At 43.0% G+C, this 70,461-nt stretch overlaps 3 protein-coding genes across 3 annotated transcripts; all 3 read left to right on the plus strand.

Annotated features, from left to right (window-relative positions):
• Positions 1–1,279: 1,279 nt before the first annotated feature.
• On the plus strand, positions 1,280–28,597 carry ICE1 (interactor of little elongation complex ELL subunit 1). The gene is made up of 20 exons (XM_054161272.1): positions 1,280–1,657; positions 2,458–2,516; positions 4,057–4,091; positions 4,504–4,522; positions 5,237–5,348; positions 6,122–6,198; positions 7,224–7,261; positions 8,609–8,691; positions 8,953–8,992; positions 9,078–9,134; positions 11,082–11,171; positions 11,258–11,311; positions 14,232–14,584; positions 15,157–19,455; positions 20,452–20,620; positions 22,008–22,168; positions 24,278–24,468; positions 25,870–25,976; positions 26,681–26,779; positions 27,678–28,597. The coding sequence occupies exons 1-20, from the start codon at positions 1,280–1,282 to the stop codon at positions 27,857–27,859; spliced, it is 6,603 nt and encodes a 2,200-aa protein (XP_054017247.1). The 3' UTR covers positions 27,860–28,597.
• Positions 28,598–29,739: 1,142 nt separating this feature from the next.
• On the plus strand, positions 29,740–41,006 carry LSM5 (LSM5 homolog, U6 small nuclear RNA and mRNA degradation associated). The gene is made up of 5 exons (XM_009898313.2): positions 29,740–29,810; positions 37,372–37,467; positions 37,747–37,774; positions 38,938–39,010; positions 40,319–41,006. The coding sequence occupies exons 1-5, from the start codon at positions 29,765–29,767 to the stop codon at positions 40,349–40,351; spliced, it is 276 nt and encodes a 91-aa protein (XP_009896615.1). The 5' UTR covers positions 29,740–29,764; the 3' UTR covers positions 40,352–41,006.
• A 1,149-nt stretch (positions 41,007–42,155) lies between these two features.
• HUS1 (HUS1 checkpoint clamp component) lies at positions 42,156–50,634 on the plus strand. The gene is made up of 8 exons (XM_054160962.1): positions 42,156–42,293; positions 42,620–42,747; positions 43,247–43,423; positions 44,483–44,590; positions 45,527–45,601; positions 47,530–47,629; positions 47,978–48,109; positions 48,855–50,634. The coding sequence occupies exons 1-8, from the start codon at positions 42,242–42,244 to the stop codon at positions 48,935–48,937; spliced, it is 855 nt and encodes a 284-aa protein (XP_054016937.1). The 5' UTR covers positions 42,156–42,241; the 3' UTR covers positions 48,938–50,634.
• The last annotated feature ends 19,827 nt before the right edge of the window (positions 50,635–70,461 follow it).

Raw genomic sequence — 70,461 nt, forward strand, 5'->3', positions numbered from 1 at the left:
TCTTCTTATATTCAACCTAAACCTCCCTTGATGCAACTGGAGCCCATTCCCTCTCATCCTATCACTTATTACTAGGGAGAAGAGACCAACCTGGCTCCAGCCTCCTCTCAGAGATTTGTAGAGAGCCAGGTCTCCCCTCAGCCTCCTCTTCTCCAAGATGAACAACCTCAGCTCCCTCAGCGGCTCCTCACCTTCTCTCCAGACCCCCCACCAGTTTTGTTGCCCTCCTCTGGACCAGTTCTAGCACCTCAATGTCCTTCGTGGAGCAGTGGCCCCAAAATTGAATCTAGTATTCAAGATATAACTTCACCAGTGCTGAGTACAGGGGCACGATCACTGCCCTACTCCTGCTGGCCAAACTAATGCTGATCCAGGCCAGGAAGCTGTCGGCCTTCTTGGCCACCTGGGCTCACACTGGCTTGTATCCATTCGGCTGTTGGTCAACATCGCCAGGTCTCTCCCAGCCCCAAGCCTGCAGCGTTCATGAGGTTGCTGTGAACGAAGTGCAGAACCCGGCACTTAGCCTTAGGTGTATCAGGGAACAGCTAAGCATGGTAACGTCTAGACGGCACCTCCGGCTCGCCAGCAGCCAGTGGCAGAGCGGATAGAGAGCAGCGGAACTCGGCGGACCGCAGTGCCGTCGCTGCGGCTGCAGGGGGTCTGGGTGGCCCCGCAGACCGCAGAGAGAGAGCGCGGGGCCATCGGGCGCGCGGACCCCGTCCCCGCCAAGCGCCGGCGGCACCGAGACCACCCGCGCTTTAAACACTGTGGTGGTTTTAGGCTGTGCCTTTAAAATTTAGTTACAGACTTCGAGCAGAAGAGTAGAAAAATATAAACAAATCACTATTGGATGTGAAAAGGAAAACAAAATATTATTCTAAACAAATTAATTGGATAAATGTCTGGAGTAAGAGGAGCTGTACCATAACAATACTTCCCTTTTCTCTTCTGATGTCTGGCTGTTTTGCTTTTCTCGGGAGAGATAACGTGCTTATCGGCTGGCTTTGGCTAAGTCTGACTTCTCTGCTCCTCTCTCTTGTCCCTTTTGTACAGGGGTGTAGGGAGGTAGTGGAGGAAAAGCTAGTAGCTTCCCCTGGTCTCTCGGACAGGGGAGTTTTCGTGTTGTTTGCGAATTGTAAACAATGTAAATACTGTATATTTTGTACATATTCATTGCATTCCATTGTAGAGCGTAGTTTTTGCTTGCAAATACAGCTCCATTAGCTTCTGAGTTGGTCTGCCAAAGTTAACGTGGGGGGGGGAAACTTCAACCCACCACATGCATACCATCACGGTGCTCGGGAAAGGTGTGGGGGCGGTCACTGCTTTCATCGGCTACGGCGCCAGTCACGGGCCACGCTCGACAATGGGCCCCCACAGAGCGCACTTCCCGCCGTTTTCTGCGCTACCGCCAGGCAGGCAGCGCCGGGGCCACCCTGGTGAGGGCGAGCAGGGCTTTGCCGAGGCGGCGGCGCGCCGCGTGACGCAGCGGGCCGCGCCTCCGCGCCGTTGTCGGCGTCGGGACGCGCGTGCCGGGGAGGTCGCTGCCGGGCGGCGGGGCGCGGCGGGCACTATGATGCCTGGGGAGACACCGCCGCCGCCCGCCGGGACTGCCGCCGCCGCCGCCGCCTGCGCCAACTGCGGCGTTCTCCAGCAGGTAGCAACGGGCCGCCGTCTTTGTGGCGCTGGGGCAGCCGGGGCTGGGATTTTGGTTGAAGGATGCCGGGCCGCTAGCGGGCGGGGAGCGCTGGGTGCTGCAGTTCCCGCTCCCGGTGCAGCGGGAGCTGAGATAGCGAATGTGGCGAGCGGGCTCTGTAAAATGAGCTGGGCGAGGTGTGGAGCAGTAACCCGTGTCTCAGCGGCGTGCCCTTCGGGATCCGCTAGTGAATTTCTGGGCGTATCCTTCCGAGATTGTTTCGGCGTGGTGACAGCAGTGTCACCACCCACTGCCTCTGCCGCCCCTCAACGCGCTTCAGCCAGCGCTAGTTCTTCCGCGCAGCGCTTCGGGGAGGGTTTGTTTTCCTTTCAGATGAGGGGAAGGGCCTGCGGAGAGTTCAGAGAGCAGAGGAGGTCTTCAGACACTCGGAATGGGCGTGGACTGAGAATCTGGGCGATCCCTAGGCACAGATGAGCTGGAAGCTCTTTGTCGTTAACAATCTGCCAAATCTTAATTTGATGTTGAGGAAAAAAAAAAAAGTTATGGGGATTTTAGTATTATAAAGTTTGAAGAACTTTTGCAGTAAAGCCTGATCTAAGTAAGTAATGCTTCCTTGTGGAGCCTGCATTCTCAGTGTTGGCTAGCTAGCTAGCTTGTTCACTAATAGAAGTGAAAAAAGGATGACAGAGTCTTTATCATGTTGTGTAGAAAATTAAAAGTCAATTCAGGTGTTATTTACAGGATAGAGTACTGTTTTTTGGGGTGAAACTTCTTTACCAATTTGAGACTTTTCCTTACAGAATATAAATGAATATGTAACAGCATTAATTGCACTGAAGCAAAAAATGATTGATGGAGAGTAAGTACAACTGCAAAAGTGGTGGGGTTTGCTTTGGTTTTTATAGCTCGTAAGTTCCTAAAGCAATGCAGCAAATACTTTTTGTGGAATGTAGATCCATGTTAATGCACAAAACTAATTTTTCCTGAAAACAGTTTCTTCAGAAACAGATCCTAAGTCTAGACCATAAGACTTCTTTAGTTTATGCCCTGAAACCTCGTGTGTGTAATGGTAGTAAAACAGAGCTATTTTGTGTAGCTGTAGCAGCATGTTTATTATTATGAATACTAGCTGAAGCAGCTGTTTGAGATTTGCTTCATTTTCTATGTTGTGGAGACTGTAATGTGAGAACTAAAAGTCAGGCACAGGGGTATACAAACCTTTTCAACAGAATCTAGTCTGAGCATTAAGGTGTGAAATGCTGTTGAGATTAACGATCAGAACATGAAAAGTGAGGCTGAACATCAGTCAGAACAGCAAGGTTCTAAAGTGCTTCTTGTCGTTTACTTTCTCTTCTGTGATTGCTTCCCCTTCGTCCTAGTAACTATCAGCATATAATTGATTCTATGGAATAATGTACTGAGATACATAATGTGTACCTCCATACTATGGCCTAATATCCTTCCTATGTCTCCTAATTATAATGTAGAGTTTTTTCTCATGCATCCTTTCCCACATAATGCATCAAATCTGGCCTTCAGCAACTCTAAATTCCGGTCCTGCATTCTGGTTTCCAAAAAATGTTGGAGAGCCCTTACTGCCATAGCTGGGATCCTTTTCTTCAAAGCTCCTCTACTCTGTGCCCACAGCTCCCATTTCCTACTTCCAAGTTTTGTCTCCTCACTCTGCCAGTGTGTGTTTCTTGTGCTGATTACCTCTCCTTGAACTACTTGCAGCTCATCCCTTTTCTTTCTTTTTACCTTGCTTGATTATTCTTAACTATTGCAAGCAACAGTAACACAGCTCTCTCTGCATTGCTATGGTGTTTCTCTCCCTTGTCCTTTCTTCTTTCAATTGTAATAAACAGAGCATCTAAGGAAAGGAGAGAATAGCTTTCCTTGGTGCTGACCTGTGGCCCACTGTGCTTCTTGGATCAGAGTAGGTGTTACCCTCTTATGGCTGCTAGAAGAACAGTGTAAAGATTAAAGCCTTTTAGGGTCTTTTGAACTACTTTTCTTACATGTGTTCTGTCATAGGGAAACATCCTTTGAGAACTACGATATGATTTTGTGGTTGTGTGTATATTTTTTCATTATATCTATATTATGTTCTTTAAGTGTTTCTTGGCTTTGTCTTTTTTTTTTTTCTTTAAGCTGTAATTATTGGCTACACATTCAGGGCATTGATAGTTTGGTTGGTTTTTTTTTTTTCTATTTTAAAGCAGCTTGATTTGCAGTTCAGATAGCTTAAGGAAACAAAAAGGCTGACTACTGTCAGAAAATGCAAACCAACCTTACACTCTCCGTATTTATTTATGAAGCAAAAGGAAAGATACCCTAAGATATTGTCAAAATTGGGTGAGAAAATGGGTAATGTCTTTTTTTTCCCCTTTCTTTTGCAGTCGTTTGCTGACGGAGTATCAACAGAAATGCACAGATATCCTTTGCTTATCCATTGGTGTTCTGGCAGAATTTATGTTCCTACTTGGTGTTCTTACAGAATTTCTTATAAGTGGGCTTGAGGCTTTTAAGTTAAGACCTGATGCCTGTAGTAAAGAACAGACTGGAAAGGCTTTCTAAGGCTTTGGAATTAAAACTGTCAATTTAAGATCCATCTGTTTCTCATACAAGGCTTAATATGCACTATTTGAAATCTGTGTTACTGAGAATGACTCTGGTTTTTACATGTAGCAGAAGCTGTTTGTTCCCTTCAAACACATTGAAATGTTTCAGTTAAACACTTTGTTCTCCAAGCCCTATGTCATTTTGGGTGGAAGTCTTTACTGAATGTTTCATTGCAAGTGGACATTTATAAACTGATTTTAATTTCTACCTTAACAAGAGTCTACAGCTTCAGTTTGCTGAACGGTAAGTTTGATTTAAACTATTTGCTAAAGATGCTGGGTGCTCTGTGTTCTCTGTGTCTTGGGCAGCTTTAGGAGTCTGTCCTAACAGCAGCACCCCTGGGTCTAGGCTGAGTTTTTAATGTGGTCCTTTGTTTTTCATACTTCTGAAGCCATTGACAGCAGAGATACCCTTGATGAGGAGAGAAATCTGTCCTTCTTCTACAATACTTGTCTTTCCTGGCCCTGTCTCACACAAGAGTCCAAAGTGACCAAGTGGAGATGCAGAACTCATCTTTTGGTGGGGGCAGCCATATTTTTATGAAGCATTTTGTCTTAGAGTTGTGGCTTTGTGCCCTTACTTACTTGATTAAAGAGGAGGAGGTAGCATGTGAATCTTGCAGACTCCATCTTGCCTGCTGAGAAATCCTGCAAGTGAGCTCTGCTCTTATTTTGCAGTGTCAGCATCTGGACAGTACTCCTGTGTGGCACTGTTTGCAAGTAGCTTTTGGCTCAGTTTAATGTTTTCCAATCAGATCTTGAATCTTATTTGAATGTGAAACACTGGATGGAAAGACAAGAACACTTAAACTATTAATATTCTTTGGCTATCTCTCACAGCATTTTTCCATAGGGCAAAGCAAAGTACTCAGGCACATGCCTGACAAATTAGAACACCGAGTTTGAAAGCACACATGCTTTCTGGCAACTTTTTTTTAAATTACACTTTCTATTTCAGAGAGATCTCTGCTCTACGTTGCCAAGTGGAGCAGATGCTTCAGAAAATCCTGCCTCTGGAAAAGTGCCAGGAAGAGTTGGGTTCCTTGAAAGCAGAGCTGGAAGAGAAAAAGGTATCCTTGTAAGGTTTAAATAACTGTTGAAAGAAGTGTATCTATTTTATGCTCATTTTAATCAAGCAGGCTTTAATGAGCCTTGTAATTCCCAGCTCACTGGAACAGGCAGCTCTAGTTTTAGGCAAAAAAGTGAAATGGCAGCAGATTTCAGATAGACAAAAACCTCAAGCTTCTGTTATTCCTATGTTTTTTTGATCAGATTATCTAGGTTTGTTTCTTTATTTAACAATCTCTCCTGTCCCTTAGCTGAGATTTAGGCTACAGAAGAAAAGATTTTGACTGTTCAAATCACCTAAATACATATATTTTCTAGTAAACTACTATTATTTCTTAAAAAATTACTCAGTCTTCTTCCTTGTAGTTTTTTCATGCCAGTACAAAGCAGGAGATGAACCCCTGTCTTGTCACTGTACATAGGTTTTCTTCTATGTTGGAACTTCCCTCAGGATGTATTAGTACCTGAGGTCCTGATTGCACTTTGTCAGAGAAGCAGGTTATATGTCTCATGTATAATGGTTGCGCTCTTGACTACAGCTTGGAGTTCCTGTCCAGATAGGTGCTGGAGACATAACTCAAAAGATAAATAGGTATTTGTTTGTTATAAATTTGAAGAAGAATAACCTGACTCTTTAACTTGCTTGTTTTCTTATTAAATACACTTTTTTTGGCTGTGCAGTTTCCATTAGAAAAGGTAAAATGCTTGCTATTTTTTATATTTTTTTTTCCTCTCAGTAAGGACAGATATTTAACTGTGCTTTCCTTCTCCACAGAGTTCTCTCAAGATTTATCGGGAGAGTCAACTGGAATATGTGAAAATTAAAGAAGAGATAGTAAACAGTGATGCTGTGTGAGTGATGCTTCTTTTTCACAACCTCTCTTTCCCTCCCCTTACCTCTTTTAGAACTTGGTCTTGTGCCTTACCTAGTTATGCTTTCCATTTTGCTAAAATTTTCACGCCTATGGATTCTTAGAACAGGGAGTTGATGGAAGAATGGTATTAGATATTGTAGCAAACTTTGGATACCAAGATTTAACAGAAGGAAATGTTAGAAGCGTTTTTGTGTATGTCTTGCATTTAAGGTAGGGTTGGAAATGCTGAGGTCAGACTTTCTTCCAGATGCATAGTTTGGTTTGTCTTCAGCAAACACCTGGATATTCTTAACAAAGAGCTGTTGGGGAATAAGTGATCCCAAAGGCTGTTCCTACTTATCTCATTGATTAGGTCTCAGGCTGCGCCAGGGGAAGTTTAGGCTGGATGTTAGGAAGAAGTTCTTCATAGAAAGAGTGATTGGCCATTGGAATGGGCTGCCCAGTGAGGTGGTGGAGTCACCATCACTGGAGGTGTTTAGGAAGAGACTGGATGGGGCGCTTGGTGCCATGGTTTAGTTGTTTAGATAGTGTTGGATGATAGGTTGGACTCGATGGTCTCTTCCAACCTGGTTAATTGCTATTCTATTCTATTCTATTCTATTCTATTCTATTCTATTCTGTTCTATTCTATTCTATTCTATTCTAAGCAAGGCTTGCTTGTTTCTAAGGAGTAAAATTAATTTGTTTACATTACATCAGAGAAATGCAAAAACCAGAAGCCAGTTTTCTTGGGTGGTGATTGTAACTCTAAGCTGTAGTCGAAGCTGTATTAGTGGACTGACTCTCTTAAGAGCATACTCTGCTTCTGCAGCAGATGCAGCTCTATGTGTGAAAACGTTGGCAACATGCCACTGACTTGAGTTTTCAGCTTCAGGGACACACTGGGCTCACAGGTGCTGGGGCTAGGAAGTGTATTTTCTCTGAAATGGTTAGCTGTTACTTTTGTGTGTGTGCAACATAATTATATACAGAAATTATGTACTAATGCCTTCTTTTTAACAGGAGAAAGAAACTGGAAACAAAAGTGAAGAAACTTGAAGGTAACTTTCTACATTGTGTTACTGTGTTCTTCTCCTGCTCCGTATCTCGATTGCTTTTTTGTCTGAAGAATTGCAGCTTTCTAACTCTTGAGGGCCCAAGAGGCAAGGCTGGGTAATCCTGTGTGTGGTGTTTAGTCTCTGGATTATATCATCCCTCCTGCAAAATCACTTCTGTTCAGTATCTAAGCCACATGATGTAAATGAGGTTGGAGGGAACTTCTGGTCATGAAAACCTCAAAAGATGGAGTCTGCCTGGCCTGTCCAGGCAACCACTGCAGCACTCCAGTCATGAAAGTCATCCCAAAGATGTAGAAAAGATGTGGCTAACACTCAAGACTAATAAGCAGTCTTATTAACTTCTCTTAACCTCTAACAGACACTTGGGAAGACTGCAGATGGGCAGGAATAAAGAGAACATAGCAGGCAAGTGAGGCTTTAAAGTTTGTCCAGTGCTTGGCTCCCCCATTCAAGAGGGACAGGGAACTACCGTCCAATGGAGGGCCATGAGGATGATTAGGGGACTGGAGCATCTCTCTTACAAGGAGAGGCTGACAGACCTGAGGCTGTGTAGCCTGGAAAAAGAAAAGACTGAGACAGAATCTTACAAATGAATACAAATATCTAAAGTTTGGAGGTCATGAGGATGGAGCAAGGCTCTTCTGGGTGATGGCCAGTGACCAGTCAAGGGGCAGTGTGTACAAACTAGAACACAGGAGGTTTCACTTGGACTTAAGGACAAACTTGTTCACATTGAGGGTGCTGGAGCCCTGGAGCAGGCTGCTCAAAGAGTTTATGGAGTCTTCTTCTCTGGAGACTTTAAAAACCTGCCAGGATGCCTTCCTGCACAACTTGCTCTGCATAACCCTGCTTTTGCAGGGTGGTTGGACTAGGTGATCTCCAGAGGTCCTTTCCATCCCCTACCATTCTCTGATACTAATGCAGCTGACGATGCTGTTTTCATCTCTGAACTGGGGCCTTCTTGTAACAAAGAGAATAAAACACGTGAAAAAACATACACCTCACTTCTAATCATGCTTCCTTTTTTTACTTGGTGTGTATTGTTCTACAGTACAGTACAGTACTATTTCAATATGACTTATTTTCATGCTTCAGTTAGGTGAGAAAAGGCATCTATTTCAATAGTTCAGAATAGTAATTATGCAGTGGAAGACAACATACTTGTATGCATGTCTTTTAATAAGCCAAACTACAACTTCAATAGATGTAATAGAATTTTATTTCATACTTTTTTTCCTTTTTTGCTAGTAATTTGATTTGCAAACCAGTGGCCAATACTACATAAATTAATTAGCTGTTTCTTACATTTGAATTTTGCTTCTCTTTAAGAGGCTGCAACAAAGCATACACAGGACTTCAGACAACTGAAAACTGAAAAGAAAAGGCTTGAAAAAGAGCTAAAACAGGCACAAGTAAGAATTTCCTGGTCTTTTGGGTGAAGCTTCTCATAGCTTTTCTGAGGAAAAAAGAAAGTAAGCTAGTAGTAATAGAGATACTGAAATAGTAAAATGACATTTGTTGTAGATACTGACTAAATATAGCAATTCATTTTAAGAGATGGAAAAGTTCTATCTGAAGTATGACCTTTGAAAAATTGATTTAGGGTTTATGCTAATTAAGAGTAGATGCTCTGCAAACTAATGATGGCATGAAAAATTATTTTATTTTAACAGGGAAAGCTTGATGGTGTACTTCAAGAGAAGTGCAGAAAAGGTAACTCTTCACCTTTGCCTTCGGGTTGGGTGTGGTATTGTTCCATCTGAACCACTTCCTCTTCTCCCTTTCTTCTTTCTAATAGTTAAGCATGCGGAGACCCAGAGTTCAAGTGAAGATCTTAAAACAGATATAGACAAAGGTAAGAAGTTTAGCAAGACTTTTCTCTGTGCAGAACCAACTGTTATGAGTTTATTGCAACTCTTCTCGAGGTGCATTTCTGGAAAGAGTATACTGACAGAAACACTTTAGGAGCAGGTGTGGTTGATGCAAATGCGTTGTACTGAAGGACTAATGTTATAGATGACTGTTTTAAGGTTTGTAATAAGGAATATACTAGATTCATTAAAAGTATAAGTTAGCCCTCTGTGTGTGAAGTCAGTTGATGTGCAATCTCAAGCAGAATCCAAACACTGAGCAAAATAGTCACATCGTCTTTGAAGCTCAGTGAAACCATAAAGGAAGCATGCAGTGCAAAGACACAAGGCAGGAGTGTGAGCTGCTACAATTTTATGTGAGACTCTCTAAATCAAGAGGAAAGGCTCTTCTCAGTGATGTCCAATGATAGGACAAGGGGCAACAGGTGAAAGCTGGAGCACAGGTTCCAGGTAAACATAAGGAAAAACTTTTTCACTTTCAGGGTGACAAAACACTGGAAGGGGTTGCCCAGAGAGGTTGTGGAGTCTCCTTCTCTGGAGACATTCACAACCTGCCTGGATGTGTTCCTGTGTGACCTACTCCAGGTGATCCTGCTCTTACCAGAGGGTTGGACTTGATGATCTTTTAAGGTCCCTTCTAACCCCTAACATTCTATGATTCTGTGAAATCCAGATTGTTTAGTTTTTCCTTATTGACTCTTTTTTTCCTCTAAAGATCCAAAATATCTGCTACAACTTAGATGAATCTAATTATGCAGTGGAGCAAACTCCTCCTAAACTTCCTCCAAAGGACTGAAACCAAACTCCAACCACTTTTTTTTCCCCCTTTTATTTTTTTTCCATACTGGTATTACTTCTGAATTTTTTAGAAATTCTGAAGGCAATTTTCAGGCAAAAGAAGACCTTCCCTGTTCTATTTCTGGCTTTGCAATATTTGTGTATGAAGTCTGTTGCCAAAATTAAGCTTTTCTGGAAAAGGTAGACCTTGTCAGGTCTTGTGGGTCTTGGCAAGTTTTAACTGACTTTTGGATTGTACTGAGTTGGTGCCAGTTTTCATCTTTTGATTTTTAATTAATGGGAAAATGGGAAAGTTAATATCTGAGCTCTAATTTGAGCTTCAAATAGCAGCAGGGCTCTACTGCTTATGAGAATGAGTTATGTTGTTAATAGCAGACTTTGCTCTTACATGCTGAGCTTTTGTATTTTTTTTAACATGTCTCTATAAAATAGTAGCAGTTTGCTGTGATTGTTGACTTACAGAATTGGCAACAAACCCAGTAGTCTCGGTTCCTGATTGTTGGATGTGGTGATGGTTTTGGCAGATGTAGGTGAAGTGCTGTGTATTTTGTTGAAGTTTTGAACTATTTCTCACTCTCAGCCTGTCCTTCTGATTCTAGAACTAGGTTGTTTGGTATCACTTGGCAGTGGTGCTATTAGGACTTGAGATAATGTCTTACTGATGTTGTGGCCTGATAATTAATTCAGATACATTTAATGTGCTGTTGCTCCATGGTTAGACTAAGATAAGTTACTACTGAGTGGGGTTAAAGAAAGAATGTGATTGTACTTTCTTAGTAAAAGATATCCTCCCCCATTTATGTTCGTGTCACCTGATTTGTTTTAGAAACCTGTTTAATCTCACTGCTGTTGCATTCACATCTGCTTTTATACCTTACCCTGGGGGCTGCTATGACAAAGCATTCTGCAACTGTTCCTCCATTCTGCTGTGTGGCTCTGGCCACCACAAGATTCATTCCCTCACTGGCATCTAGCATTTGTCTTTCCCTGAAGCTGTAAGGCTTTGTCTTAATGTTTGTTGTGAGTATTTCATTATTTTATTTTGCGGTCTGTGTTCTGAGTGAAAATAAACATGAATTCTTAACTGAGCATTTGATGTGTTCCTCCATTTATAACAATATTTATTTTGACAGAAAAAATAAAACTTCTGTTAGAAGAACTCTGGATGTGTATAGACAGTGCAACAGGAAAAAGAAAGAATCAGGAGAACGATCCTGTCTGGGGTGAGATGGCATGCAGTGTCTTGAAATTTTCTTGAAACTGTCTCCTTCTGACAATAAAATAAATGCTGGTGTATGTTTTTTTCCAGTTCCTGTTCAGGGTAAGGCATGGCCTGAAAAAAGAAGACTGGCTGTTACAGAAGGTAGGGTCCAGTAATTATGAATGTATTAATATGCAAGTGAAGTTAGTCTTACTGGAATTGGCCTGAGCACTGTTTGCATAACACTTTTTGGACAGAATGAAATCTTCAGTGCTTGCCTGGTCAAATACATGTGTGATGGGAATGTTTGGAAATAACTGCAAATACTAATTTGAACAGCCAAGTAAACTGGAATACTCTTCTAAATAAAACCTGTTGTATACTACTGCTGCAATTGAGAGAACTAATTCTCCTGCTATCAGCCGACTTGGCTATTTTTGATAGACAAAACTCACCTCAGGGGATCACAGGATGGTAGGGGTTTGAAGGGACCTCCAGAGATCATCAAGTCCAACCTCTCATGTTTATACTTCTAACATTATTAGAAAGCATCGTAAAATCTGCCATATTTGATGTGAATTATGAGATGTGAATGCTCTTTTTGGACTGAAACAAAGGCATGGTAATGTAGATGGATTGTAATATTTAAGAGGCACTTCTTCATTATTATCTGCCTGAATAATAGAAAATTACAGAATCATTAATGGGTTGGGTTGGGAGGCACCTTTTCAAGCTCATCTAGTTCAACCCCCTGCAGTAAGCAGGGACATCTTCAACTGGACTGTGACAACACAAGCCCTATGAGGAGAGGCTGAGGGAGCTGGGGTTGCTTAGCCTGGAGAAGAAGAGGCTCAGAGGAGACCTTATTGCCATCTACAACTACCTGAAGGGAGGTTGTAGGCAGGAGGGGGTTGGTCTCTTCTTCCAGGCAACCACCAACAGAATAAGAGCACACAGTCTCAAGCTGTGCCAGGGGAGGTTTAGGCTGGATGTTAAGAAGAAATTCTTCACAGAAAGGGTGATTGGCCATTGGAATGGGCTGCCCAGGAAGGTGGTGGAGTCACTATCATTGGAGGTGTTTAGGAAGAGACTGGATAGGGTGCTTGGTGCAATAGGTTTTAGTTCATTAGATGGTGTTGGGTGATAGGTTGGACTCAATGATCTCTAAGGTCTTTTCCAACCTGGTTTAGTCCTGTTCTGTTCTGTTCTGTTCTGTTCTGTTCTGTTCTGTTCTGTTCTAACATGTAGAACATCCTGGAAACTCTATGTGACTCTAGCTTGTAAACAGCTTTATAAAAACAGTGTGTGAGCTTCAAGCTTGAAAGATTCTGCTTTGGCCAAAGGAGTCATCAAAGCTTATTTACCTTTGAGGACTATAAGGCTAAGTAAGACCCTTTAGGCTGAAAGGTTTCTCCCTCCACCTTACATCTATTGCAGCAGTTGAGTTTTTGACATGGACCTGCTACATGAAGGGCCTGAGACGGACCTTGGGAAACAGGGAGTTTCGATCAGTATTTTTACTAACTCCTACTCTGCTAACATATCAGAAGGTGCTTAGCGGTGATCTCTGGGGGGCATTTTCAGCTATGGAATTAAAATAGTATTTATATAATACCACTGGTGCTGCTTCAGCAGTATCTCTGCAAATTCTAGCAGTGGATAAATACTGAGAGCAATGACGAAGTACACCATTGTTTTTCATTTTTGTAACAGAATGCAAATTGTGCCAGCTAAACCAGTACATCCTCTGCTCAAATCCATTTTGTGCATGTTCTTTTCTTTGTGCTGCAGGATGGTACTTGTCTAGGTACACAGAACAGCCCTGATTTCTTGCTTGGATACTGCTAATTCTGTGTCCAGCAGTCTGTGAACCCTATAAACAGATCACACATACAAATGTCATGTAACAAGTTGAAATACTACAGAATAAGTTTTTGTTCCATGTGGCATGCTGAGGGATTGATGATTTCTGCTGTTTTATTGGAGGTCATCTTTTCTTTTTATTAAATCATAGCATTTAAATTTCAGAAAAGTGAGCCATCTTTTCACTGTTAAAAAGTATCTAGTGCAGTTGTAATCAATATTTACATTCCTTGCCTACTGTTTAGTCCTTGCTGGGGCAATGTGTTTTGTCTACATGCATAAGAAATGAGTGTCTGTGTAATAATAAAAAGTGTGACTTGAAAAGGAGCAAAATGAAAGTACAACACAAGAATCACAGGGAGTATTTGGACATGCTAACTGTGTAAAACTGGTAGAGATGACATTATCTTGGAAGGATTATCAACTGCTCAGTGTCTTTTGTTGTCTTGGTGGTTCAAATGCTGTGCATAGGTGGCATGTTGCAGGGGGAGCCTCTCTTCTAGGCAGGTGTTTTTTTTTTGATGGGTTCTGTTCTAAGTCATATCGTTTAAGACAAAATTGTGTATAATTAGACAAAAGCATATAGGTATCAAATCATAAAACTAGGAGTATAGTTTATAGAATTCCCTCATCCTGCCATGACAGCAGTATCATTGTAATTGGCCTGCAAGGTCAGCTGCTGACTCAAAGCTGAAGGTTGCTTTAAGATAAAAACTGGGGAATGTCATGACATGCTTGTCCTACATTTTCTGAACATCAGATACTGAGCTAAAACTTAAAACATTGAGCTGTGTGGACCTTCAGTCCTGCTCAGTGTGGCCCTTCCTGATAAGAAAAATGAGGTGGAATTGTCTTAACGATCCAAGCCTAAAAGTGGTTGGGAGGGGAGCTCTTTGCATGTACAGATTTCTTTTATGTGGAAAAAAAAAATGGCAAAAAATTGTTTGTGAATAACAACTTCTGACCTCTGTAAGTATTTCTGAAAGTGATATTCATAGATTCATAGAATGGTTTGGGTTGGAAGGGACCTTTGAAATCATGTATGTCCAAGCTCCCTGCCATGGGCAGGGAAACCTCCTGTTAGACCAGGTTGCTCAAAGCCTCATCCAGCCTGGCCTTAGTCTGTAGGAACATTTGAAAGGATGGTAATGCATTCTTACTATGATATTACAGAAAAATGGGAGGGGGAAAAATTCTTAACAATATTTTTGTGTCTTAGATCCTGTACAAATCCAGCAAAAGATCAGGAAGTGTGATGGCACAATGCTGCCTTGGTATTCTTCACTGGAAGGTGCTGGAAAGCAAAATTCTGTAACACCTGTGCAACTTGAAGTGAGTACTGAGCCTTTTGGAGGTGACTCTGTTGAGAAGAGGATTACTGAAGAATGTCTGCATGGTGGTGAGGATAAAACTGTGGATGTGATAATACAGACAGATGGGGCACATAGCAGTTCAGACCTCTCTGATCAGGAACAAAAGGGACCCAGTGGAATTGTGATGGATATATTGAATTGGGCCAGGCCTCTCCCTGCTCTGCTGTCACCAATACAACATTCACCCATAACTACACAGGTGAGTTTCAGGATATCTGATTTGGCACTAACTTGGCCATATAATTACTGTAAAATGATTATTTGATATTCCTGGGCTTTTCTGATTTTTGAGTGTCAGCATTAGTTACTCATGCACTGAACGGGTCTCTGACTGTTCAGACTCTTTTTACCTTCTAGCATACTGCCTGCAGAAGGGGGCAAACCACAATTTTCAGAAGTATGTTGAAAGCAAAATCACCCATGTTTCAACTGATGTCAAAATTTCTTTTCCCAGCACTGTAGGCTTACAGGCACAACTCTTGTTTGATGTAAATGTGGCTTTCATTCCACAGCTTGCAAGTCAAGGGTAGCCTATTTAAGTGGTGTTTTTCAGTAATCTTAGAATACAAGTAGGTAGGTAAAGAAGTCTCTGACTTTTCACAGAGATACTTTCTATTTGCTATGAAGAACAGTGATGGAGAAGGATGTAATTCTGCTGATCTTCCTTAATTTATCAAAACCACTGCAGGTCAGGGACACCATTGCTGAAAGAAATAGATAGTAAGTCTGGTACCAACCTTTGGAATATTAACTTTGTATTTTTCATTAAAGGATATATTGTTTGGAGAAGTCACAGGTTCCAGTGATGAAGAAGTTGATTGCAGTGCTTCTGCAGTAGAGGAAATTTTACAAGAAGACCAAGTTGGGCCTCAGAGTTGTAATGTATTCAGCCTCAGTGAGGAGTGTAACAGACAGAGCAAATCATGTGAGCACAGTCTTGATGCAGACATCTTGCATAACCTGAGGTGGAATGAAAAGATGTCAAGCAAGGAGGAGAGTGATGCTGAAACACAGCAAACTGGTGCTGCTACTTTAATTGCAAACATGGAAACTAACATGGAAGAGAATTCTGAGAACATGGAAACTGAGAAGAGAAACCTAACTGAAGCAAGAGAACATGAATTGGAAGCCAATGAAAACCAGAAAGGAGACAGTGAGGGTATGCGCAGTGAAGAGGAAGGTTCTTCAACTGAATTTACATTACACAACTTTAACCCTCAGAATCAGATAGAAAGACATAGTGAGCTACAGCAAACAGAAGAGAATGCAATCTTAATTGGATCTGTTGATTATGAGGGTACACATGACAAGCATGATGTATTAATGAGAGCTGGAAGAGATGGATTATCTGGAGAGACCAAAACTCCCAGGGCAGTATCTGTTCCCCAAAACATTACTCATTTGCCACCTGAGCAATACACTGTGCTTCAAAGTGAACACTCTAAGGAGAAATCTGACATGTTGATACAGAATGAAGTAGTTGAAAATGAACCAAAAAATGGAATCAAAGCAAGTGACATAGGGGAAAATATAAAACCAGCAATAATTGGAGAGGAAATGACAGCTGCAATAGAGGTTGAAGCAAATAATGAGAGAGAACTCTCTGAAAATGTATTGCCTGATTTCAGTAGTTCAAAATCCTTCTGTGAAGTGGAGTGTCCTGAAGATGTTATGATACATGATGGGGAGGGAATAATTACAGAAACTGAGGCAGACACTGGATCTGTTGACTGCTTTGTACGCCCTCAGTGCTCTGAAATAAAACATGACAGTGAAGAGGTACTGGAGGAACAGTGTATGCAAACCATAAAAGATGGGGATGACAGAGAGTATGAACCAGAGACAGTTACAGTCTCTAGACATTCCTTATCTTTATCTGCTGATGAAGTAATCAGCAATTCATTGTCTATGGATGACATAGACAAAAGTGTAGGTATGGAGTGGACTGCTTTGTCAGCCTTTACAAAAGATGATGAACACCTCAAAACTGAAAACGTGAATGTAACCAGCCCTGAGACTATTGAAGTAGCCATAAAATTTAATGGAGAATGTGTTCTGGAAATAGCTGAATCATCAGAGCTACTCCATAGTGCAGAAAATGCACAATTAGTAGATATAAATGAAGGGGGATATTTAAAAGGCAAACCACAGCTGGAAGAAAATGGTAGTACTTCACCACAAGAGAAGTCAGAATTGGAAAGTATACTTGCACTGCCAAAGATGGCAAGCATTACTGATGCAGAAAGCAGTGTAGCTACACGTGAATCCTCTGTGTTGGATGTGATGGCAATAAAAGGTGAAATAAAACAACCTGAAAATCTGTGTAGTACATTAGAATGTGGGTCATCCAAACCTCAAAACTTCAGAGTGCTTGAATCTCAAGAGACTGGATTTAACGTCAGTCCAGACAATTTTGAAGAGGAAAGCAGTGAGCTGTTAGGACGAGTGGATACCGTTGAGTCTGTCTTAGCAGAAAGTAATCTTGCGTCTCCAACAGAGTTTGCAAAACCTCTGAATTACTTCTTGGTAGCTGAAAATGTTAAATGTGATGAAATAAAAGGGGAATTAAATGAACAAAGTCAGGAATTGGTGACTGAGACTTGTTCCAGTTCATTTAACTGGGAAGAGAATGTTGTGAAGAAAAATATTTCAGAGATCATCTGCTCGCCTGCTTCAGAAATGGATTTTAATAGTAACTTGGCTTTTTCTACTCAAGGGGACTTGGAAATGGGCTGTATAAATACTGAAGAAATGGATTCTGCTGTGCAAGTGGGAATTGGTTTGGAATCCGCAATGCCTCCAGATCTAAATGTCAGTCTTCAGAAAGTCGTTAGTTTTGTTGAAACCAATTTCACAGAAAATGCTGCTTCCCATACGTGGGAAACCAAAGGAGATGAAAATTCTGTTGGTGCACTTAACTGCTCTTCAGAAAGCTTGGAAGAGCCTGCTGAGATCCTGTCTGCTGAAAGTGACAACATGTACAAAGAACTGGACTGCCCTGAGAAGGAATATGGACACAAAATTGATGTGGAAATTCCATATGTGCATGAGCAGCCAGGAGATAAAGAACCTAATAAATCACACGTCCTAGATGCAGACTCTTATAATGAGAATACTTTGGCAGTTAGTCATGTAAGAGCAGACAGTGTGGTGGATATGGATACACACTGTGAAACAAACAACTCCAGAGATAGTGCAAATGAATTGTCAGGTGAGGTTGGGGAGAATTATCCTGCAGACCTAGCCTCTTGGAAAAGAGAGGACATATTACTAACCTCTGAAAATAGTGAGGATACTATTGAATGCATGGTAGATTCTAACAGAACTGACAGTGATAGCGAGGGAGGTCTGTTAAAACCTAAGACATCAAAAGAAAGCCTTGAGGTGCCAAATGCTTCCAAAAATACATTACCAGTATGCCAGATGTTAACTAGTGTCTCAGAAACTTACAGACTGTCTGAAAGAAACAGTAAATCAAGCACCAAAATGCTAGCAATTGGAAATTCTTTAGAAGAAAATGATTCTGAAAAGCTTCAGTCAAATGTGGAGCAAAACCTACTACACAGTGTTGATAGGGGGATCCCAGTGTCTGAAGAATATAGTCACAATCAACCTAGCACCACTTGCAACATGGGAGAAGACAACACTAATGTTATCCTAGATGGTAGCAGTAGAAAAAAACCTGTCAAGTATCTTCCAAATCAAGCCCTATCTGATGCAGAGTGCAACTGTCAGAAAGGTAGGCAGCCTTCTGAGGCACAAAACGCAGTATCTGAGAAGTTACATATGTTGGAGTCAGAGTCTTATGTGGATGATGCTCTGAAAAAGAGCAACAGATTGTGCAAAAAGCAAGAACCATCTGAAATCCTGGCTGTTTCAACCATCACAGCTGCCCAAGTCATGCAAGCCAAGCTATCAAAGAGGCTTCAAGGTAAAAGAAAAACCCTCAAAGCTAAACTAACTCAGCCAGTTGTTGCAAATGCTAATACTCCTCTGCCAATGAAATGCTCATCTGAGAATATCAATAAAATTAGGCAAGAGATGGGTCCTCCTCTACCCCCCTTGCTACTGCCTTTGATTGCTACTCCTCCAAAAGCCGCACGTACCACATCCTCAGCGATGTCTTCTACTGATCCATCCTCTTTGCTTTCCCCTCTTGATGACTTGATATCCCCGCTACATGAAACTCCTGTTCCTCCTCTCATGTCTCCATTGACAGACACTCCAACAGTAAAATCTGCTCTTTTATTTTCCCCTCCCTCACCCTCAGAAGCTGCAGTAGGCAGAAGGATTCGCTCCTCACCTTTGAAATTTTGTACTTCCATTCCAAAGCACGCGCTTCCTGTCCCCGGGAGATTGCCTCTGTTGGCAGCCGATGGCCCTGCTCCAGGCGCTCCTCAGGAGAACTCTGTGAAAATATTGGACACTATGTATCCAGAGCTGTCTGCAAGGGCAAGGACACTAAACATTCTGAAAGGCAATATTCAGCTGAACCGATGTGCTTTTTCAGACAGCCAAAGTTTGACAGGACCTGTGGCTCAAATAGGTGGGTTCAAAGCAATTGCATCTAAATCCACGGCGTTTGTTAAAACTGGCAGCAATTTGAAAGCTGAGAATCATAAAGATCAAGACGGAGATGTGCAGAATCAGCAGTTGTTTCCTTGCTCATCAAATCATCTTGAAAAAGGGACCCTATTGCCAATGCCTATGCCAAGAAGTGCAAAGAGACTGAGGCTGGACAGTGAACCATCAAAGCTAGAGCCCAATGATACTGCTGCTGTCAGAAACACTAAAAATATGGTCTCAGAAACACAGGAGGCTTCTCATGACAAAAGCTGTGAAATCAGTAAGTCAGCACATGGTTCCAGTTTAGAAGCATCACTACCAGTAAACAAAGCTACTGAACTCGACAGCCAGAAAGTGTCTTTGGCATTGAAGAAAATTGCTGAATCCTGTTTTGACTTATTACCAGTTATAAAAGGTCACGTGTATGTCGGCAATACCTCAAAGATTCCAGTAATGAGAGATGAAGAGAAAGAAGTTGTCTATGAATTTGGTGTAAAAAACAAGGTAAGTAGGATAGTTTTCCAGTTTTCTCTTTTAATAATGGTTTAAGGAGTTGCTGTATCTGGTAACTTCATAGGAGCAAGGCTGTGGCAACTTTGTGTTTCCAGGTCCAGCCAGTAGCACTGCACACTCCTAATAGGTGTGCAAGCACACAGCGCACACCTCATCTTGTCCCCTTCTCTGTCTGATCAGGGTGAAACCCCGGTAGTGGAAAATACAGATTTATGTACAGATGGTATGGATCACTCCAGTAGCTAGCATTAGATAGTATATCCAGTAGGTATGTCCTATTCTCCCCACTCGTCTCATGCACTGACAGACAAGCACATCCCTCCAATAGCTGGTCCAGACCTATGGCCTTGTGTGCATCTCACCCTCAGACCTCCAGTCTTTCAGGCTTGACCATTATGGTTCCTCACAAAAACAACACTCGGACTCCCTGGTGTCTGCAAGCACCTGGTCTAAACTTGTGGCTGCTCCAGTACCTGGCTCCCAAGCCTCTCATCTGCTCCTTACTTGTAGGCCTCCCTAATGCCCTCTCCCTGCCTCCTGCAGTGTGTAAAGTGGTCTGGGGAGAGACTGCTGTTGGTTCATCTCATGAGTCTCACACCTGGACAATGGGCTGTGTATGCTCCCATGGCAGCTTTGAGCATAGCCATGTCAGGATGCTCCATTTGCTCTGATTTTAGGGTATTGAGGTTGCTCTAACTGACATGACTCCTCTACTCATTTTTTGTTTAAGGAAGAAAATTTTTGATCACATAACTGAAAATTTTATGTTTAAAGAATAGTAGTCCTATTCTGCACCTATTTCAGGTGTGTTTGTTTTGAGACATTATCTTTTTTCTTTCGCTAGTTGCCTCTGGTTTACTTTTCTACATCTTTAATTCTGTGTAAACAGCACTCTTGCAAATAAGTCAGTAGTTCTTTTTACTTGTCGATGCTGCTATAACATGTTCTCAAGTGTATGAGTCTAACAATACTTTCTGTGCCTTATAGCATTTAGCAGAGTCCTTGCTGCATGGTATTCTCAATAAACTAAAGGCTCAGAAGAGTGCCACAAATTATAACTTCAACCAGGCTCTGTGTCGAGTCTATACAGGAATTTGTCGCCAGCTGGGAGATTTGGAACGAGCTCGCCTTTTCTGCTATAGCCTCCTTAAAGAAGGTACAGTGTGGCTTAGGGGGTGCATGGCTTAAATACATTGCTTGTCTTTGCTCTGGTGTTTCAAGATGATCATGTTTGTAGAAACAAGCAAACAAAAATCATGAGAAAGAGACATTTTCTTTAGAACCTTTTTCTGTAGTGCAATGTAGGCTATTCTAGAAAAAAATCTTCCTTTCTTGCAGTTCCTCCACACCTGTCTCAGTTTGGTGATGACCTAAGCTCTTAGTAGTTTACTCCTATTAAGTAGTCTTAGTGATCTACTGTTGCACTTAGGATCCTCTGCTTTCATTTTAGGATCCTCTGCTTTCACCTCCAGAGAGGTGATTCTGCCGCTTTGCTCTGGTGAGACCTCACCTGGAGTACTGTGTGCAGGTCCAGAGCCCTCAATATAGGAAGGACATGGACCTGATCAGTGGGTCCAGAGGAGGGCCACGAGAATGATCAAGGGGTTGGAGCACCTCTGTTACAAGGACAGGCTGAGGGAGCTGGGGTTGTTCAGCCTGGAGAAGAGGAGGCTCCGAGGAGACAAAATTGCAGCCTTCCACTACCTGAAGGGGGCCTACAAGAAGGATGAAGAGAGAATGTTTATTAAGGCCTGTAGTGACAGGACGAGGGGCAATGGCTTTAAGCTGGAGAAAAGCAGATTGAGATTGGATGTTAGGAACAAGTTCTTTACTATGAGGGTAGTGGAACACTGGAACAGGTTACCCAGGGAGATGGTTGAGGCTCCTTTCCTGGAGATATCATAATAAGGCTCAAAAAGGCCCTGGGCAGCCTGGTCTATTTGGGGATGTCCCTGCTGACTGTGGGGAGGTCAGACTGGATGAGCTTTAGAGGTCCTTTCCAGCCCTATGATTCTATGATTTTTGCCTAGTATACTCCAGTAACAAATGAGTAATCAGTGCTCATTTGTTACTGGAGTGTACTAGGTAGACTTCTGGAGTAGAATCTTCCAGTTTAATTTCATCCTAAAATAATCCAGTTGCAATCGTCTGAGACCTGTCTCCTAGTGAAATAAAGTGTAGTAAGAAAGATGGAGGGTAACCTCAACATGCAAAAGGAAAGGTCCTTTGGCATTGTTGTTACACAGTGAAATCCAGTGAAGCCTTTTTTTAATGTTTGTGTTTTCTTAAAGGGATAAGTTACAATAACGCAGGTAGTTTTGAGGAGGATGCTTTTGTTTGTTTGTTTGTTTTTCCCTTGGGTCCTTTTTCTTATCTGAGGCCTGCAGTGTGCTAGTATGACTCCCCTTTCTGGGCTGCAGTTGTGTGACTTCTGTGCTATCTTTCCTAGTTATCTTGCTGAAAACTGTACAAGCTTCTAATGCCTGAGGATGTCCTCTTTGTTTTTAAAAACTGTTTTGTTCTTCTGGTTTTTTTCCCCTTAGGCTTTCCAGACTCAGAAAAATTGACATTATTTATCACAAATGTATGGTCTGACATATTTGTCTTCCAAGGTGCAATTAACAAAGCTATGCAATTAGTTGTCCGGCAGAATGCAAGCAATGACACGCTGTCCTGTTTGGGTGCTTACCTCAACTGGGAACAGGTAATGTCTGCTTTCATTGTCACTATCAGCTTTTGTCTGCATTGGTTGCTTTGGCTGAATCAAATCAAGCAGTTTACTTCTGCTGAAGGGTCTGAAGATACCCTGTGAATCTCCCCTGAGTCTGTACAACTTATGCTGCTTCAGACCTTTTTCCCATGTTTGCCTGGACCCTACTGGAGTACAGCACTTTCCTTGTTTGCCCTGTTAAATTAAAATCCCTCTATTAAACATTAAAACATTGTTGTTAAAATTTGCCTGGAATCTGGTTTGGCTATGGAATTAGTCTTTCTGTAGAACTATGACACTGGTGTTCTTTGAGGTTTCTTGTGGTGTTTTGTTGATTGACTATTATTTCTTTTTATACATACTGGGTTTGTCCATCTTTTGTAGTTCTCTGTGTAATAGGTAATTATTTATCATAGTTAATTTCAGGATGAGCCTGTCTCTTTTTACTCCTGATCTTTCTGTGAGGTGGACTGTAAATAGCTGTGTATCACCAAAAGAATGTCAGCCAATTAATTTAATAAGCAGTTGGCATGATCACTTCAGTGATGCCAGAAGGATGGCCAGTGTGAAGGACTTACTGAAGTTTGATTTTAAGTCTTTGAGTGCTTGCACAACTCTTAATTCCTGTTAGTTTTCAGCAGGCCATCCTGAAAAGGTTGTTGCAAAGAGGAAAAAGTGGGACACAGTTGATATCAGTAGGAGCAAATTACTATCTTGCAGATGGAAAGCTGGAGGTCCTTTGCCTCTGGAGAAGGAGTTTGTGTGTTTTCTGGAAGGCCAGGGCCCTGGGAGTTCTGAAAGCTCTGCATTAATGCCAGGCTTGCTGGCGGAAGTGCTACAGTTCTGTAAATATCAAGTGAGCAAAGTCATCTTGATTCCTGGCTCATCTGTTCCCTATCCTGACATGCTGCTCCACAACTGGGTTTTGTTTTGGTTTTTTTTTTAGATCTGAAGCTGGCCCTGAATTTAATATGGTACCACTGGAACTGCATGCAGTTCTACAGTGGAATTAGTGAAGAGGGCATGGATTTGTCTGTTTCATTTTTTTTATAACATCACAGTTGTGATACAGCATTAAGCTCTGATATTCAGACTTAAACTCTACTGCAATCCCTGTTTACTAGAGAATTTGTATCCTCCATTAAAACTTTCAGTCTCATGCCAGTAGAGATGCACATAAGTGTGTCCCAGGAAATGTTCCTTGAAATACTGTTTGCACTCACATGACCTAATTTCTCTATGGATCTCTATGAAATGTGAGAGCTGCTGCCGCTGGGGAGAGCAAGCTCATGAATTTCTTTATTGATGATTGCAGATGACATCCTATCTGAAAGATGTTTTTTACTTAGGTGGAAATACAGGGACAAATTTCAAGTGGATTGTGGTTGGCAGTCTATTACACACATAATTTGTGAGGATTATTCTGCTTAAGTAAAGCTCACAAAGAATTGAGGATTTAATTCTTGGTGAAATTATGCCATTTTAGTGACTTGCACCATTGCAGAATTTGCCAGTTAGAGGAGCGTTTGTACCAAGAAGCTATGCTGAGCACACAGTGTGTTTGTGTGATAAGCCTAAATACTTCAGATATTCAAAGGATGTTTGGTTTTAAATTCCCTTGCTTGCCCTAGCTATCTGACTAGCAAAACTGTTTCACATGACATATTTGCAGTTAATACTGCCTCAACTATTATAAGTACTTGCTTGGAAATTCCAGCATCAAATTCCAGCATCAGAAAATAATGTTAAAACCCCTAAACTTTGAAAGTGAGCAATGTTGGTCTAATCTTCCTGCACTCAGAAAACTTTTCTGACCTTAAAGCTTTTTGAGAGAAACAAAAATCCCCAAGATGTAGCAGAGAGTGGTTGTAAGGTTTCTGGGTATTGTTGGTTAGGATTTTTCACTCTCCCTTTAGTAGAAGCATCAAAGCAAATACCAAGTACTTGAAGCTTTTAGTTCATATACTCCTTTTGTTTGCTTTAAGTCAAACCCCAAAGCTGAATTTGTGGTGTAAGATGCTGTGGTCACCTAGAATCAAATGTGTGTAAAGAGTTTGTTTCTGAGTTCTCATGCATTAAGATCATCACCTTCTAAAATTTCAGAGTTCCTCTTTAGATGCTGGTACTATGGTCTCAAACCTGCTTTTAGAAATGCAGTCATGTCCAAAAGTAGAATTTCAGCTGAGTGAGTGGTATGGAGAAGATCTGAGTGAAGATGCTTGGCAGTATATATTTGCTGTTGATCTACTCTGCTGTCACCTGAAGTGGGACTGGACACATGACAATGTTATAAGGTATCGTGGCAAGCAGTTCTTTCATGTGTTTTTCTGTGTGGGTTCTTTTGTTGTTCTTTTCCCCCCCCCCCCCAAATTTGAGACATTATAATTTAGCTTTTAATGTAATAAAACATTGCATAGATACATAGAAATAAGGGCACTTCAAGCAGGTGAGACCTAGACTACTGTGTTTGTGTGTCTTATTTTAAGATAGAATGAGTGATTAGTGAGGAAATGTATGATTTTATGGTACAGAGCCAAGAGATGAACCCCATTAGAACTGCTTTTAAAACAGCTATTTGTGGACAATTGTGAAAGATGTTGAGGCAAATTGCTTTCAGCTAAGCAAAATTACTGTCTTCCTCTGAACCTAATTTTTTAATTCCCCTCCCCACCATCACTAGAAAATGGGGGTAGGACTTTTGATAGGTAAATAGCACTCCTTCAGTGCTGACGGTGAAATGTAATCATGCTCATTAGTAAACTGTCTTGATTTCAGTCTGTTTTTAATGCTGAAATCATGGCAATACTTAGATTCAATGTCTTACATTTCCTTTGAACCCTATAATCCAGTGTTTGGACTGCTGCTATACTTGGCTTGGTTTGAAAGACTTCATTTTGATACCCAACCTATTTTTAATACCCACCCTGATCTGACAGCCACTACTTTTTATCTAGAGGCTACATAACCTAGTATAATCTCCAAAAATAGGGTATTCATTTAACTGTACCCTACCAATCATTGAATATAAAGTAAATGCAAATAACTTAAAATCATCTTTTTTTTTTTAATACAAGTTCCATGCTTTTAAATAGTGAATATGTTATTTTTAGTGAAATACTTTAAAAAATAAATACAATTTGGCTTGAGTGAAAGGATGTCTAGAGCCATGCAGAGTTGATGGTGTGGAGCTGTGCTGGTAAGATGTAACTAGGTCTCTTAGCATCATTTTAAGGATGAAAAAAGACTCATGTTGGGACTTTTCATATTTAAAAGTAAACATCAGATCCTACTTTCAACATTCAACCTATGAATTTTCAGTCATACAAAGTCTCAGCGTGACATTTGAAGGCAGCGTGATTTCATACACAGCTGCTAAATCAGTGGAGTAAGTTCTTGACTTTAGGTAAAGAATGTTGCAGGGCAATGAATGGAAGCTGAACAGGAATACTGTTCTGGACAGGAATGATTCCTCCACAAAGTTAGTTTGATTGTTTGGGTTTAAAACCTTCTTTACATTACTTATATTTGTGGTTGTTTGAAATATGGAGAGTTTCCCTAGAAGGTGAATTAAAGATGCAAGTGGAGCTATGGAAGTAGATGGTAAACAGAAAAACTATTCACGTTTGTTACTGTGTAACTGTTGTACCATCCCTTTGTGCAGTAATTTGATTTCCACATTCATTTGTCTTTCACAGCAAAGTGCTTTGGCCTTCTATGGATAAATGGATAAAGAAGAGAAAGGGGCATGAAACTGCTCAGTCCATTCCTGATAGTGTTATAGCATCGACACTCAGGCTGATTGGTGAGTAGTCTAAACTCTTAGCTGAACTTCTTAGTATTTCAGTGGAAATGTCAGCCTGCCTGTGAAGTACTTCTACCTTGTTGTTTTTCCTTTTTTTTCCCTTTCCTTAAAAAATTTCATCTTAAATACCAAACTTTTACAATGCTAAACAGACATTTTCTGTTTGCCAGCCTGTAGAAAGTGTGTACATGAGTTTTGAGAGATGCGAGTCTAATTTCACAGTAACAAATGCCAACATGGTTTATGCATTTAAAAGCAAATCATCTGTAACTACCTAGCAAAGTGTATAAAGTAAGGGTTTATATGCTACATAATACCTCTTCCTGAAACTTTAATTTAAAATAATTTGTTTGGGATCTAGATGGCATTCCAGGAAGAGTTAAAATTTGGATTTCAATAGATTATTTCAATATGTAGCCTGTATAGTATTATTTATGAACCAGAAACTGCATTCTCTGAGAGTTTTACACTCCCACTTATGGGAGGTTGATCAATCTGATGAAAAATGCATTAAGGTGTTAAGTCACAAAAGGAACAGTAAATACACATGTTGCTCCCAAGAAAACATGGTACCAAGAATGACTAAATTTCGTGAATGACATTTGCATTTTCACTTGATATTTCAACAGACAATCAGTAAGTCTAAAAATGAGGAAGTCGGCTCTCCAAATGTCAGATGCATAGTAACCTTGGTTTTCCTTCAGGTCGATTGAGCCACATAGGTGTGAAGGAAGGATGTCTTGCTGCAGTGAAGAATATTAGCTCTGTAATTGGACTGTTTGTACAGCACGCAAAAGAGGAAGGTAATGTCTGTTCAGAGGAACTTTAGTGTAAGGTCTGCAATGTCAAGTTTTGCCAGTGTACAGAAAACACACGCAAATTAGGGCACACGTGCCAAAGCAGCCTGCTTGTGCAGTTTTATGTTAGTGCATAACAGTGCAAAGAGTTTGAGTCCCTTTCTCTTCTGAAGTTAACAAAGTGTGTGTATTACCTTCTGTTTGCGACAGAGAACAATATCAAGATAGTTTCAGGCACCTTGGAATTATGATGCTTTGTGTAATAGCATATCAGCTGCTTCAGAGGACTTAGAGGATGACCTTCACTTGAGCAGTAATAGCTCATTTGTTCAGCTCATGCTGAAACTTGCCGATAGCAAGGTGGTTGTACTGGGTGAGGGCTGCAAGACAGTCCAAATTCCCGAGTGAAACAAAGCAAAGCAATTAGAGAAGCAAAGTCTCCATTGCTGAGTTATTCTGGCTGTTAAAACACATTTTTCAGTGGAGCATTGATTGAAGTTACAGAAACATTTTGAATAGCTTTTCCCTGCCATCTCCAGTTCTTCCAAGTGTGCCTTTGAGGTCTCTTCCAACCTTGGTGATTCTGTGTGTCTGTTTCAGGCCGTTTTCATAGAAGTCTGACCACCCTTAACTGGAGTGAAATCACTAGGGATTAAATTTATTTTAATGCCCTTGGAATGCTAAAACCCTGCTGAATTCAGAAAACTGGAAAGGGCTAGCATTAAATGAAATGTTGTAGAATTTGTGTGCAGGTTGTCATTTTGCTCTGGTCTAGTTTCAGGAATCTCAGTTGTTGACGTGTTTTAATTCCAATTGTTGAACTATTTTCTTTAGATGCAGGTTTCCCCAAACCATGATTGCATAGTAGAGTTTCTGTAAGCTGATTTGTTTTAACTTTTTGCAGGTGTTCCCTGGGGTGTGCAGCTGGCAGCTGTGTATTCACTGTGTGACTTAGGTTCAAGCAATCCAGAAGGTATTGTTGAGACCATCCAAGCTTGGAAAGCAACAGTTGTTAACAACGTCCCTCCGGCTGTCACAGATAGCATAGCTGAAATCACTTCTTTGTGTAAAATGGAGCTGAACTGAAGTCTAGGGAAGTGGACTGATCTAAAGGAAGAAGTGCCTTATTTTACTGAGCAGTAATTAGCTGCAGTTTTAAAGGGGACACACCACATTGTAGGTTTTTACATTTTTAACAGAATCTCTGATCACTCACAGCAAGCTGAAATATTTTGACTCTTCTGTTTGAGGGAAGAGGTTAAAAAAAATACACAGACAAAACCAAAACAAACAGAAAACAAGCTTGATTTTTAATAATAACTCATCACTGATCTGCAAAAACCAGGACATCTTTGACTCCTGAGATGGTTGCTGGTTTGATGTCAGTAAAATTTAGTAATAGTTTCATTATTTTACTTCCATTGGTTTGGAGCATGGACTGTTTGACACAACAGAAGCTTGAGCCTGGCTGAAAAACCTGGCTGTTATTTTGTACTGTATTTATAAAGTAACTGTCTAGATAGCAGAACCTTGCCCAGATTCTGCTTTATTTTGCTTGAGTAGTCTCATAACCTTAATTTAAAATACTTGTGTATGACAGGTAGGAAGTGACTTTTTGTGTAACAATCTTGTATAGAGTAACAGAGAGAAGAAATCTCTGAACTTGTATATATGGTATATTCTGATAATGTGTCTCACATTTGATATTGTTCCACTTGGGGAATTTTGTGTATGTAAATAGAAAGTTGGTTCAAAGAAAAAGTTCACCTTTCTAATGATCGCTTCACTACACTCTGTGTTTTTATATCTTTCGTAATAAAAGAAGCAAACACTGTTGGTTCTTGTCGTTCTTTAACACAGAACTAACTGTTGGTCCTGTCTTACATAAATAGTACTTTGGGAGCAATCACCTGTGAGGTCATTTCACATTTCACTGAATAACCTAATGCTGTTGTATAGCAATGTCCATAACACTGCAGTTCTGGCCACTGGAAAGAGGATGTATTGCATCACTCCAGAATTTTTTGGTGTGCTTTGAGCCCAGAGAGAACTGGACAACATACAGTACACAGCTGATTGCTTCTCCTGTCTGTTGTCCTTGCAGGCACATGCATGCTTTCAGGCTTGTCTTCATTCAGTTTAGTATCTTCAAGTTTCAGCAAGCCCTTTGCAAGTTCTTGTGGGTCTTGTAAACTTTTTTTGGCACCTGAACACCAATTTGTGTTTCTTGGTCCTCTCTACAGTTTGTGAGTTGCTACATGAGCTGCAGGCAGGCTTTAGTGTTTGGTTTTTTATCAAACCCTCTGAAACTGATGTAAATAAGTACACATTTTACTGTAGAAATATCCACTACCAGTTTGAATGGGGGTCTGGTTTTGTGAGGTACCCCAGCACCCAACCACACCCAGCTCTGTTCTCAGTTGCTGTCTCATCGCAGTGGGTGAGATTGCCGCACTGCATACCAGGGGAAAGAATCTGTTTTGAACGACAGGGAGATAGGCTCTGCTGGAATTTGTTTATTCCTGAGGGAAAGTGGACAATCTGGGATAAAGCAGCAGAGAAAGTAGCTCAGAAGCATGTACCCAGGCTGAAATAGTATCTCCCCAGGGAGAATATAAAATGGAATCCTGATAAAGCTGATGAAGGGGAGACTCTAAAGGAATACCAGACCTTGATTCTGTATGGAATTAAAAACGGATTTGAAAAAACAAATTGTGTTAGGGAGCTCAAAAATGGAAAGATTTGAATTCAGAGGAATCTGTTTAAGTCTTCCCAGCTGATCCCCTGGTTACAGTTAATCTGTAGAATGAAGCACAATGAGCCCCTAATTCAAGTGATAAACTTGCTGAGACCTAGAGAGAAATAAAAAAATAGTAAACAGCAGGGAGGAGGGATGGCTCTGCCATCTTCTCGTCAGGTCTGCACTGGGCCCCGCCAGCGGCCCTTCACATCCGCGGGAAGCGACAGCGATTGGTTCGGTCTGGGTCCAACATGGCGGCCAACGCGACCACCAACCCCTCACAGCTCTTGCCGCTCGGTGAGTTCCGTCGCCATTCTGCTGTGCCCTTGGCCTCCGAGCTGAGGCTAGGGCGAGGAAGGCCGGTTTCGTGGCCAGCGGGCGGGCAGGGAAGTAAAGGCCATTTGCGGGCACCTCTGGGTGGCCCGAGCGCGGCGCTTGGCGGGAAGCTCGAACGGAGCGAGCTGTGGCTGTGGCCACGCTTCTTGGCGTTATGGACTGGCAAAGGAGAGGGTCTCAAGTGTTGGGGGCTGAGGGGCATGGCCGACCTCCTGGCTCTTTAATTCGGTGTCTGCCGGAGTCCGTGTGGTCTCCCCTTGCTGAGGAGCCGCTCCCGGCGCAATCCCTGCCTGCGGTAGGGAAGAGGCGCTGGAATGTGACGCTCTCCGGAGCGGGCGGGCACCGGGCAGGCGGCTCTGGGCCGTGGTTCGGGTGCAGAGCAAAGGCGGCTGCGGAGGACTGTTTGGTGCTCGGCGGTCGCAGGGGAATGAACTGCCCGGCAGCGACAGTGAGGTGTTGTGGTCGTTTGAGGCTGTGCCTTTAAGAACAAACACTGCTGGAACACACTGGCTAATGTTTTTGGTACTAGAACCAAAACATTCTGATATTCTAAACGAATTTCATTGGTTGATAAACAAAAATTCAGCTTTAGATTGTGAAGCGGTTGGAAAATTTTTTTTTTTCCTCAGTTCAGTTCGGTTTGGGAGTTGGGGGAGTTTGGTGTTTCAGCCTGTTCTCCCTGCCTGCTTCTTCTGCGAACTGCTGGACTTGGCCTTCAGATAAGCAAACACTAATCCTGCATGGGCTTTTGAAGCTTGCTAACAACTCTTTTCCTTAGTAACTTGCCTTTCTCTCTCTCTAACCCCTTTTTGGGGAAAAAGGGAGGTAAAGGGGGGGAGAGAGGGGGTTCCAAAGAGGGGATCCCTCCCTGAGGGAGGGATTTTTGTTGTGTTATTTGTCTTTGCTGTGTATTTCTGTGTATATATTGTAAATACCTGTATATATTGTGTTATATATAACCTGCTTTCCATATATGCTTGTAAATATATAGCTTTTGCTCTTCGACTGAGTTAGCTGTGGTTTCTTACTCTGTGGAGGAGGGAGAGCTAAGCCCTCTCTCAACCTACCACATTTATTGGCTGCCCAACTCGGGGCTTGCTGACAAATTAGTTTGATTTATTGCTTGCTTAAGTCGAACGAGCAAACATGAAGGTGTTTTGGCTTTTTGAGCGTCTGTTCTTCTCGGTCTTTGGTGTATTGATCTACAAGTATTGCCTGGGTATGATTATCGATAAGATAGGTAAATATATAATGCAAAAATTATATTTGTGGTTTAAGTACAAGATTCGGCTTCTGTATGATCAGTGCCTGGAATTCTTTTATGTTAAAAAGTACAGGAATGTTACATCTAGCACACTCCCTATTGAGATAAAAGAGTTTAAGATTCCGCTCGGTGAAAGGGTAATTTTAAGTGATGGCTGGGATCCAAAGCTGATTTTCTTGATGTGTGTAGTCCTGCTGCTGGTGATAAGTAATGTGTATTTGCTAGTGACACTGTACCGGGAGAGAAAAGTGTCCAAGGCATGTTTTGTTATAAAACGGAGGGTTAAGAGACGAAAACGCCACCCTAGCTCTGTTTCAGGAACATCCAGTGAGGATGATAATGGAGAATCTGTGTCAGTTAAAGATAAAGCTAAAAAGTCAATCGGCAAGGCAGCTCTGAATAGCAATGGTGATGATTCTGGCAAGCAGCCAGGGGCTACAGTAGCCCCAAACATGGCGGCTCCTGTGTCCCAGGCAGCCACCATTAACAAGGCAAAGTCATTTCCTCCTTCTTCCATGGCAGGAGCGGAAGCGTCCTCCAAAGCAACTAATCTGTCTCAAAGCTTATCAGCTTCTGATAATAAGGCAGCTGGAAACCCAAACACAGCTCCAGTAAAGCAAGTAGCAGTTTTAACAACAAGGAAGGGTAAGACTAAAGCTGATTCAGGAGCTGACGGGGATGCACAGCAAGGTTCTTCTGCTGGGGAGGAAGAGAAAATTTGTCTTAAAAATATAGCTGAGTTATTGAGATCATCAGAGGATCGAGATGCATCTCTTGGTAGGACAGCAGCTAGTGGTGGTGCTTCTCAGCTTAAAGGGATCCTTGAGAGGTTGTTGGGACCACAAGTTGAGGAACAGGAGGCAGAGGAGCAAGAACAAGATGACATAACCGACTGCTCTTCACCACGTGAGGAGCTTAGAAATGTGAGAAAAGACTATCTCAGAGCAGATAAGGAGCCAGTTCTCGCTTGGCTTGGTAGATGTTATGATACAGGTGCTCCCGCTCTAATGGTTGGAGACAAGTCAGCAGCCCAGCTAGGAACTCTCTCAAAGGATAATGGAATAGATAGACATCTAGGCAAGGCTCTCGGTAAGGTTAATCTGTGGATACGCCTTCTAATGGCGGTTCTCATGAGATACCCTTCCCGAGATGATCTTCCATGGAATCCTAAGCCCTGGACTACCATAGATGAGGGAATCAAGCGTCTGAGAGAATTTGCTGTTAGAGAGGTACTCTATGGTGAACATGAATCTCTGAACCCTGATGATGTTCCTGTAGGAAATGGTCTTGCTAAAAAGCTCATCAAGCTTGCTCCTTCTAATTATGCAAACATTCTGGCAAGCAGAATTGTAGCAAGAAATTATGGTGGAGCTCCTCTTACGGTTGGCCAATTCACTGATCAATTGAGACAATTGGATGATAGCATGACACGTGTTTCTTTGGTTTCAGCCATTGAAACTCTGTCTGGAAAACTGGAGAATTGCATGAAAGAGCTGAAGGATGAATTTAAAAACACCATCTCCCAATTGGCACAAAGAGATGATTCCAATTCTTCCTCCAGGTGGGTACAGGTTTCAGCTGTGAGGAGTAGACATCCTCCAAGGAGGTCATTCCAAAACAGGCCAAACCAAAACAGACCACCAAGGCAATCACGTAGGACCATTTGGATAACTCTACATGATCAGTTTGGTGAGAACATGAACAGGTGGGATGGTCAACCAACTTCTAATCTTTTCAGGAGACTGAGAGAACTGCAAAGTGGCAGAACCCGAGGTAGCAATACCAGAAGGGTAGCTGTTACTTCCACAGTTCCCCAGGACAACTCTAATAGCTCCAACAGTGACTCCAGTTCTAACACTGCACAGTGTGCTCGTTGCACCTGTGGACATGTTCCCCATAATTAGGGGTGCCCTGCCTCCCGCCAGGGGGAGGAGAGGGGTAATACAGATAACAGAATCTATTGGGATGTGTACATCCAGTGGCCTGGCACTTCACACTTTCAGAAGTACAGGGCCTTGGTTGACACAGGAGCTCAGTGCACCATATTGCCATCAAATTATCAGGGATCAGAGTCCATAACTATTCTGGGAGTCACTGGTGGATCTCAAGAGTTAAGTAAAGTGGAGGTTAATATAAGCTTAACTGGTAAACAATGGAAAAAGCATACAGTTGTGACCGGACCTGATGCACCTTGTATTTTGGGAATTGATTTTCTGAGAGAAGGGCGTTTCAAAGACCCTAAAGGTTACAGATGGGCTTTTGGAGTAGCTTCTGTAGAAATTGATGGACAAAAACTGAAGCTGTCTGCTAGACCTGAGCTTTCTGATGAATCTGCAGTTGTGGGACAACACAAGATTCAGGACATTAAGTTGCCGGTTGCTTCTCGGACTGTGCATCACAGACAATACAGAACCAACCGTGACTCTTTGTTGCCCATTCAGAATCTGATTCGTCAGTTGGAGAGTCAGAAAGTCATCAGCAAAACTCATTCACCTTTCAACAGTCCAGTGTGGCCTGTGCGAAAGCCGAATGGAGACTGGCGTCTGACAGTGGACTACCGAGCCCTGAATGAAGTAACTCCGCCTATGAGTGCAGCAGTACCAGACATGATGGAACTCCAGTATGAGCTGGAATCCAAAGAGGCCAAATGGTATGCTACCATAGACATTGCTAATGCCTTCTTCTCTATTCCCATAGCAGAGGAATGCAGGCCTCAGTTTGCTTTCACCTGGAGAGGAATCCAGTACACTTTCAACAGACTGCCAATGGGCTGGATCCACAGCTCCAGCATCTGTCATGCAGTAATCCATGATGCTCTGGAGGAAGGTGGTGCTCCAGAACACATCCAGTTCATCGATGATATCATCGTCTGGGGTAAAACTGCTGAGGAAGTCTTCGAGAAAGGTAACAAAATCATGGACATTCTCCTGAATGCAGGTTTTGCCATCAAGAGAGACAAAGTGAAAGGTCCTACCACAGAGATCCAGTTTCTGGGAGTGCAGTGGCAGGATGGACGCAGACACATTCCAGTGGATGTGGTAAATAGAGTCTCTACCATGGCAAATCCCACGAACAAGCAAGAAACTCTACGTTTCTTGGGGATAGTGGGATTTTGGAGACTACACATTCCTGGATACAGTCAGATTGTGAAACCTCTGTATGATGTGACTCGAAAGAGGAACAGTTTCCACTGGGGACCTGAACAACAAGCAGCCTTTGACCAGATAAAGCAAGAAGTAGTCCAAGCAGTGGGTCTGGGACCTGTGCGAGATGGTCCAGACATTAAGAACATTTTGTACACGGCTGCAGGTGACAATGGTCCAACCTGGTGCTTGTGGCAAAAAGCTCCAGGTGAGACACGTGGACGACCTCTTGGTTTCTGGAGTCGAGGTTACAGAGGTTCAGAGGCTAATTACACTCCAACAGAGAAAGAGATTCTAGCTGCCTATGAAGGAGTGAAAGCAGCTTCTGAAGTAATTGGAACTGAGTCACAACTTCTCTTAGCTCCCAGATTGCCAGTTTTGAATTGGATGTTCAAAGGCAAAGGTTCCACACCACATCATGCCACAGATTCCACCTGGTCTAAGTGGATGGCCCTGATAACACAGAGAGCTCGAATGGGAAATCTTGAAAGACCTGGTCTGGTGGAGGTGATCTCAAGTTGGCCTGAAGATACCAACTGTGCTAAACCTCCAGAGGAGAGAGTAACTCGTGCTGAGGAAGCTCCTCCTTACAATGACCTTTCTGATGATGAAAAGAAATATGCTTTGTTCACAGACGGTTCCTGTTGTCTCGTCGGGAACAAGCGAAGGTGGAAGTCTGCCGTGTGGAGTCCAACACGCCGAGTTGCAGAGGCGAAGGATGGAGAAGGAGAATCCAGTCAGTTTGCAGAGGTAAAAGCTGTCCAGCTAGCTCTCGACGTGGCTGAACGTGAGAGATGGCCAAAGCTTTATCTCTACACCGACTCATGGATGGTAGCCAATGCTCTATGGGGTTGGCTAAAGAACTGGAAAAAGAATGGCTGGCAGAGGAAAGGAAAACCCATCTGGGCAGCTGAACTGTGGCAAGACATTGCTGATCGAATCGAGAGAATTCCAGTGAAAGTGAGACACATTGATGCTCACATTCCCAAGAGCAAAGCTACTGAGGAACAGCAGCACAACCATCAGGCAGATCTAGCTGCAAGAGTTTCTCAAGTAGACAAGGACTCTGAACTTGATCTCGACTGGAAACACCGAGGTGAGATATTCTTAGCTCGGTGGGCTCACGATTCGTCAGGACATCAAGGCAGAGATGCAACATACCAATGGGCTCGTGACAGATCCATAGACATTTCCATGGATGCCATCACACAAGTCATCCATGACTGTGACATTTGTGCTGCTATTAAGCAGGCAAAGAGAATTAAGCCCTTGTGGTATGGTGACAGATGGTCCAAATACAGGTATGGTGAAGCTTGGCAGATTGACTACATCACTCTACCACGTTCTCGTTCTGGTAAGCAGTACGTGCTTACTATGGTAGAGGCAAACACTGGATGGCTGGAAACTTACGCAGTCCCACATGCAACTGCACGCAACACCATTCTCGGTCTGGAGAGACAGATCCTGTGGAGACACGGAACTCCAGAGAGGATTGAGTCAGACAACGGAACTCACTTCAAGAACAACCTTGTAAAGAGCTGGGCAAAAGAGCACGGTATTGAGTGGATTTTCCATATTCCTTACTATGCACCAGCTGCAGGGAAGATTGAACGCTACAACGGTTTGTTGAAGACCACTCTCAAAGCCATGGGAGGTGGATCTTTGAAAAACTGGGAGAAACATTTAGCACAAGCAACCTGGCTGGTGAACAGTAGAGGTTCAGTGAACCGAGCTGGACCTGCACATTCTGATCTGCTACAGAAAGTAGAAGGTGATAGAGTTCCTGTTGTTAGGGAAAAGAATCTGTTAGGTAAAACTGTTTGGGTATTTTCGCCCTCAGGAGAGGCTAAACCTGTCCGAGGGGTGGTTTCAGCAGAAGGTCCGGGTCACACTTATTGGGTAATGCAAGAGAATGGTGAAATTCAGTGTATTCCACAAAGAGATTTAACTTTAGCTGAGAGAGTTTAATTTCAGAATGTTGTACAGCTACAGCGCGTCCAAAGGAAAGAGTCCCTGAGGAATCTACGGTGCACGAACCCTGAGAACCCTGAGAGCCCTGAGTCAACTGAGAGTCCCTGAGTCCCTGTTTCCCTTTTTCTTCGCTTCGTCTGCGGAGAGACAAACTGTTTTCCATTTTCTTGATTTTGGATTTTCTTGGACTTCTGAATCATCTACATCTGAGTATAGCCGGAATGGACGATGAACTTAACTTACGAACTGTAAATATTGTTCTGGATTGGATGGACAGTACGAACAGCCAATGAAATTGTTTAGAAAGGGGTGGACTGTGGTCGTTTGAGGCTGTGCCTTTAAGAACAAACACTGCTGGAACACACTGGCTAATGTTTTTGGTACTAGAACCAAAACATTCTGATATTCTAAACGAATTTCATTGGTTGATAAACAAAAATTCAGCTTTAGATTGTGAAGCGGTTGGAAAATTTTTTTTTTTCCTCAGTTCAGTTCGGTTTGGGAGTTGGGGGAGTTTGGTGTTTCAGCCTGTTCTCCCTGCCTGCTTCTTCTGCGAACTGCTGGACTTGGCCTTCAGATAAGCAAACACTAATCCTGCATGGGCTTTTGAAGCTTGCTAACAACTCTTTTCCTTAGTAACTTGCCTTTCTCTCTCTCTAACCCCTTTTTGGGGAAAAAGGGAGGTAAAGGGGGGGAGAGAGGGGGTTCCAAAGAGGGGATCCCTCCCTGAGGGAGGGATTTTTGTTGTGTTATTTGTCTTTGCTGTGTATTTCTGTGTATATATTGTAAATACCTGTATATATTGTGTTATATATAACCTGCTTTCCATATATGCTTGTAAATATATAGCTTTTGCTCTTCGACTGAGTTAGCTGTGGTTTCTTACTCTGTGGAGGAGGGAGAGCTAAGCCCTCTCTCAACCTACCACAGGTGTCCTCAGAGAGGGGAACGTGTCTCTGCAGCATTCCAGCCTGTTGCCTCAGAAACTTGGTTATGCACTAGCAGCACTAAAGCGTCCAAGGAGAGTTTAATCCTTCCCCCCTCCTTTTTGTGGGTTGTACCAATGTCTGTGGTAATCAGTGCTTCACCAGGGTTTATTCTGTAGAACAATGTCACGTGCTTTTCATTGTTTTTTTCTTTACAGAGCTCGTAGACAAATGCATAGGTTCACGCATACATATTGTGATGAAGAGTGACAAAGAAATCGTTGGAACGCTTCTAGGATTTGATGACTTCGTCAGTATCTTTTGGTGGAAATTTTTAAGGCCCTCCCCTTCAGCTCACTTCATTTCTTGCTTTTGAGAGAGTTCAGTTCACTTTCTGTATGGATTTGCATTATTGATAATTACACTTTTATTTTACAGATAAAAGCATGTGTATAAAATGAAAATAACTCGAAATATGTTGACTTTAAAATTCCAGGCCTTTATTTGACAGGTTGGACTTGATGATCTTTGAGGTCTCTTCCAACCTTAGTGATTCTGTGATTCTATGATTTTCCTTGAGTCTGAATTTTCAGATATGGTGTTAGAAGATGTTACAGAATTGTAAGTATTATTTCTGTCTCTTGATGCCATTTAATGTTTGATTTCTTAAGGAAAAATACTGTGCAAGATCTGTAAGGCAAGTGCTTTTATACTTTTGGAATACCTGCCTGTTGAATGGTTTATAGAATAGAATAGAATCCAGAGGGTGATTCAGGACATGTTAGAGAGTAGCTCTTGCATGATTCATACAATCAGGTTCCTTATTTGTAGCTTTAATTTGGCATGGGTTGTGTGTTGAACTCTCCCTTAGCTTGTTTGCTTTTACATTTATTTAAGGTCTAGGCAAAGATTTTAAAAGGTGACAGACTTCAGGAGAAGTATGTATTAATTTGTCATGCCATGTTGCTATTTGGGTATTGGTGGATTTCAAGACATTGCCAAGATTCAGAAGCTGAATCTCTTACATACTGAGCAGAAGAGTACAATGGATCTTCTCAGTTGCTAATTAGTTTTCCTTACTCAGGTGAGGAATGTGTCTAGATTATGCTGCAGTGTGGCTAATTTTTTTGTTAGTTACAACAGCTGTCATCTAAATAGAAAGATTTATGTGAGTTCTGTAAACAAAAATGGAATCATACCAAGGGACTTCTGGGGTGCATTAAGAAGAGTGTGGCCACTAGCTCAAGGGAGGTTCTCCCCCTCTTCTACTCTGCCTCAGCGAGTCCACATCTGGAATACTAGAGTCAGTGCTGGGCTCCCCAGTTCAGGAGAGACAGGGAGCTACTGGGGAGAGTCCAGTGAAGGCTGCAAAAATGCTGAGGGGCCTGGAGCATCTCTTTGAGGAGGAAAGGCTGAGAGACTTGGGGCTGTTTAACATGGAGAAGAGCAGCCTGAGAAGGGATCTTCTCAATGCTCAGCAAGACCTAGAGGGTGGGAGGCAAGAGGATGGGCACAAACTAGGACACAAGAAGTTCCAGCTAAACATGAGAATGAACTGCTGTGAGGGTGCTGAAGCCTTGGAGCAGGCTGCCCAGAGAGGTTGTAGAGTCTTCTCTGGAGAGATCCCAAACCCACCCAGACATTGTGATCCTTGGCAACCTGCTGTGGTGTGACCCTGCTTAACAGGGGGTTTGGATTAGATCTCCACCCTCTTACCAGTCTTTGATTCTGTAATCATTGTCCCTGTTAATATGTTCTTACTTATTTTTCCTAATGCTGCTTAGTGAGATTACACCTGAGGGCAGAAGAATCACAAAGCTAGACCAGATTTTGCTAAATGGAAACAACATCACAATGGTAAGTTATCATGGTTAAAAGGCTGCCTGCATTTATTTTCAGTGATTGACTTCAGCTACTTCAGGCTAAGCCTTCCTGATACTTCTGTTACATATGATACTTACAAGTAGATTCTGGGGCATGTGAATGATGCTGGAAGAGTGATCTTATTGCCTTACTTGGTACAAGTTACAGTTTTTTAAAAAATGAGAAGAGCATGGCCCCAGTTTTATTTTGGTGAGTGTTTTTTCTGTTCTTCAGGTGTGCAAAGGCTTTATTAGTCACTCTGCAGGCTACCTCACACTTTTAACTTGTGTTTCCCTGCATAAGTGTGTATGCTGTAACACATTTTTCCCCGTGACTGTGTGTATAAATCTGCTTGCAGCAGTTTGAGTGCTTAGAAGTTCATCAAGTCATTTGGTGATTCTGATACCATGTGATGCCCAGACTGCTGTACCTTTACAGGCTCTGATAAAAGCCCTGGAGGTATGGTTGTCATGGTCATTATGGATTATGCCAAATCAGAAGTGCTACAACTTTCAGCTTATCATGTGCAGATACTACTGAAACACTAATGAATAAGTATTGTGATTCTTCATCCCTAAGCCTAAACACCACAGAATCAGACACCACAGTAGTGTTTTGCTTGTCAGCTAGTGATTCTTTCAGCATGACATTGATAGCTTTCTGTATGAGATCTTGAGTGTCTTTTGGGGACTCATCTTCCCACATCAGGAAGACTGTGCTTTAGATTTTTTTTTTCCTTTCAGTCCCCAAACCAGTGAAGCTCTTTGTCTTTAGAAGTTCTCAGATAATTATTAAGAATATATTGTTGTTGTTTTTTTCTATTGTTCAGTTCTTTGCTTTCTTCACAGGAGAATGCTGTGCTGACTGACTCCCTACTGCCTGTAGAGGGGTTCAGGCTCTTTATTAGTTTCTGTGCTCTGCTTAGCAATAGAAGTTGGAAAGAGGAAACCATCTTCCCACTATAGTTCCCAGCATGTGCTGTGTCATTTTAAGAATGAGCTTTAGTGTTTCTAGATAGAATCATGTCCTTGAAGTGATTAAACAAAGTCGGAAACCAAAATATGCATTATGGAGGAAGTCCTTTGTGTTTTGTTACACATTCTTTACATGTTTGAGATTATTTTGGGCTTGTGCTTCTCCGTCAACAACTGAGTTCCTCTGTTGGGAGAAGGTTGGATTGAATCTAAAAAAATCCCACAAAGTCTCCATCTGCTAAAATGTTGTAAGGCAAGAAGTGTCACACATGGATTTGTAAAACTGAGATCTATGGCACTAACACAAAATTATCTTATTCTTTTGTAGCTGGTTCCTGGAGGAGAAGGACCTGAAGTATAAATTAATACAGTTGTCATCTATGAAGACACATGGGAAAAGTATGAAGAGAGCTTTTGGCTTGTGGATGTGTTTTGGTTGTGGGTTGTTTGTTTTGTTTGCACACTCTTGCAGTTGACATTTGATAGAGGACAAGGATTTCCTCTTCAGGAAAGGTGCATTGCTAATGATACTTGTGACTTTGTGTGTTAAAATCCTGACTGTCCTGTAAAGACTTTGATCTGTTCTGAATAAAAGACACTCTTTTTTTACTGTGTTCTGTTACCTAAGTGCTCAAGTGAAGTAGTTTTAGTGCTGGTTAATTGAATGGGAAAAAAATAATTACGTTTCAGTTGCTGTCATTCTTCAGTTTTTCTACATCTGTTGTATTCATGTCTTGTGTCTATATAAAACACAAGTCATGAGCTGAGAGATTGCTGTTCTTTGGAGTACAGGCAGATGCTAAGCTGGATCATTTATTTAAACACTGCTTCAGACTGTGTCACCAGAAACCATGTGGTAGAGTGCTGTAGAATTCTGAAAGCTCTTCAAAGTGGAGCAGTCCTGATGCTCAGCAACCTTTGGTTCTGCTGTCCTTGAGGTTCATCTCTCTTGGGCTTTTGCTTGGTAGATACATATTCTCACAGTAAAGGCACTGTAATGGTATTTAGCAAGTGAGACCAGACCTAGTTCATGCCCAAGGGCTTAAAAAACAACCACACAAAAAATTGCTGGTGCTTCTCAATATCAGTGGTGACTCCATTTTCACCACTAAGTGTTGCTATGTGTACTTAATTAAATCTGGAGCTGCTCATGCCTGCTTGTGTAGTTTGAAGTACTCATTTCAGAGTGAATGTTCTGACTGCATCTGTTCTCCTGTGGTATAGCAACTTGACAGATACTGGAGGCAGCTGCTACATAGGAGAATTTCTATAAAGTAAAGAATTGATGTTTTTGTTTTGTCATAATGGACAGAAAAATAACTGATTCTGTATTATGCCCACTGCAGCTTATGCTTCCCTAATGTACCACTCAAGTGATTTCTGTGTGCAGATGTCTTTGGAGGAGTCACAGGTGCTTGCTGTTACTGTAGGGGCAAGCAGAATGCAGTGCAAACTGAACAGCTACTTTGCAAGCACCTCCCAGGGATGGCAGCACAAGATGTGGAAGTTATGTTCTTTATGGTCCCCCTACAAGAAAAGGATAAAGAGAAAAATCAGCTTTTACATGGGAAGGAATACAACACCCCTTTACCAGTGTACAAACATGCACCCACAATTACTCACAGATGATGCAGAGATGTGGTGCTGAGGGGTATGATTGACTTGGTAGACTTAGATAATGGTTGGATTCAATGATCTTAAAGGTCTCTTCTGACTAAACTCAATGATTCTACTCATGCTGTGGTTAATGAACTTCTACAGACAGTCTCACTCCCTCACGATGGGAAACTGTACCAATATATTACAGCTGATACTCTGATTGGAGGAGCTTCCCCTGAGACGGTGGGGAAAGCAACAGCAACAGTGCGACAAATTCTATACAAAGCAGAATCTGATGTCCCGCCCCAGAGAAGTCGAGGACCAACTAAAGACGGGCTGACGGTCTCTGCTGCAAAGGGGTCCCTTAGCTTTGGAGAATAAAATTGTTGAGCCAGTGGGGCCGCTCTCGTGGGTCTACGCCCGCATCCTGGAGGCGCACAGGGGCTTTGCTCTCGGGCGGGCTCTTCTTATCGGCAGTGGTGCTGTGGGAGGAGGCCAGCCGGGCCCCGCCTCGGTCGGCCGGCCCGCCCGCCCGCCTCCTCACCACGGCGGAGCGGGGGCCCTGGCACACTCCGGCCTGGAGGCCCGGGGCAGGACGGCCCTGCTTCATTGACCAGCCTCTGTCGCCAGTCGGCCGGGGGCAGGCGCCGCCATGCGCTTCCGGGCTAAGATCGTGGATCTCGCCTGCCTCAACCACTTCAGCCGTGAGTGTGCCAGGGCGGAGGAGGGCGGGGCGGCGAGCGCCTGGGCCTACAGCGAGCCGGGGCCGCCTGTCCCGGGGAAGGGAAAGCAGAGGGGCTGTGCGCGCCGGCGGCACCGGGCCGTGGCGGGCACCCTGAGGCCCAGGCCGCGGGCCTGGAGACCGTTTCCGGGGGAAGGCAGCGCCAGGCGCTTCCCTTCAGCCCGAGGTCTCTGGAAGCTCCTGCAGCAGCACCAGTTGCCTGTTTGGAGACGGAACATTTCTCCCCTGCCCCTCTGGTTCGAAGTGTGTGAAGTGGTTACCTCCGTAACCTCCCCCTCCCTCTGCCAGGTGTAATTAACACAATCGCCAAGTTAGCCAAGACCTGCACTCTGCGCCTCACTGTCAGCAAGCTGTATTTCATCCTCTCCGATAAAGTAGCAAATGGAGGTGTCAGTATGTGGTGTGAGCTGTGCCAGGTAAGCCCCGGGAGGTTCCATAACCATGCGTCGCTGGAAAGCAGAGCACGAAGTTGGGTCTGGTGTGCAAGGCATTTCTTGTACGCCACACGGGGCTGGGCACTGAAGGCAGGATTGCCTTTTGGTTGCACAGGGCCTGCTGCCTGACTAGACATCCTCTGTCTTGGTTGTCACCTCAACATGAAACTTTGGTGTGAGCCTGCTCGAAATAGGAAAGCATTAAGTCACCCATCAGATCCCTTGTTTTGAGGACTGATAAATACTCGGGGAGGATCTGAAGTTACTAGGTTTAATCTGAAGCACTGGGTCTTCATTCTTACACAGCCTGGCTTGATCCCTGCAGATGATGCCAGGTAGAGGAAACCTACCAGTTGTAAGCATTCATCTCTAAGCTTGAGGTCAGATAGGTAAAACTTGTCCCTCTTTTTTGTTTGATTATTTGCCAGTTGTTACTATTATTACTTGCTTTATTTTATTTCCCAACTTCAAAAAATTGCAGGGGAATTTCTTCGATGAATTTCAGATGGAAGGAGCAGCTGCAGAACACAATGAAATCTATTTAGAGTTGGTGCCTGAAAACCTTTCAAGAGCATTAAAAACTGCCCAGAGTGCTAAGGCGGTGAAGATCAAGCTGATGAACAAACACTGCCCCTGTCTCAGAGTTGCTGTGGAGCTAGTAAGTGCAACCATGCTTTTATCTCCAGTATTAAGCTTTTAAAAATTGAGTGCCTTTCCTAAGAGCAAAAAGAAACTGTTGTAGTCTTTGATGTAAGAGAAAGCATGCCATTCTCCATTTCATTAGCCTTTCCTGCCATTGTGGCACATAGAATGAGTTTCATATTTTCAAAAAAACCCAAGGACAAGATGGTGGAAGAATCATAGAATCAGTCAGGGTTGGAAGGGACCACAAGGATCATCTAGTTCCAATCCCCCTGCCATGGGCAGGGACACCTCACACTAGATCAGCCTGGCCAGAGCCTCATCCAGTCTGGGCTTAAACACTTCCAGGGATGGCGCCCCAACCACCTCCCTGGACAACCCATTCCAGGCCTTCACCACTCTCATGGTGCAGAACTTCCTCCTCACGTCCAGCTTGAATCTCCCCACCTCCAGCTTCATTCCATTCCCCCTAGTCCTATCACTACCTGATATCCTGAGAAATCCCTCCCCAGCCTTCTTGTAGGCCCCCTTCAGATACTGGAAGGCCACAATAAGGTCACCTCGAAGCCTTCTTTTCTCCAGACTGAACAGCCCCAACTCCTTCAGTCTGTCCTCATAGGAGAGGAGCTTCAGCCCTCTGATCATCCTTGTGGCCCTTCTCTGGACATGTTCCAGCATGTCCATATCCCTCTTGTAATGAAAGCTATGTGATTGAAACACCTTTTTCTAATACCTACTTTTCCCCCTGCCCTGTTTTACTTTTGATTGTCCTGGCATCCCATTTCAAACTGCTGTCTTCCAATTTTTAATTTTTTTTTGTTTGTTAATAGCACTCATTCACCTCTTCAGCTCTAAGGGTGGCTCAGAGATACTAGTGACTAATAGTTCACAATCTCTTCCTTAATTCAAAAGGGAGGTCGACTTAATGGTGGACTGATAGGAGCCTATGGAAAACTAGGACTCAGTGTTTGGGGCACTAAAATTATATTATTTCTCAGAGTGGGTCTGAAAAATTTGAACTTGGAATTCAAGACCTGTTTTTAACTGCAAGGGCATCTTCTCTCTCTCTTTCAAGCCATCCTTATCAAGCAGCAGTAGGATTGTGACACATGACATTCCTGTAGGGGTTATTCCCAGAAGATTATGGAATGACTTCAGAGAGCCAAGTGTGCCAGACTTTGATGTAAGCCACTATTTTATATTCCTTAAGGAAAGGGGAGGTTGCAAGTGGAATGTTACTGCTGCAGAGTATACTGCCAGAGGGGAGGTGAAAGGAAGGAGGGAAGGCCGGAGGCTAGAGGTTTGAAAAGGGTTAGGACATGGTTTCCATCTTGACAGGAGAGCAGAACCTGTGAAAATACGGTGGGTGGTTACTAGTTTTTGTGGTGATACCTGGGGCAGAAGAGAGGAAGAGCAAAGGAGTTGCATGGCTTTACGTAGGAGCACCTCCAAACCACACAGGTTTAGACTGTTTCAGCTGTTTAGGTACGAAGTGGTGCAAATAATCTGTTCTTTCAGAAATGTCTTGGCGTGCCTGGTAGAGCTAGATAAATATTTTTATATATCCTCTCTATGTCTTTTTTTGACTTTTAGCAGAGATGCACGGAAAAGTCTTTGTGCAAATGTGCTCCTGTTTGAGGTCGTAGATGTTTGCTACCTCTGTAGCTAAGAGTACTTAAATTCGGATGACATGCGACTCATGAGAAGCATGATGTGTTTTGCTCTGTTCTTTCAGATTTACACTGAGGCAATCCAGAAATGATGGTGACAGTACCATGGGAATCATGTTCTTCCCTTTTTGGCTATAGTAACTATTAACTCCTCAGTAATACAGATGTTGGTTATCGTGAGAATGTGATCTCCGAAAACCCGCCTATATTTTGAACACAGATTTGGAATTGTATGTCTGAAGCAACTGCTAGAGTGATGGATTGTTGGTATAGTGGGAAAGAGTTCCTCTGTTTCTGAGTCATTTGCTTATTTCCATTAAATATTGTGCCATTTGCTCTGAGTGGGTGATAGGGAACAAAATAAGACAGGATTGAAGAGAGGAATAAATGCACCACATCCCAGCCACACGTGAAATATTTGTGTGAATGCAGTTTTTATGTCTTTCTAGGTCAGTATTTACCTACCAGTGCTGAAAACAATGAAGAGTGTTGTGGAGAGAATGAAGAATCTCAGCAATTCCATTGTAAGTTAAGGCACTACAGGTGTGTGTCCTATGGACATTTTATCTCAGGTACAGGATGTTTCTCTGTTGCCCAAACTGGTGCCCCAGTATTAAATCTGGTTTTGGGGTGTGTCAGACATTGAACAAAAGGCACATGAAGACTGTATGAGGGTTGGAGAGAATTATATGATTTGGTTTTCGATTTACTACTGAAGAGCTTGTCCTGGGATTCCCAGAAAGTGATGCTCTTTGTACTGAACCCTAGGAAGAACATGGCATTGTGTTGCTACAAGCCAGTCGTTATAGCTGGTAAGAAACTGTAGCCCTTCAGGGAGCTAGCTGGAGGCTTACCAGGTGATTTTATTAAGTGAGTTGAGTGTTAAGCCTTTTAAGTGAGTTGTGTGTTAAGTGTCTGTGTCAATGAACTTCAGGTAAACTTGAGGTAGGATTTAAAGGAAGTACTGCTAATAGCTTCTGGGTGTCAGCCTGTGCTTTGGAGTCTGACATGGTGGGTTTCCAGTCCACCCTGGATTTCTGGAATGCTGGTGGGGCTTCCCTTGGAAGAAGCCCTCTGCAGTTTGCCAGAAAAGTGGTTTGCTTGTTTGGGTGGTTGGTTGTCTCTCTACATTTTTGTTGTTCGCAGTCATCAGAATTGCCTGCTGTCAAAGTAAGCAAGCCTAGAGTTTAGGAATGGTTTAGTTTGGGGATTGTTCATACTGATTTTGATACATGGGAAGTTTTCTGTAAACTGAATCCTGAAACTGGGACAGTTACAGTCTTCCATGTCTTGGAAGAGCTGAGAGATTACCCTGGGTTTCTGGCATTTTTGCAAGTGGCAGTCATTGCACAAATACAGGAGCTATTCTCTTTTGCCAGTCTTTTGGAGGGATTATTTTTTCCCTCTCTCTTTCCTTCCCCTATGCCCTCCGTGTTTCTTTCTAGAGCTGGGGATCTCTTCTCGCACAGGACAGCTGTATGCTGGAACTGAGCTTTGGTGTTCAGTAACACTCAGAAGAGGTAGCTTATCAGCACTGGGCATATCCCACTTCCTAAGTTTCTTACCTCCTGCTCCAAAGCAGGAAAATAAATGCCTCTCTGTGAAATAGCTTTGATAGCTCTTAAGGGAACTATATGCATCCTCTACATGCTATTATTAAAGAACAAAAGCATCAAGTGTCATAAATGTATTAGATGCATCCTGGAAGTAAAAATTGAAGATCATGACTAAAAGAAGGGCTTAGACAGTTTCTAATAGTACTTGGCCAATGCATGGGAGCATTCATCTGTGGGCATCTCCCATTACATAGAAGATTCTGGTTATTACTTCAGCCTCTTTTAAAATGATTGAGAATTCTTCTAATCACAGAAATAAAGTACTTAGGTGTGCCCCAGTTTTCTTGGGATTTGTGTAAGTCATAGATGAGTCATCTTCTGGTTGCAAACTTTGTCAGGATGGAATTTGAAAGCTTTCAGCACTATTCTTGGAGTTAAAAATCCTGCTTGTACTGGTGCATCTGTTGTCTGTTTTTAAGTCTTGGAAAGCAGCACTTCAAATGCATGTCAGCTCTTGGCACATCTCATTTACTGTGTATGTCATATGGACTGTGTAGGTGCCCTTGCTGAAAAGCTGTGTGGAAATGCAAGAAAGCTTGCATTGTCCAGCTTCAGTCTCCTAAAACCTTTTCCTCAGCACTTGAATTTCCCAAAGCCAGTACTCATTCTAAAAGAACTGAAGAACAAATTTCAGGGAAGTTGGTTTAGGATAATTCACACAGGAATGATGAGAAATGTGTTTTATGGCTGAACATTCAAATGTTCAAACCATGTTAAAAAGGTACAGTTGAGTTCTGAAGGCACTGAAGTGCTTCTGGAACCTTGTATTTGAGCAAAGCTGCACTGTAACTCTGCAGCGTGAAAGTGGCCTGCCTGAAATGCTGATTGTATTGCAGGTGATTGAGGCAAACTTGAATGGCGAAATGAATTTGAAAATAGAAACTGACTTAGTGTCTGTAACAACACATTTTAAAGACTTGGGAAATCCTCCCTGGGGTAAGTTTCCCCTTTTTTGTTGCCTCTTGTGTCTGTCTGATCTCATGACTTAAGTGTAGTGCTGATAACAGCGTTCACCTTCTGTAAGTCCTTATGAAATATCATTATGTACTTTGAAGTCTTCAAATGGAACCTTAAAAAGAAAAGTGGTTAATGCATGTTCTGTGTTTGTGGAGGGAATGTTTTCCCATATCCTTGACAGCTTTGTTGGAAAAGTGGGCTTTCTCTTCCTTTCACTGCTGTTCTGAAAAATGATTTGACTTCAGTGATGATCAAGTGTATCCTTACAGGTGTTGAAACTCCTTCTGATTGATGTTTTGATGAAGTGTTGTGTTCTTGTGCTTTTAGCATCAGAGGATGGATGTCCAAGTTCTGCTCCAGACAGGGATTTGGAAAGTATGGCCGAGGCACGCATAGATATCAGGAAACTGCAGCAGCTGCTTGCTGGACAGCAGGTCAACCCCACAAAAGCATTGTGCAGTAAGTTCAACAGCTCTGCTTGCAAATGCCTGTTCAGGAGGCATGTTTGCCCTACTTGTAGCCTTAGCAGAGCCAGTGTATCTTCTCCTTTGCCTGTTTGAAATTTGACTGGTTTTACTGTACGTGAAGAGTTGTTAATATTTCTATTCTTAAGCAGTAAACTTCAGGCTCTAGAAGTTTGGGGAAGAAATCTTTGAAACCAAGTTAAGCTAGGCCATATCAAGTTGAATACTCAGGCTGACTAATCAGGGTTATCTTCTTGTCTGTCTTTTGAAACCTGAGGCATTACTTTTTTCAAACTCTGAAAGCACAGCCCTAGTTTCTAGCAGAGAACTTGGGATTTACTGACCATTTTGTTTTGTTTTGTTTTTCTCTTCTTACATTAATCCCTAAATCAATTCCAATACCAAAAGCAATTTTGATGCAGCTTGTATTTCCAGCCATAGAAATACATTATTTATAGCAGGAGTCTGTACAGGGGTTTATATCATGTTAACTCTCTGTACATGTACATTTTGATACCAGCGTTCATTAGGCTCTTCAGAGTGCCTCTTAAACCCTCAAGGATTTAAAGATTATATTATTAGTATCAAAGATTACATTATCAATAGGTCTGGTCATCTTTCTGACAGAAGTGGCAAAATCATATTCTTATGGTGGCATTCTATAGAAGACATCATTTTAAAGTATTTTTTTCCTGGTTTAAACTGAATTAGTGGGTTTGTTTGTTTGTTTCTCTTTACAGATATTGTAAGTAAAAGAATCGTCCACTTCATCTTGCTCCATGAGGATGTTTCACTTCAGTATTTTATTCCAGCACTTGCCTGAATGTTTTGGAGTCTAGGTCATTTTCCAACCAAAGGCCTTTTCCACGATGCCTGAAAACTTTGAGTTGCTGGAGTACTCATGTGACATGCTGTTAGGTGCAGCCATCGGATGGACAATACTTCTGTATTTATGAAATTACTCAGAAGATCTCATCTAGAAGGCCATTTCTGTGAAGAGTTACATGCTGTGAAGCAGGCAGTGCTGGGAATCTGACATGTATGAGTGTTACAGGGGGCAAAGCTGAAATTTTTAAGTGCTTTTGGGATGCTTTGAGCTACAGAGAAGCAATGTAATACTATTTTTTTCATTGACAAGAGAGGTAGAATTGATGCCTGGAGCTTTTGCTGGGTGTACTCAGCTCCAAGGTAGGGGATCTCTGAGCAGCCTTTCATACCTCCATGGAGCAGGAAAGCCCTCTGGAGGGCTAATAGACTGGTATTTGCCAGGACAGGTAAGCATAGACTTTGTGAAGTAGTACTGGATTGACTTTTGTTCCAGCAGCGATGATGCTAGTGCATCAGCAGAAATGTGTCTGAAGCAGGGAAACTTCCTGTGGCTGCCAGCATGGCACAGGGTTGAACAAATGTCAAGGAGAACCAACAGTTCAGCAGTATCTGTTTGTAGCAGGGTTTGTTTGATCTCACTTGCTCCAACATACTTCAGTATCTGTCAGTGCTTGAACTTGTGTGCTTAGCTCTTGGCCTAAGAGGAGGAGATAAACGGTTTGGATTACCTTGTTCATGTGGGCAGTGAAGGTCTCAATGTACAGAATGAGTATCATGTGAAGATGTGTGAACACAGCAGCTGGTGTGTGTGGTGGGCAAGTTTTCTGTGGATCACATTTTTTTCTCTTTCTGGATGGAAAACATTGTACAACCTATGGCATTACCCATGAAGAGACTGCAACTAGGCTATTATACTGAGCAGCCAAGAGCATGACTTAAGTCTCACTGACAGGAGTAGTGCCCCTGCTTCCTGGTTATGTTCTGAGGTGTTTTCCTTCTTATTCCACCTGTGATTGTACTACTTATTCAGCAGTGTTCTCACAGCCTTTGGTGTTCCACAGGGTTTTCAATATCTTGTGAAACTTAAAAATACTAAATCTTTGCTGGGTCCAGGAGTTTCTGCTAGACTACTGTCTAGCTGTTGTTGTTGCAAGAAGTGTTGGCTTTGGGGGTTTCATTTTTGTTTCTGTTTTTTCTCCCTCAAGGGACACTGAGCTTAATGGAGCAACTAATCTTTGCGCTTGCAGGTGCAAGTGGTCAAGAGAAGTCTCAAGCAGTGGCCTGAAAATGTGTTTCTGTGCCTTCTTCCACCATTTCTGTCAGACTAAACAGAAAGCATCCTCAAAATCCTGCTAGTTTTGACAGGCAACTGCATTTACCCACAAAGGCTGCTTGAGATGGAAATAGCTGTACAGCAGGTTACAGCATTTGCAGGGTAAGAGGTGTGTGGTAAATATTCCAGGGTTTTCTCCTGAGGAGAAGGGAATAACTGCAGAGTGTGGTACAGAGCATACAGTATAAATGTAGGCTTTGAAATCTTTGGGTTTTCTCCTTTGAAAAATGCATTCTGCATAACCTGATAGAAATGGCTTCTGCTGGGGTAGCAGAACAACTAGGGGAATATTGGCCTCCTGGCTATGGGGGCTCTATGACTGCTATTTTTAAAAGAAGTTACAATTGCAAGAGAATGTGCTGGTGCTCCTTTTTCATTATTATTATTTTTTATACTAAATAAATAAAAGTGGGTGCAATGGTGGCATGGGTCAGGAGTGTGCAGTGACATGTCAGTTTCATGTTCTGGAGTGGAGGAGGCAGGGTGCACCAAGTTCCCTCAACCGCTCCTCATAGGGCTTGTGCTCCAGACCCCTCACTAGCCTTGTTGCCCTTCTCTGGACATGTTCTTCCGGGGAGGCAGCGGCACCGGGACCAGCTCTGGCACCGAGACCAGCGGCGATTAAATTAACTTGGCTTTTCAGGCCACCAGGGCTCTTCCCAGAGGCGGAGGCAGCCTGGAAAGGGGAAGAGGGGCAGCAGGGTCGGCTCCCTCACGCCCCTGCGCGGGGGACTGACGCGGCTGGGGGCGTGCCGCCGTTCCCGCGCTAATTGCGCACGCGGGCGAGCCAGCAGCAGAGCGTCCTGCCGGAGAGGCAGCGGTGCCGCGAGCAGCGTCGTGCCTCCCGCGATCACGGCCCGCGGCGCCGCGAGCAGCTCGCTGCCTCCCGCGATCACGGCCAGCGGCGCCGCGAGCAGCCTGGTGCCTCCCGCGATCACGGCCCGCGGCGCCGCGAGCAGCTCGCTGCCTCCCGCCATCACGGCCCGCGGCGCCGCGAGCAGCTCGCTGCCTCCCGCGATCACGGCCCGCGGCGCCGCGAGCAGCTCGCTGCCTCCCGCCATCACGGCCAGCGGCGCCGCGAGCAGCTCGCTGCCTCTCCCCATCACGGCCAGCGGCGCCGCGAGCAGCTCGCTGCCTCCCCTCATCACGGCCAGCGGCGCCGCGAGCAGCTCGGTGCCTCCCGCCATCACGGCCAGCGGCGCCGCGAGCAGCTCGGTGCCTCCCGCCATCACGGCCAGCGGCGCCGCGAGCAGCTCGGTGCCTCCCGCGATCACGGCCAGCGGCGCCGCGAGCAGCTCGGTGCCTCCCGCCATCACGGCCAGCGGCGCCGCGAGCAGCTCGGTGCCTCCCGCCATCACGGCCAGCGGCGCCGCGAGCAGCTCGGTGCCTCCCGCGATCACGGCCAGCGGCGCCGCGAGCAGCTCGGTGCCTCCCGCCATCACGGCCAGCGGCGCCGCGAGCAGCTCGGTGCCTCCCGCCATCACGGCCAGCGGCGCCGCGAGCAGCTCGCTGCCTCCCGCGATCACGGCCCGCGGCGCCGCGAGCAGCTCGGTGCCTCCCGCCATCACGGCCAGCGGCGCCGCGAGCAGCTCGGTGCCTCCCGCCATCACGGCCAGCGGCGCCGCGAGCAGCTCGGTGCCTCCCCCCATCACGGCCAGCGGCGCGCAGGGGAGGGGAAAAAAAGACGGGGAAGGAAAATAAGGGGGAAAAAAAATGTGCAGGAGTGAGTGAGCAGGGCCAGCGGGAAGCAGCAAAGGCTGGTTCCTTCCCGGGCCGAGAGAAGATCATAGTCACAACGCGGCCAAGAGCCACAGGACGAAGGAATGTGGGAACTCAGACCGAGCTCCCGCGCAAACACGCAGCTGTGCAGGCCTCTGGCTGCGAAGTGTGCCTGAGCCTGGCGCTTGAACTAAGAGTCAGAGACACCGCTTGTGTACGGCGTCATCAATTAAACGACCTGCTCAAGCAGGTGGTTGAACTGAGAGAGGAGGTGGAGAGACTAAGAACAATCAGAGGGTGAGAGCAAGATACATTGATCAAGCCACACTGAGGCCACAGCAGCCGGAAGAGGCTCTACAAGTAGTGGAGGACTCTCTCTTCTCCTGTCCCCAGACAGGGAGGGGACATCAGGGGCAAGGGGGAATGGAAAGAGGTCCCTCCTTGGAGAGGCAAGCGAGAACCTCCTCAGCCCCCATCACCTGCCCAGCTCCCATTGTACAATAGGTATGGGGCTTTGGGACTTGAGAGCCAGGAGTATGAAGATGGAGACAAGGACAGGTACAGTGCTTTCCAAGGGGAACTGGACAACGGTGAGGATGATGGTCCTTCCTGCTTAGAGATGTCATCAAAGTCTAGTCGAACTGCCCCCTGCATTAAAACCTCCTTGGGTCTCTTGTGTCTTAAAAGCTTCTGCAGGTATTAGCTCAAGTCATTGCTGAAGCAACATAACTCTGCCTTCAAGAAGCAATCTTGTTTCAGTCAGTGAACTGGTGTAGAGACTTACCTATAACCTTGTTTTGATTTCCTTGCTTTCTTCTGGTTACACACTGCTGCATCACTGATCCTTGCATTTATGCTGCTTTAGAAAAATACATTGCATATATTATTTTCCCTTTTTTTTTTTTTTTTAAATTTTATTAATGCCACAGCAATTCAAAAAGAGGGAAATTTTGATGAGGCAAAGTAAGCAAGAGAGGGTGCTAGAGAGCTGTAGAACGTGTGGCTGCTCTGCTAAGAAATACAAAGCTGGGAAAGAGAAGCAGGCTTCAGTTAACGCTTGTGAGAGCGTGCAGATTTCTTGTAGTCTTTCACAAAGGGCATTTCTCAAATGGGCAGGTTGCCAGCGGCTAAATGTAAGACTGGAATGGTTTAAACTTCGTAAGCTACAGAGGAAATACTGTTCCAGAGTGTAGTGAATGACCTGAGTCAAATCGTTTAGGCACAGACCCTGAGAGATGCTGAACTCCACTGAGAGTGGGTGGCTGAACAGCTTGCAGGGCTGGACTCTCTGCTTTGTGCGTCATCAGTAAGGCAAGAATCTTTGTACCGTACAGCTGGGTGCAATATGTGGTCAATAAATGCTTGGAGGGTTGCCAGTGCATTTGGATCCTCTGCTAGAGGCCTATATGTAACTTCCAGCCTTCACTGCATAGGTATTTACTCAGGGACATCTTTATTCATGCACCTGTCTTGGTGAATAATCAGGGACAAATGGCAGGGACAGACTGATGGGTTTGTCCTCCCTACTCCCTCAAAGAGAAACCTTTTGGTAAAATTTGTAACCTCAGGTACACCAAGTTCTTCCCAGGGAGATGAGTATGTGACCGCAATCACATTTTGGAGCTTGGGAGTTGGTCTGCAGCTCAGTGCATTTACCACTGGTGATCTTGAAGAACCTGCATGTTGCATGTGAGTAAACCCAGCTCTTGGTGCCCCTGCTGCTGCTGGGGAATGTGACCAGGCCTACAGCAGACAGGCTGCTCCTGTGGTTGGTGTCAGGCCCGTGGTTCCAACCATAAGTGGTGATCCTGTTAGGAGATCCAGCTGTCCCGAGCCCCTCCAACCTTTGAGGGATGGCTAGAATGCAAGGCGATTCATCTATCACCAAATTTATCCTTCTCTAAATGCAGCCCCAATGTGCTTAGGTTTGCAAAAAGCTGCTGTCAAACTATTGTTAACACAGCTGTTGAAAAAGTAATCTCACCAAAGTTTGAAGTTTTATTTCAGAAACAGCTTTTTTTTTCAGGAAGCAAGGTCAGTTGGACCTTCAACTCTTGCAAGGTGGCACTGTCCCTCAGGTATGAGTAGGATGACATTGATTTACTTCCACTGAAAATCTGATTTTTTGATTGAGGGTGGGAGAAATTAGAGCTGTGTTGTCTGGGAAGGCTAAACCCTGTGCCAGTGTGGTGAAGGGAACACTGCTTCATGTTCTACAGACCTCAGAGAGAAAAGGCAATTGAAAAATCACATTGTGTTTTACTAGTCCCTGGATGGAAGGAATGGTCTGATCCCTTGAAAAGCTTTTGTAGTTTGTCAGATTTCTGTCTGGTTAGTTGTGCTTTTGTAAACGTCTTCCTGAAAAAAAAGGTCAAAATTATCTTTGCTGTGAGGGAAAGGATGTGGATGTTGTTTACCTGGACTTTAGTAAAGCTTTTGACACTGTCTCCCGCAGCATCCTCCTGGAGAAACTGGCTACTCATGGCTTGGATGGGTGGACAATTAACTGGCTCAAAGAGTGGCGGGGAATGGAGTTAAATCCAGTTGGTGGCCAGTCACTAGTGGTGTTCCCCAGTGTTCAGTACTGGGGTCAGTCTTGTTTAACATCTTTATCACTGATCTGGAGGAGGAAATGGAGTGCACCCTCAGTAAGTTTGCAGATGACACTAAGCTGAGAGGGAGTGTTGCTCTGCTTGAGAATAGGGAGACTCTTCAGAGGGATCTAGACAGGCTGGATGAAAAGGCCAAGGGCAATTGTATGAGGTTCAACAAGGTCGAGTGCCAGGTCCTGCACTTGAGTCACAGCAACCCCACAAATGCTCCAGGCTTGATTCAGAGTGGCTGGAAAGACGCCCAGCAGAGAAACACCTGGGGATGCTGGTTGACAGTGGCTGCAGATGAGCCAGCAGTGTACCCAGGTGGCCAAGAAAGCCAGCAGCATCCCGGCCTTCATTGAGAACAGTGCAATCTGCAGGAGCAGGGAAGTGAGTGTCTGCCTGTACACAGCACTGGTGAGGCCATGCTTTTAGTACCATGTTCAGTTTTGGGGCCCTCACTCAAAAAAATAGACATTGAGATGCTGCACTGTGTCCAGAGCAGTACCACAAAGCTGTTGAAGGGTCTGGAGGACAGGTCTGGTGAGGAGTGACTGAGGGAAAAGGAAGTCTGGAGAAGAGGAGACTGAGGGGAGATCTCGCTCTCAACAACTTCCTGAAAGGAGGTTGTAGCAAGGTGGGTGCTGGTCTGTTCCCCCTAGCATCAAGTATCTGGGACAAGCACCTAGTATCAAGGACAAGAGGAAATGGCCTCAAGTTGTACCAAGGGAAGTTTAGGTTGGATGTTAGAAGAAACTTCTTCACTGAAAGGGTTTTCAAAAATTGGATTTCAGATGGCAGGGCCAAGGCTTTCCAATGTTGGAGTAACAGACTAGCAGAAAGCTAAACTGATTATACCTTTTTTGTTTACCTTTTAAGTAGATCCTGTTTGTAGAGAGAAATTTAATATGTCTTAATTCATTTATTTTCATTTGAGAAATGCGAGCTTTGTATAAATGCAAAATTAGTGTCAGAGGTGGAGGGGTGGAAGCTAGTAGGGACTGGCTGGGATTTAATAAACAACAGTTATCACAGTAATGTCCAGCACAATGGAAACAGCTGAGATTGAATCCTGTTCCTGTAGGGTTGTCCTGCTTTCCTTAAAATGTATACTGTGTGACCACCTGCTTCAAAAATTATATGACTGCTTTGATATGCTGATCGTTTCCACATCTTAACAAATCCATTCTAGTGGTATCATGAAACAGCTACTGTTCATTTGATTCATACCCAGTATTTTAGGATGTCATAAAACTCAGCTAATTTATGAAACCTGATTGCACACAAATTAATTAAAAGTATCAAATGTTGTCCATTTGGTAAAGATCAGATTGGGGTTATTACATAGCCCTGGGAATAGGGGACTGGCCAATCAAAAGACTTTGCAGATCAACTTACTTCATCTCGAGTTTTAGGGTATTTTTGTTGCAGCATCAACTGCTGCTAGTTCTTAGTTGCACTAAGGTCTTCCCAGGCCGATAAAGCAATGTGTAAATGCCTTAAAATCACAGTCACCTCTGCAGATATGTAGCCAAAGGCCTCTATGTCATGCATGTCCTCTGCTGCCAAGAGATCAAAGGGATGTCTCAGTGAATTCCAAAAGATAGCAGCTTGTGAGCTATGTAACTGTAGTGATTAATGGTTCACTATAGCTTCTCCTCCCCCCCCCGCCTTAGTCTTTCCCACAGCAATTGCCTATCCACCACCAACATAATTTTAAGGCTGATTTTGGAGTCCTCTCTGTCTTCATCAAAGATATTTGTCTCTTAGACAAATTATTGCTCTTCCTAAGGCCACAGGTTCTTGGCCATGGGGAATTACAAACTGTTAATGAAGGAGCTCTGCTCTACTATACCTTTCACTGGGATAATGGAATTTTCCTGTCTTGATGGCTTCTGATGCTCTGTTTAAACTGCTGTAGGTCTCACATATTTAGTGAAAACTGGCTATAGCTTTCCTGTTCAGGAGGCAGCACAGAGATGTCACTCTGATGGAGTAGTTAGAGGCAAACATGTTTTTTCAAAGAGCAAAAAGTCCATTTTATGAAAATTAAAACTTTTGTTTTTATAGCTTCTTTTTTTTTTTTTTTGATAGAATGTTATTCCCTATATTTCAAGGGAAAATCTTGACCTTGTCCAATGGGCTTCAAGCATAAACAACCAATTTTGGTTACTACTCCTATGCTAAGCAAATGCCCTTTGTGTCTGCTGCATGGTGTTGCCAGAGTAGTTTAGCTTCTATTCAAAGAGAATAGAATAGAATAGAATAGAATAGAATAGAATAGAATAGAATAGAATAGAATAGAATAGAATAGACCAGGTTGGAAGAGACCTTCAAGATCATTGCATCCAACCCATCATCCAACAGTACCTAATCAACTAAACCATGGCACCAAGCACCCTATCAGGTCTCCTCCTAAACACCTCCAATGATGGTGATTCCACCACCTCCCCAGGCAGCACATGCCAATGGGCAATCTCTCTGTGTAGAATTTCTTCCCAACCTCCAGCCTAAACCTCCCCTGGCACAGCTTGAGATGGTGTCCTCTTGTTCTGGTGCTGGTTGCCTGGGAGAAGAGACCAGCCTCCACCTGTCCACAACCTCCCTTCAGGTAGTTGTAGAGACCAATAAGAAATTCCTAGAAAGTCAATTTCAGCCATTTCCATGATCTAACCTTTTAAATCAAAAGACAGAACATTTGTAACAGCTGCTGAGCTATTTCAGGAGAATTATTGTTTCTACAGTGTTCTACCATGTCTGATGCATCCACCCAAGAATGATTGCATTAGCAGGAATAACAGTAATAATGAGTTATATTCCATGTTTGGATGGCATTTTCATAACTTCTGAGCAATTCTGGGAATTTCTCATAATGTAATTTCTGCAGCATAAATTGGAGGCAAGCATAGGACTGGTTGGCCATTCTACATCTGGTTTCTGTTACCAAGACACTGACAGCATTTGCTCCCACTATCTGCATAGGAAAAAGTTGGATTTTTTTTTTTTTCTTTTAAGATACTGCTTTCAGCATCTCAGGCTTGAAGTAGCACAAATCACATGTTGCTCTCAGGTAAGTTTGGGAATGGTATTGTTCAATTTGTTCTGTGCAGCAGACATGGGGGATACACTCTTTAGAAACTGAACATCTCATTTGAAATATTTGGTGTGCACTAAGGGGCTGAAATAAAGCCTGCTGTAACTTATGGGTGTCTCCCTGACTTTACTGTCATGTATTGGATCCTCAGCCCATTATGAGATTTGCTGATAGACCCAGCATCTGTGAAAATGTGAATGATTTGTCTGCCTTTTCACTTGCAACACCCTAATGGTGTTAAAATAGCTTCTTAATGGATGCCCAGAGTTAAGGAAGACTACAGAACTCTTAAACTATCCTAAATGATAGAGAAACAAGGGGAGTACCTTACATTACTTGTCCCCATGATGATCTTTACCAACCAAGATACCTTGAGGCTTTGTTGACCTATGGCAGTGACCCAGAGGACAATGCTGATGCTGCCCACCAGCTGCGGCCAGCAAAATGAGACCTCCAGGTGCTGATGTTGGTTGCATCTTCAAAAGCTGGGCATGTACTGGAGCTGATACTGGGTCTGAAGTACACAGAGATGCAAAGATAATAGGCTTTCCTTGCAAGGGACTGTCAAACAGTCCAAAAGCCCCTGAAGACAGAGAGCAAAGCCTCCATGCTGTGGCCAAACTCAGAGAAAGCCACATCTAGTGCCTGGATAGTCAAATAGATATGCTAAACATTTATAATTATCCTATTAATACATTTATGAAACAGAAATCCCATTCCTCTTGCAGCCAGTTTTCAGGGTCTGAAATAGAGCAAGAACCAGATTTACTTTTGCCAGTTGATTACCAAGATTTCCCCCCCCACCCCCTTTTATTAAGGAGCCCTTCAGAAATACTTCATTTCTTTTTTACCAGTGTAATAATGTCTCCCCTTACAGATGTAAAGAGATGAGATATATGATACTCCTCCACACTTTGAGACACACTGCAACTACCAACAGTATTGCCATTTGTATGACAGAGCTCTTTTGAGGGATCCTTGATGTTGTATGCCAGTGACCATCTGCACCCATGTACAGGTGTGATGTCCCTTAGGCTATGACACTTACAATCCTTTATACAGCCTGGTCCTTGTTATTTGATTTGTGATAGGAGGTTGACATTGCTAGCTTTGGAGAGTGAAATTCCGCTTCATCCTAGAAACAATGAGAGAAGGCAGACAATATTTCCTTGTGAATAAGAAGTGATGGTAGGGGGAAACTTTCCCATCTTAGTCTTGTAGATTAACCTCCATCCAGGTAAGTAAATGGCATGTGTCTCAGGCCTCTGCACAAAGACAGTCCACAAGGTGTTTACTACTGCCAGGGGTGATAAGTTTTGCTGCACCATATTCCTAAAGTGGGTAGAAATATATTTGAATGATACAAACTCTCCTTCAAAGTAGGTTAGCTATTTACAGAGGAAGACAAGCCAAGTAATTAAAAGGTGAGGGTAGGTAGGAGGACTGCTATCCACAGGCACAGAAATGGTTTTGTGGCCCTCAGTTCAGTTCAATGGAGACAAGTATGAGAGGTTTTAAGACACATTAGGAAAAAGTATCTTAATTTTTTTGGCAGCAACATGTGCTTCTATTCTGTCTGCACATGACAACAGCTAAAACATTGGAAAAGGCAGAAGTGCTATTGCAACGCCCTGTGCCCTGCAGAACACTATAGCTTGTTGCAGACAGAAAATGAATTTTTTTTGCAGATAGTCTTTAGTCAAGTTTCTGACTTTAAAAATTTGATTTGACTGTTGTTCAAATAATAATGTACAAAGCACAGCAGTAGCTCCCAGATGGAAATCTCTTTACTAATTTGGTTTAGTACAGGAAATTCTGTGCTTCTTATTAAGGAGACGATTAAGCTCCTTTATCACTGTCTTATTTGGATTAGGCATCTCCTCTTCCCAATCTGCCCTTTCAGAAACATCACTGTTACGGTCTTCTGTCACACCAGCTTGGGCTATAACAATCTCATAACCCAAAGCAATGTTAAACATTCCCTGGGACTGGTTGGGTGAATTCCAAGCAAAAAAATAATGTGCCACAGGAGCTGATGCTTTCAACATGTGACCTTTGGCTGATCTTGAATTGTACCAATAACCCAGCCTGGTGGTAGTGATATGCTGTTCTAAATAAGAAGTAAAACAGAGCTTTTGATCTTAAGAGGTAATGAGGGAACCCATTACCCAGCTTGGACTTGACTTTTTGGCCTTCATGTTGTCCAACACCCCAGCAGGGGCTTTGCACCTACCTTCAGCATTTTACCCACAGCCTGCAGGACTAGAGGCTTTATATTTTAGTACATGTGCACACAAAGCAATTTCATAGAACTCAGTCTTTGTGCTGTAGAGCATCAATTAGCAATACAGTGCTCTGTTGTAACCAGATGAAACTGGGTAACAGATCAAAGAGTAGTCATGTAATAAAAGGGGAACAAGCAAAATAATGGGTTTGAAAAAGGAAGTGTCACACGGGATTCTTATTTAAATCATAAATGTAATTATTTATTACTTAAGCTGACATAGGAAACTCTCTATAACACAACACATGAATTACAGTCAGTTGTATCAGACAGGCCTTTCCCCCTTTTCAAAATACTTGCACAGGACCTGTGCAGAGACATTTTCACCCCTTGAGTAGCTGCAGTTGTTTTCTTGATTGTTTTCCTGTGACACATGAACAAAATGGTGATGAAAAAAAAACAATTCACCATGCCTTATTGCTTAATTTAATACCCTAGGCTACTCCTCTTTTATTCTTTCATCAGCATACAAGGCCCATAGCAATGTCTTAACTTCTCAGATGGCAACAATCTTCCTCCACTGCTGCCTGGTTTCCACATCTGGTGAATAAATCCCAAGGACCCTTTAGTCTTGCCGGTGCTATAATTTTACATGAGCTTTCATGCCATGATAGCATAATTATTTAAGCTATTACTTGTCTGTTACAATCCTGAAGTCTGATGCCTGTGTTCCTGCCCTGATAACTAAATCCACCTTTCTGTGGTTGCAAGGAAAACTGTCATTTAAACTGTGAAGCATGTGCCCAAAAGCTCCATTTTGCCCTGTATCTGGAAATGCCCAATGAGCACAGGGGCATGGGAATATAACAGACATTCTGAGATGCTGATGCACCTCCTGGAATGCACTTCTCTCAAAGAATATGTATTTAGAGAGGTGGCTCAGAAGTGCATTTGATCACAGTGCACCAAAACCTTGTTTTCACATGAAGTATTCACCTATGAAAGCTCTGACAGCACTGACTACTTCAAGCATGGTTGGAAAATATGTCTGGACTAAATTAATTTAAGGGCTGGTGTCTTACAGTCAGATATATTTACAAGAGACAGTGGTGAAAGTGTTTCTTTCTCTTCAGTGGTCATATGGTAACCATATCCACACAGTACAGAGAAAATACATTTTCCACTTACAAATTTCCCATTGGTTTATTTCTTGATATAACACTTGGAAGTCCCAGCTGTGACATTAGAAGGCAAGCTTGGTAGCTGCAAGAGTGGGTGACAAAGCATTGAAATGGGTTATCTAGTGAAGATGTTAAACTGTCATCAATTAAGGGTTTCAAGAAGTGCTCAGAAAATCATCTCTCAAAAATTACATCAGTGTAGTGATATGCCATGAGGTCTGGAGACAGACTAGACAAACTCCTGAAGTCCCTTCTGGCCCTGCTTCCTATGATTTTTCAAATTGGTGTGCAGGACTCCCTGGGGAACAATGGGATATTGAAGTACAATAAAACCAGACCAATGGAAGAGGAAACACTGTATTATGCTGAAGTCAGCAATATTGTTGAGTTTGGGTTGGGTTGGGTTGGTTGGTTTTTTTAAACAAGACTTTACTATATTGTTTCATTTTTTACTCAGGTATTGTTTTTCACCCAATGTCTCTGATGGAAAGAGTGTGAAATCAAGGGGAGTATTGCAGGAATAATGATTCCTAAGGAATGTTTCCAAGCTATATGCTTTATTCATTTCATTGTAAAGCTCCAAGTAACATCTGCACACGGTTGCCTTTGAGCAAGTGCCTAATTGCACATACTGTGGCAGAGACATGGTCACTCTGGCATGTGCAGTCATGGTCTCTTGGAGCTCTGGTCAGGGAACTAAAGCCAAGTTTATCCCTCAAGCACTGGGAGACCTTCTGATCCCTCCAAGTTCCATGGAAGTGGAAAAGATGAGAAACAGTTGAGCTTGGTGAGAAAAACCCACAAAGCAGCCCATGCTTCAGAGCCTAAGACTGCATTAGTCAGGAGAAAATTAAAGCAAATATCTTCTGCAAACAATGATCCAGATGGTTGATGGGAAGCCAGGTGGGATGTCTCCTCTCCCTGTTGTCTCTGTAATGCTGGAGGTGCTAGAAAGACTCACCACACAGTAATTCAGCAATTCTGTCTGTGCCTGCTACATGATGTTATAATAAATGGCACAATTAAAATAATCATATTTTGCAACTTACATCCTGGTTAGAATATGAGCCAATGTTGAAGTCAAAGAATGAGAGGTGGAGAAATGGGGAGAAGAGATGGAAAAGGGAGACTGAGGAGAAAAAACAAGGAAGTGAATCAGTGGTCAAAATAAAGGCTTATTTAATTCTATTGTTGACATTGGGGTGGAAATCCCAAACTTTTGGTGCAATATTTTAAATTTTTTACAATGCACTACATGTGGTTATAAGAATGATGGAGTTGGTCTCATTAAATGTGGACACAGTTGGCATATTTTGCAGTCTCTCAGTGAATTGCTTGCTTTCTCTTCATGCACCTACTCAGAACAACAGGCTGCTGGTGAAAGAAGGCTTTTTCCAGTGCCTGATGATCACACTGTCCTTCAAAGTACAGAATGTGACACTGATCCTCATTTTTTCCTTTGAACTCTGAATAATTTAAGTGTAAATATTGCTTATATTCCTCCTTGCTAAGCCATGTGCTTTGGTAGAGCTATTTGCACTCCACTTTCTTATGTTGCCTTTTCTACCTGGGAGCAAACAGATTTGACATCAGCATAGTGGTTTGGATGGAAAATCAAAGCAGGAAGGACTTCAGGGATGCTCACTCAGGTACAACCATTCCTGTGCTGTAGAGCTCCTGTTTGACATAGACATCATCACTGTGCTGTAGGAGAGCTGTGGAATGTAGTAGGCCTGAGGGCAGTATCAAGGACTGAGGCTGTGAAACAGCATGTTTGTGTGTGAATACTTATGGAGGACAAATCAATAGGCATGCAGAGTGTGTAACAGAGCAGTTTTTCCTGAAAAGCTTCAGGGGTTAATACAAATCACTGCTGGGTTGGCAGTGGATTGTCCCTGGAATAACATCCTTCCCTTTTCACTGAGTGTTTGCTCTAAAAACCCAAACCTTGCTGTTTGCTCTGTGCCTCCCGAGAAAGGCTTTGCAAATTGCAGTGTTGAATGGAAGTGACAAAGCAGGATGTTTTCTTTGTGAGAAGGTACCCTGAGTACACAGCCCATCATTACCATTCAAGCGGTGGCATGGTGGGAGAGTGCCAGGGAAATGTCTGGATGTTGTCATCATCATCTGTCCTGGCTCAGCAGTGGCAGGAGAAGAGCTGGACAGATGTGACCCTGGGCAGATACCCTTAACTAGCTTGTGTGTCAGTGAGGTGACAGGGTTCTCCAAAGCTCCAATGAGGCCCTGGAGGCAAGTACAAAGATCAAGTTAATTCCCATCCAGAAAATTTCCCTCTTGCACTTTTCTTCACTGTAACTTCATTCCAGTCAGTGTTACTGACATTGCTGAGTTAACTCCAGGTTAATAAGTAAAACCAGGTGTGATTCTGGACACGTGGGTGCTGCTTTGAAACAGCAACTCCATTTTCTTGCACTGCCAGCTGTGTGGCATATTCACATATAGCAGCAAACACATGTTGCATGCGGGTTTACTTCTCAGTAGCACAGAACCATGGCAGTTGTGGCAGAGTCTGCTGGAGCCCCTTCCACAGCACTCACCAATGATGCAGCTATTGCATCACAATTACCTCATTTAGATGCAAGCAGTTCTACTGAGAAACTTAAACATAAATCAGGGAAATGCTGATCCTGCAGAGCTTTTATTCCAAAAGCATTGAATAGCCTTACTTAAGGGGAGCAACAGGGCAGACAGTTAAAGCAGGTCCTTTCTTTGAGGTTTGAGCATGTGTACTAAGGAATCATGAGGAAAAAAGAGTGTGGAATGCCAACCTGCTGTTGGAGCAAATCTGGACTCCTAAGTTGCCTTGATACAATGAAGTATACACAATAGGAAGTTTTTTCCACCTGTTCCTTTGAAACATGACAGCATCACAACAAAGCATGACATAAGGATTGAGGTTTTTTTAAGACAGATTTGGTATGTAAATTCACTAATCCTTTTTTTTTTTTAATTGATAACACTGTGTGCATGTATCTATTAACTCTGTCCACTGCAGACAGTGGGTGGTGTAAACGGTAAATCATTTAACCACCTTCCATTGCTTTCCACATCCTTGATTATTACATAGGACCTGCAAGGCACAATGTTTAGAAGTGCTAGGCTTTGAGTTAATAGGTGTTCTCACTTTGTTTGATCCTTTCCATTAACAGATGGAAATGAACATTAATGGTAAACAATGGCTGGTCTAAAGTGCATCAGGTTAGAGATAGCCATATAATTTACAGTATCTGGAATTTAGGATCAGACTATCTCAGTAAATGCATATTGATACCTTCAGTAATTTGATGGATCACTCTGGGGAAAAGAAATAGATTCATATTTATCTCCCTGATGAGAAGACTAAACACAAAAGTCTGCAAAACAAAGGCTTGGATTTGAATTCCAAGTCACATACTAACTGCTGTGGAATAGCAAAATTGGTTACCTCTCCAGCCCTGATCATGGGATGGACATGCCAGAAAACTTCTGTTATTGATAAGTGTGAATACAGTTTAAGTATTCAGTTTCAAAAATATAAACATCATCCCTCTCTCTCAAGAAGGCTGATGGCAAAGATATCCTTTAATGCATGTCTTGCATTTGCACTGGAAAAAATAACAAGGGCTGTGGTTAACCTCTTAGAGCCTCCACATTCTGAACCTTTAAAAACATTCCAATAACTTAACTGTCTTCACAGGTGTTTGCTTCTTGGTTTTCTTTTTCTTTTTCTTTTCTCTTTCTTTTTCTTTTTTTCTTCTTTTTCTTTTTCTTTTTCTTTTTCTTTTTCTTTTTCTTTTTCTTTTTCTTTTTCTTTTTCTTTTTCTTTTTCTTTTTCTTTTTCTTTTTCTTTTTTCTTTTTTCTTTTTTCTTTTTCTTTCCTTCCCCCCCCCCCAAAAAAAAGAGACTTTTTTCCCGTGGAGATGGACTGGAGGCACATCAGACAAAATGTGTCTTCCTCCTCACTCCAGCTCAAGCAAAGGGCCGAGAATTCACAGAATTAGGAACTTGAGAAGCTGTCAGGGCTGCTCACAGTAGACAGTAGCAAAAGGAAAATAAAGCTCTTCTGATGGGGTATGTTAATTATTAAATTGCTTGCTAGCAGGCTCAGCTCCTTCACTGATTGTTGCTATGAGCTGTGTGCACAAGCTGTGTAGGATAGTCTCCGCTGGAAGTATGTAGAACTTCAATAAGCTTGCATACAAAATGACCACCTAAGTGCAGCGTTAACAGTTAATTGGCCCAGTTTCTGTCACATTTCACAGAAAATAGGGAGTGACACACTTTTAATGTCAAGATCTCTATGCTTTGCTGAACTTGTCACATCTGATGAACTGAAGGCTCCCAGGGAGCCTGGCCTTTTCATCCGCTTCAACACAGGGTCTGCCTTAGTTTAGTGTTTTCAGAAGTTGCAAGAAGGAAGGAAAAAAAAGGCAGATGACCCAAAGACAAAGAACTTTAGATTTTGAAGTCTAAACTCTGAAACCTTGATTTTCCTCTTTTCATGAGCTACACATTTAACCAGCTATTATTGTCATTTAAATAAAACTAGTACAAACCAAACAAAACTAACAAACTCACTGCATGTAAAACTTTATTTGCACTAAGAAAGTGATGTAAGATCCTGTTATGGACTTGGACACCCTGAAATGTGTAGCTGCTGCAGTTTTCCTCCAATTAATAACACAGCTGTGAATAATATTTTGTTCCATTCAAAGACCTGCTGTGAGAGCTGTTTCTGAAATGTAATAAAGATGACATTTCATGTACTGGTAACTCTTTGCTCCCAGGTGAGGACACTGCTGCAGATTGCCCCAAGAAAAAGGGGGCAAACCCAGTCTTCTAATGACCCAGATGCCAAAGCCACTTGGTTTTTCTGTTAATGAAAAATATTTTTTTCCCCACTATGTTGTTGGCTTTATTTTTTCCTCCACCTAAATGGAAATGTCCTGTTGAAAAAAAAACAAAACACAACCAAACCACAAAAATAGCTTACAACAGTCTGTATCTCATTCTAAGGGTGAACTACCCCTGCAGTCTGGGTTATAACGCTGTCAAAAATAACTGTAAATTCTTTATGTATTGTCTTTAAGGACTGTTTTTGAGCTGTAATTGCCTTCTTCCAGATTCATGAAGAGCTAGCAGTTAATAGAAACTACTTGCTTGGAAGATGCACAATGCTTCAACAGGACTCACTGGCTTGAATTCAAGTGTGTTGTACATGTCACAGAGCACATCAGAACAATTTCTTTTTTGCAGTACAAGAGGACACTTGAAATAACTTATTTTATTTTACAGCAGCTTTTCTTGGAAGCATATTTAACATCAACAGGCAAAGGGAAAAGAGAAACACCAGAGCAGAGCTGTAGTCATTACTCCTCTCAGAGTCAGCATGGATCAGTGGCTCCCTGAAGCAGGGACCAGCTCTGGTGTGTTTATACAGTGCTTCAAACAAAGGAGCTCTGCTTTCTGGCAGAGGCCCCAAAGAGTCACGTTAATACAACCACTACTGAGTTACTATGGTGTGGTATTAGACTCCACCATGGCATTTTTTACTTTAAAGAGAAGAAATATTTCAAATGGTGTGAAGGTTTAACTGAGTGGAACACCATCCCACAGCTGATTTACTGGAGGAGAGCAGTATGTTGGAATAAATGGTGTGTGAACGCAAGCTTTTGAGCCACATCGCTTTTGGGTGGTGCGTGGAGCAAAACAGGGCTGGTATCAGTTACACAGACACATCTGTGTAACTCTGGCTGTTTTCCAAATAGCTTACAGCTAAGGAACCATACATGTATTTATTTATGGAGGAGAATATTTTTCTAGTTTCTTATGACATTTTCTCTCCACAGTTGTTTTTGGGTTTGTATTCCCCCCCCCCCCCCCCCCCTGTTTTTTCTCAGGTTGTTTGATTACTTTCAGGTCTTACTGTCAGAGTAATTTAATGCAGAAATGTCTGTTATGCTCTCTGCACATTGCATTGCATTTCACCTAACACTTCCTGCAACAGTTCATGTAACACCATGTCAAAATGACCTTTCCTTCTCCATCCTGGGGACTGAAGTGAAAAGGAGCTTTTAGAGCTGCGCATTGAGATTATCTGGTAATGAAACTTGCAGTGTTTTTCTCTTGGTTACTGTGTTCCTCCCACATCCCCAAGCCTGATCTACCTTATGAAGCTTGCAGCCAGGGAATATCCATACATGACAACATGAACTAGCCAAGAAGGTGTTTCTACCTTTGAAATCACACCACCCTTCTTGCTCCTGGTGTGTGCAGTGCTAACAGATACTCAGTTGCATGTGCCTGCCACAGTGCACCTCTCTTAGCAATCCTGTGCCCTGTCTCACATCACTGGCCACTCTTGGAACAGTTTGGAAACCTAAGCACTCTATGTGACAACATGCCTGTCTTTCCGCCCCACACCCCCCACACCTCCCACCCCCCTTCTTTAAAATCTCTCTTTACTTTCTAATTGTGTTTGTGAACAGAAAGGTCTGCTCTCACATTAAAAGAGACAATTGCTTAATACTCTGCTCTTGCCTGATCTGCCCATAGAGATCTGCTTTAGGTGATCCTGCTTTAGCAGTAGGGTTGGACTTGATGATCTTCAGAGGTCCCTTCCAACCCGTATCATTCTGTGATTCTGCAATTCTGTGATTTGGGTGACTTTGGGAAGAGACCAGGAATCTGATAGTCATGTCACAGGGCTAGCAGAGAAATAGGGAAGTAGAACAAGGGTCAGAAAACAGCAGTCGCTACATAAAACAAGAGGTCTGTGGCAGGCTGGCTGTGGGAAGAGTCTCTAAAGCAGGAGATGTGAAACTGTCTCCAAGACATAGTTGCTTTATGACATGTCTACATTGTAGACATGTATTCTTGCTCTTTTCCTTGAGCACTCAGTTTATCTCTGTAAAGTGTGATGTTGCGGTGTCATGGGGTAATACAGCCCACTCTCACAAGTGCCCCTTTCCCCTGCCCCCAGATGGGAGGGAAAATAACACAAAAAACCTCTGGATTGAGATAAGGAGTTGAATGAGATGATGCAATGCACAATTACCTTAGCAAAATCAGAAACAGCAGCAGGAGCCAGCCATAAAAATGGTTCCCCCCACCCAATCACACAGCAGCCAGCCCAGCAGAAAAGCCCAACACCCCAAACCCAGAAACTGGAAGTCGCAACTGAAACAGGAAGCCTCTCATGTTACATTCTGAACTTCAAACCCTGTGATGCTTTGCTCCAGCCAGGGTTTTAATTTTGAAGCTGGCATGATGGCAGCGTGGTGTTGAGTATCAGCAGCAGATTGTGCTCAACCCATAACATAAGAAAATGCAATTGGTATTTCAAGGAGCACACTGGGTTCACAGGAACCAAGATGAGAGAAGCAGGAAAAGGAATGGAGGGGAAACTCCATTAATTACAACCACACTTTTCCTGATACATGTGTTTTTAATTCATGTCAGCATCCAAACCCTTCCCCCTTTATTTGAAAGTGCTGTGTTTACATGTAGTCACAGAGCAGAAGAATAGGGGATTCTAAAATAGGGATTTAATCTTACAAAAATTTGTTAGCAATGAAATAAATTAAAATTAGGGCTTTGTGGCAGAATTGGATCTGCTGCAAAACAGCAGTATCCCAGAAAACACTGCTAAGACAGAGCAAAAGTACCTTCACACCGCACTCTGCCTCTTACAGGAGTGCAGTATGTACAGGTAGATGAAGTCCTCTGTGTGTAATATTGATTCACTCACTTCCTTTCCTATTTTTCTTTATAAGGAGAAAAATGTAAATGTGCTAAAGATCATGACCCATTCACAAATGAATCCTCTCAGCATTCATGCAACACCTGGGCCAAGCCAATCCAGGCCCATTTTGCCTTTGCTGGAGAAGACAAGGAAAGCTCCTATCGCACACACAGACAGGGCAGGCTTGGAGTATTTGGCTCCAGGAACGCAACCATAAAATATTTTCCTAAATCACAGCAAATTATTTTTATTCCTGCTCAAGGATTTTCTGTGTTTTATATATGTATATATAAAAAAATTTAATTCTGGCTCAGCAGCAACATTTTTACAAAATGCCTTTTCACAGGTCTAGCATGCTTGCAGTATTCATACCGGCCCACAAGGAGTGGCTGTGCATAACTGCTTATTTTAGATCCATAATGTTGTAAGTTAAAACATTAGTGCAAAATTCAGGTTGACAGACTCTTTCCTGGGTGGAAATGCGGACAGCTTAAATGCAATAATTCTTCATAGTGTAATGAGCTTATGGATGAAATACTGTAGCTGTAACCCAGTGAGAGCTGTATAACTTTGCTTTATGGAGATCTGTTTAAATGATGGGGCATTACAAGCAAGTTTTCAGTCAGCCAAAACATCCTGCACCTATTAAATGGCAGCTGTATCTTTTCTAGCAGCTGCCTCATTTTCATTTTGTGAGCCCAAGCAGAGCCGTGTGGGCAGGGGTCCCAGAATAATTGAGGCCATGTCCTCACCTCTACTGCGGGCCTCTGCAGGCAGCCTTTCCTTAGGGTTCATCATAAGGGATTTATGTTTTTTTTCCCTCTTGCCAGCCAGTGCTCCTGTCCTCTGAAGTTCCCTGCAATTCATCAACAGTTGCATACCACATACAGTCATCTTTTCTGTTTATGCAACAGAGGAGACTGAAATGGGATACTTCAGATCCCTCTCTTATTTCCAGTGTACTGACCAGGTCACTGCTCAGCTAGATACAGTCTTGCTCAAATGCCTGTGCTTACCTCTGTATCCAAAGGCTTACTGTGACTTAGCTCAGTCCTCAACGTCTTGTCTTTTGTTCTTGGGACTCCTAACTTGCACAAAATGCCTGGAACCCCTCTCTTTCAGTATCAAAGCCATGCATTCCAATGACTTTTGGTTGAAGGGCTGCAGTTAGTACACTTACTGTTAGGCTCCTATCTTCTGTGCTCTTTCCAGGCTCCCCACATAGCTTGTGGCTGTGACAAACACCAATAAACACCTAGGACAATTTGGGATGTTTAAGCATTTGCTGTCCTGCTCTCTCAAATGTCCAAGGGCAATGCTTTCCTCTTTGAGGTCCATGGCACTGCACTGTGGGACCTTAGCCATGTGTTTGCTCCTTGCAGCACATGGCCACAGCAAGGGCATGCAAATGGTTCCTCTACTGAGCAGTGCCCTGTAATATCAAAATACTCTCAAAGTGATGCACTGTCTGTTGTCACCTGCATCACACCATGCACTAGTTCCATGATTGAGAGGGGTTTTCAAACATTGGAATGGTCTTCCCAGGGCAGTCACCATCCTTGGGGGTGTTCAAGCAGCATGTGGACCTGGTGCATAGGGACATAGTTTAGTGTTGACCCCTCAGTTCTGG

The sequence above is a fragment of the Dryobates pubescens genome, chromosome 4, assembly GCF_014839835.1.
Source record: "Dryobates pubescens isolate bDryPub1 chromosome 4, bDryPub1.pri, whole genome shotgun sequence".
Lineage (NCBI taxonomy): Eukaryota > Metazoa > Chordata > Aves > Piciformes > Picidae > Dryobates > Dryobates pubescens.

Coding starts and splice junctions, on each gene's coding strand:
- HUS1 (XM_054160962.1), top strand. CDS start 42,242: ATGCGCTTCCGGGCTAAGATCGTGGATCTCGCCTGCCTCAACCACTTC. Junction 42,294..42,619: donor CTGCCTCAACCACTTCAGCC/GTGAGTGTGCCA, acceptor TCCCTCTGCCAG/GTGTAATTAACACAATCGCC. Junction 44,591..45,526: donor CAAGTGTGCCAGACTTTGAT/GTAAGCCACTAT, acceptor ATGTCTTTCTAG/GTCAGTATTTACCTACCAGT.
- LSM5 (XM_009898313.2), top strand. CDS start 29,765: ATGGCGGCCAACGCGACCACCAACCCCTCACAGCTCTTGCCGCTCG. Junction 37,468..37,746: donor AGGATTTGATGACTTCGTCA/GTATCTTTTGGT, acceptor CTGAATTTTCAG/ATATGGTGTTAGAAGATGTT. Junction 37,775..38,937: donor TTAGAAGATGTTACAGAATT/GTAAGTATTATT, acceptor AATGCTGCTTAG/TGAGATTACACCTGAGGGCA.
- ICE1 (XM_054161272.1), top strand. CDS start 1,280: ATGCATACCATCACGGTGCTCGGGAAAGGTGTGGGGGCGGTCACTGCT. Junction 24,469..25,869: donor ACACATGACAATGTTATAAG/GTATCGTGGCAA, acceptor TGTCTTTCACAG/CAAAGTGCTTTGGCCTTCTA. Junction 25,977..26,680: donor ATCGACACTCAGGCTGATTG/GTGAGTAGTCTA, acceptor GTTTTCCTTCAG/GTCGATTGAGCCACATAGGT.